Here is a 72089-nt window from a genome sequence, read left to right on the forward strand (position 1 = left end):
TTCCACCCCTCTTATACCTATATGTGGTTCTTGCAGGGGACCAGCTATCACAGTCATGGAGCCAGGACATAGTGGTATTTGACAGATGGGTTTTTTTGTCTTTTATTTTTTGAGTATGCTAGGCTGATGGGTGTAGTTAGCTACATTTCATGCCACTTACGCAAAATTTTATAAGCTTTAGACTAGGCTTCATTGTTAGTAAATGGGCGGATTCTGTGGCTTTTAACATTTTTTTCCCTTGTCTTGTTTCAAGGACAAAATCAGAGACTTATCTAACCAGTTGTTTTGACATTGCAGATGCCATGGGGTGTGATATTAACTTAAAATTCTCTAGTTTCATGATTAATCTAATTAGGATCAATTTGAAAAGCAGAGTACTTTGTTTGTGCTCTATGGAGGTTACATATTTTTTGTTTTCATGTGCAGGGAAAACGTGGTATTGAGAAGCAACCTTTTCAGCTTCCTGATTTCATTGCTGCAACTGGAATTGAGAAAATTAGACAGGTAGCCAAATTCATCTTAGAGTATTGCCAAAATGGATATTTTACACATCATATGGCTGGTAAACCATAGTTTATTCAAGTTTCACTGAAGGCCTCTTTAATTTGTTTCCCTTAGTAGTCCCAGTTATGCCAGGTGTGCTTGAATGATGCTTGTTGCCCTGTTTATTAACTCAACTTTGTCATCTGAATGTATACTCTTAAGTTCTATTGTGAGGGATCACTCAAGGTGGACTTTTTATTTGTTTGTGCATCATTTGCCATTTTTATAATAACATTATATTTCATTTTCTATAGGCATACATCGAGAAGGAGGATAGTAAGAAACTGAAACAAAAGCAGCGTGAGCGTATGCAACCAAAGATGGGAAAGATGGACATTGACTACCAGGTTTGAGCAAACCATCTGGATATTTTCCTATCTATCTCCTGATGTGTTTGTGATTTCTGGTTAGCATTTTACAGTTTATGATTTTAATTATTAAGGCAAGACAGCATCTCACGTAGGTTACATCTTACTTGCATATGTTACATCTTACATGAGCATCACGAGCATGTATCTTTCTGTTGGCAAAATGGACTTGCCCTACAGGCTACAATTTTGTATTTTATAAAGCTAGCCTATATCCCAATGTGTTCTGTTTGGCCCAACCAGTTAAAAATTTTGATATTTTTATTTTCCTGCAGGTTCTCCACGATGCATTTTTCAAGTATCAGACTAAACCTAAGCTGACTACACATGGTGATCTGTACTATGAAGGGAAAGAATTTGAGGTATTAATAATCAACTTAATGCAGTAATTATTTTGTCTTTCCTTCCAATGAAATATAAAGCCATTACGACAAACTAACTTTATTTTGAGAAATCTGTGAAAAATATTTCCAAAGCTAACATGGTTTAATTGTTCATTATGGATGCCATACTATCTGAAGTCTGAGGCATCAAATTGCTCAGTTTTTTTATATGCTTTAGTGCATGTTCAAATTAGCTGAAGTAATTTGACTGTTCAATTCCTATTGTGTCATGTATTTTATTGGGCTGGCATGATAAGAACATGGAACTGCTTTGCAGCTCAAATGAAGATACTTTAGACTTTAATAGGCCTCACATGAATGATTCAGACCCTAGAATTTTAGATTATGGTTCTTAGAATAAGTGGCAAATGCCTTTACTCTTTTGGATCATGTGTCTTTCTGTTCATTCTGTTTGCACTGTTAATCCCTTGTCAATTAATATGATTTTTGTCTTCAATTTTGCCAATCTTGCAGGTCAAGCTAAGGGAGATGAAACCTGGTATGTTGTCGAAGGAACTCAAAGAAGCTCTTGGCATGCCTGATGGCTCACCTCCCCCTTGGCTTATTAATATGCAGGTGCGGTGGCGCTTAAAACTTCTGTTATCCTAATTCTTCATAACTTTGTCTTGCTTAGTGATTTGATATTTTGGCAGAGATATGGCCCTCCACCATCATATCCACAGCTCAAAATCCCTGGTTTGAATGCTCCTATCCCTCCTGGAGCCAGTTTTGGTTTTCATCCTGGAGGTTGGGGTAAACCTCCTGTAGATGAAGTAAGTTAACATTACTCTTCTTGAGATTGCTCTTGTTAGCAGTTGGTATTCAACTTCATTATATCTTATGTTCTTTATGTATTTTGTTAATTCTGGTCAACAGTTTGGACGCCCTTTATATGGTGATGTTTTTGGGGTTCAACAACTTGATCAACCAAATTATGAGGTAGGCGTCCTTGTCCAATCCACTTAATATGCAAATATATGCAATTATTAGCTGAGAAAGGGCACAAAGTTCTATAGTTGTACCATGGGCCTTACCTGATTAATTATTAACTCCACTCTCAGGAAGAACCTGTTGATAAAAGCAAACACTGGGGTGACTTGGAGGAAGAAGAGGAGGAAGAAGAGGAAGAAGAGGAGGAAGAGCAGATGGAAGAGGAGGAAATGGAGGCTGGCATTCAATCTGTTGACAGCCTATCTAGGTGAAGCATCTACACAACTGTTTGAAACTTGGCTGTCACAAATATTTTCTCATTTATGTCTTTTGTGTTTAATGTTGTTATTTATAATGCTCAGCACTCCTACTGGTGTTGAAACACCTGATGTCATTGACCTTCGAAAGCAACAGAGGAAGGAACCTGAGAAACCTCTATACCAGGTAATTTATCTGTGTATACTAGCTGTGCCCTTGTTAATTCCCAATATAACCCACATTTTTGTTATCTTGTTTGAGTAGGTTCTTGAAGAAAAAGAAGAAAGGATTGCTCCTGGTACATTGCTCGGAACAACTCATACGTAAGTATTTTTTTTTTATTCATTAATAACAACTATGCCTATACCTGCTTCTGTATGTGTTCTTTTACTGTAGTTATTACACTCATGATATACGGGTGACCTTTGGATGGCATGTATATATTTTCAAATTTTTGATCTGATTCTTTTCTTGGGAACAGTTATGTCGTGGGGACACAGGACAAAACAGGTGCCAAAAGGGTAAGACTTATGTCATAGCTTCATGAATAACTTGCCCGTTATACCCCAAACATTATGCAGTATTATCTCTGATTCTATTTTGCAATACATCATCCAACAGGTTGATCTCCTCCGTGGTCAAAAAGCAGATAAAGTGGATGTCACTATACAACCTGAGGAATTGGATCTTATGGATGAAGTGTTGCCAGCCAAGTAAGGAGATCTATAACACATGCTTGCCTCTGTGAAAAATGATCGAATAATCTCTCAACTTTTTGTTTCATAACTGCATTGCAGGTATGAAGAAGCAAGAGAGGAGGAGAAACTGCGAAACCAGAAAGAAGATTTCAGTGACATGGTTGCAGAGGTAAGTTTTCAGAAACTGTTGCTTTATAGTTTCTTTACCATTTTTGTCTGCTCACATGTTTATTTCGGTCCGAGCTTTCAGCATCTACAAGCCGAGAAGAAGAGAAAGAGGAAGCTGCAGGAGAAAGATGGGAAATCAAAGAAGAAAGACTTCAAATTCTAAGTTATTCATCCTCCTTGTTTGTTGTTTAAATGATATCGGAAAGTGAAAATTTACATCTCCTTTAGAAAGATGTCTTCTCTGTTTGTAGTTTAAGTGATCAAAAACAAAATATTGGCAGTTGTAAGGCTTTTGTGTTTTTTGCCTTTATCTGGAAACAGGACTTTGCTAGGACTTTGAAAATTACTGCTTTTGATACTATTTTCTATCAGTGTTTAACTTAACACTGTTCTCCCGATGCACTGTGTGTTAAGTGTTTTAACTCTCGTTATCCGGGGGTAATTGTTGATTTAATATACTGAATTTAGTATGATATTTTACTTAATCATTAGATGCAAAGTTACAATTTTTAAGATCTCTTTTTTACGGTATTAGGTTATTTTTAATTCAAAACTCTATATTTGGCGTTTCAGTATACAAAAAATATAGTTTTTTGAGTGAGCTTTTTCAATTACTATTTCTATTTGTAACTCTAAAATAGAATATTTTCAGAATATTTTTTTATTTTATAATTTATATATTCATACTATTAATAAATTTAATCATTTTAATTTTTTCACTTTTAACCAGAGAATTTAAATATTATATTATTTAAAACATAAATATTATTTTTTATATTTTTTATAAATGTTTATTAAATATAAAATAAAATATGATTAATATAAAAAAAATACAAATATAAATATAAAAATTACATTAATTACTTAATAAAAACATAACATACAAACAAGCACCATTAGTGAAAACAAGACATTATTAGAAACTAAAGTACTCCCTCCATTCCAAAATACATATCGTTTTAAGAAAAAAAAATTATTTCAAAATAGTTATCGCTTTATAATATCAAGGCAATATTTATTTATTTTTTTTCCCAATTTTATCCATCTTCAATTTGCTAAGTTATATAAATGAAGAGAGTAATATTTATAGTCCCAAGAAAAATACATGGTTTCAAGAGGGATAGTTTAGTAATTTGGTTATTTTTTACTCCCTCTGTTCCTTTTTAGTTGTCACATTTAACTAATTCACACCGATTAAGAAAAAAGTGATTAAAATTAGTTGATTACCTATATTTTATATAAAAAAAAATCCATTACTTTCCAAAATTACCCATATTTAAAACCTCACTAGTGGAGAATATAATTTAATGCTTAGTTGATTTTGATTTATTGAAAATTGTATAAGTACATTAAATTAAAGGGTAAATTTGAAAAAAATTATTTAATGCTGCATAAAGTTTCTAATGTGACAAGTAAAAAGGAATATAGAAGAGCTCTAAAATGTGACAACTAAAAAGGAATGGAGGGAATATATTAAAGTTTAGATAATTTAATGCTATCTTTAATTCTTGTGCAACATTCTTAAACAACATGTATATAGAAATGGAGGGAGTAGCACACAAGCTTTTAATTATCTTCGTTATTTGCATAGTGCAACTATAAATGTTTAATCAATGTATTACGAAGTGCAATATAAGCGTCTTTGTCCTTAATTTGCCTGTAACGACCAAGAAATTGTTCAAATCGAGCATCTTCATTTTGTACCAATTCAACCATTAGGATCGGCACTTCGCTTACATTCATGATTGGTGCATTGAGATCTCGTTCATCCTCGACTATCATGTTGTGCATAATAATGCATGCAGTCATTATGTCGTGTAAAATATTTTTCCTACAAAATCGTGTTGATCCTGCCACAATTGCAAAACGAGATTGTAGAACATCAAATGCCCTCTCAACGTCTTTTCTTCATGCTTCTCGTCTCATTGCAAAATATTTTTTCTTCGGAGTTCATGGTTGATGAATAGTTTGTACAGTAGTAGACCATTTTGGATACATGTTATAAGCTAAATAATATCTCATATCGTACTCATTTGCTTGAATAACGCAATGAGAAGGAGGAGCAATACCTTGTGCTAGGTTGGAGAACAAATTCGAAGACTCCAAAATATTTATGTCATTGTTGGTGCCTGACATACCGAAATAAGCGTGTCATATCCAAAGGTCATAGTCCGCTATTATTTCAAGAATAATGGTTGGACATCCATATCTTCCTCTATATTGTCCAGCCCATGCTGTGGGACAATTTTTCCACTTCCAATGCATACAATCCAAACTTCCTAACATTCTTGGAAATCCATGTTGCTCTCCAATGTATAAGAGTCTTGCAATATCATTAGCATTAAGTGATCTAAGATATTGCTTAGTGAAAATTTCTACGATGGCTCGAAAAAATCTATTGAAGCATTTAATTTTAGTTGATCCACCGATTTTGATATATTCGTCTATAGCATTAGCAGGTAAACCATATGGCAACGTTTGAAAAGCAACAGTAATTTTTTGTAAACTAGATAACCCAACTTGACTAAGACCATCACAGCGTTGTTGGAAGTAACTATCATGGTTCTTAATTGTCTCAACAATGCGAAGAAATAAACTTCATGACATCCGATATCTTCTTCGAAACATTTCAACATTATATTGTGGATTCTTCGAAAAGTAATCATTCCACAAATTGCGATTTGCCGCTTCACGATTATGATTGATAATAACATGCCCTCGAATAGAGCCACCATGGGAGCGACGATTGTTCAGATGACTAAGGGTTAATTCTAATATTATGTTATTATTTTGAATAACATGATGCATTGCATCCTCTTCCACTGAAAATTAATCATACATCCATAACATATTGTCATCATCATCTGAAAATGATGATGACAATATGTTATTTTCAGTATTTGAAGTTCCTCAAATATTGCAATTCATTTTGAGTATACGTTTATGTGCTCTATGAATGGAAAGAATAATAAAAAGGTTAATTTATAAGAAATTGGGACATTATTCAATTTTCTTATCTTCTGGTATTGGAAAATGTGACAAGATAGGGTTTGATAAGATGAATTTAAATCCAATGATGTTTATGCAGATGAAATCCATCTGACAGTTGGTAAGAAGATAAGGTGACACGCATTGTGAAGTGTGACAAGATAGGGTTTGAAAAGATGAGTTCAAATCCAATGGTGCCGATACAGATGAAATCCATCCGACAGTTGGTAATAAGATAAGGTGACACATTATTCAATTTTCTTATCTTTTGGCATTGGGAAGTGTGACAAGATAAGGTTTGATAAGATGAATTCAAATCCAACGGTGTCGATGCAGATAAAATCCACCTAATGGTTGATAAGAAGATAAGGTGACGCATTATTCAATTATTATGTTGTCTATATAAATAGTTTAATGTCATCTCTCATTTCAACCAATATTATCAAAAAAAATCTCATTTTCATTGTAACCCATGAAAAATGTCTAAACAATCTCGTAGTATTGGGTACTTTCCTTATGAAAACGTGCATCTCTGTGAAACTTACATGAAAATGACTCAAGACCCCATTATTGGTACAAACTAGTCTTTAGAGCAATTATGGTCTTAAATGGAGGAGAAATACAATTTGACAAGAGATAAATCTTGGGTGGAACGTTCTGCTTGGTCTTTACAGTGTAGGATGCAAACAATAGAAAAGACAATGAAAAAACTGAACGGATGTATTCGACAGGTGAAAAATTTAAATCCAAGTGGAGCATCAGACCAGGATATTGTAAGTATTTTATATATTTTATTCTTCATAAATTTTTATTTTTACAAATATATAATTCATGACATCCTTTACAGATGAATCGAGGAAAGATGATGCTTTTGGATGATCCTAATTACAAGAAAGGGTTCAAGTTTGATCATGTCTTGTACATTGTGAGGAACTTTGAGAAGTTTAAAGATTATGTTATGACATCTAGACATATTAATCGAAAGCATGGATTTGACTATGTATCATCATAATATGAAAAATCACACGGCAGAATCGCAAGCACCATAATCTCCTAGACTTTCTTAATTTTCTCTTAACTTAGACGATGGTGTTGGTGGCTCACCTTCTAAACGTCCAATCGGACAGAAGAAAGCCAAACTAAAGAAAAAAGTGGATAACGAAGTAACATCTTCTATTATTCTTCTACAAGATGATAACTCCAAGATTATCTAAACATTAGAGAAGACTATTACAGGTCGACAAATATTCTTAAAAATGCAGAACAAAAATCTTGCTTTTCAACAAATGAAATATGAGGACAAAATTTTGATGCGAGACTTGAATTCTATGGCTGATACAAATATTCGTGCTTGTATACAAGCACAACAACAAAAAATTTTACAGAAAAGAGGGCATTTTCAACAACCACCCCTACTAGTTCTAACAACCCCTCTTTTCCTTAATTCTTATATAAAAAACATTAAATTGATCTTATTATAAACTAATAACATTAGTTTATAAGAATATATATACACAAATCGGCAGCAACCGCTCTCATTTAGGTCTCATTTAGGGTGTGTTTGTTTTGATGTATTAGAAATTATATGTAATCTTTTGTTTGTTTCAAAGTATTCAATTCTCAGAAGATGATCAAAGAAATCTTTTTGATTGGATGAAGATGGAGGATTTGGTTTTACTTCTTCACCTTCATTCCTCGATCTCTCCTTCACCGCTAGTCCTTCCGTGACGATCGCTGCCACTTTCACCACCGTTCTTTTTTCACCGATCGGAGAAGTCATCTCCAACCAAACGCCACGTTAAAAAAAGCCTGGAAGTCAAAGATGTGTTTAGACATGATCAATTGAAATATATATATATATATATTATAAATAGATAATAACTGAGAAGTTGTGGAGGTACACATTTTAATATAAAGATTCAACAAACATATATGAGATCCGATACTAATGAGCGATGAAGCAATTGGTTATGAGATTAAACAGTGTAAAAATGTTGATGAAGAGGTGCAACAGTGAAAAAAAAGTGGGCCCCATGGTGAACGTTTGGTGATCGATCACCAAACGCTTAATGCCCATTAATTCCCCAAGCTATTATCGAACGCTTTTAAAAGCACCGTTAAAGATGCTCTGATATGTATGTGTACACAAAATCACCCTTATCCTTTAAAAGTGGGACCTATCACTTAAAAACAACAGAAGGGCAGAGAAATTTGAGCATGAAAGCCCAATAACACCAGTTAAAAGCCCATTGAGCTTTCTCCATCCAATTCAGCAATGCAAATAGAAGCCCAGGGAACCATTCACCGCCCAAAATCCCAATCCCTTCATTAGTTCATTATACTCTCATACACAGCCCAAAATCCCAATCCCTTCGTTGTCTTGTCCCAAGCAGCAATAGCGGCAGCCATGGTGTTCCTTCGAAACCTCGACGGCCGAACCCTATACCTAGACCTCTCCTTCTCCGCCTCCTCTCCCATCTCTTTCGATTCCCTTTCCCTCGCCATCGAAACCCTCACCGGCGTTCCCTCCCACCTCCATCGCCTCTTCCTCTCCTCCCGTCGCCTCCTCCCCTCGTCCTCTTTTCCTCTTCTCCTCCACCCTTCCACCACCCTTACTCTCCATCTTCCCTTCCTCGCCGGCACCCAGCCCCCGCTCCCCCTGCCCGCCCTCCCCGCCACGATTTTTCTCAACTCCAAGCCCCCTCCTAACTACGTCGCTGGCCTCGGCCGTGGTGCCACCGGATTCACCACCCGCTCTGATATTGGTCCTGCCCGCGCTGCCCCTGACCTCCCTGACCGCTCTGCCGCAGCGGCCGCCGCCCCTGCCGCTGGCCGTGGCCGCGGCAAACCCCCTGGCGCTGATGGAGATGACGAAGAGGACGAGGCTGATGACAAGGGTTACGATGAGAACCAGAAGTTCGATGAGTTCGAGGGAAACGACGTCGGCCTCTTCGCCTCCGCCGAGTACGACGAGGATGATCGTGAGGCTGATGCTGTTTGGGAGAGCATCGATAAGCGCATGGACTCGCGCCGTAAGGACCGGAGGGAGGCGCGGCTCAAGCAGGAGATTGAGAAATATCGTGCTTCTAACCCTAAGATCACCGAGCAGTTCGCGGATCTGAAGCGGAAGCTCGTAGATCTCACTCCCGAGCAGTGGGATAGCATTCCGGAGATTGGGGACTACTCGCTTCGGAACAAGAAGAAGAGGTTCGAGAGCTTCGTTCCTGTTCCTGATACGCTTCTTGAGAAAGCTCGGCAGGAGCAGGAGCACGTCACTGCTCTTGACCCCAAGAGCCGTGCCGCCAGCGGTACCGAGACCCCTTGGTCGCAGACTCCGGTCACTGATCTCACTGCCGTCGGAGAAGGGAGAGGTACTGTGCTTTCTTTGAAACTTGATAGGTTATCCGATTCCGTATCCGGGCTTACCGTAGTTGATCCCAAGGGCTATCTCACTGATCTTAAGAGTATGAAGATTACTAGTGATGCTGAGATTTCGGATATCAAGAAGGCGCGGTTGTTGCTCAAATCGGTGACACAGACTAACCCTAAACATCCTCCGGGATGGATTGCCGCCGCGAGGCTGGAGGAGGTTGCCGGGAAGATTCAGGCTGCGCGGCAGTTGATTCAGAAAGGTTGTGAAGAGTGTCCCAAGAATGAGGATGTGTGGCTGGAGGCTTGTCGGTTGGCGAGCCCTGATGAGGCTAAGGCAGTGATTGCGAGGGGTGTGAAGGCTATTCCCAACTCAGTGAAGCTCTGGTTGCAAGCTGCGAAGTTGGAGCATAGTGAAGTGAATCGGAGCCGGGTGTTGAGGAAGGGACTTGAGCACATTCCGGATTCTGTGAGGCTGTGGAAGGCACTGGTGGAGCTTGCAAATGAGGAGGATGCACGGCTGCTGTTGCAGCGGGCCGTTGAGTGTTGTCCACTTCATGTTGAGCTTTGGCTTGCATTGGCGAGGCTTGAGACCTATGAGCAGGCTAAGAAGGTCCTTAACAAGGCAAGGGAGAAGCTTCCCAAGGAACCCTCGATTTGGATTACGGCTGCAAAGCTTGAAGAGGCTAATGGAAATACTGCATCAGTTGGGAAGGTTATTGAGAGGGGTATAAGATCCTTGCAGAGAGAAGGGGTGGAGATTGATAGAGAGCTTTGGATGAAGGAAGCAGAGGCTGCTGAAAGAGCTGGTTCGATTGCAACTTGTCAAGCTATTATTAAGAACACTATAGGCATTGCGGTTGAAGAGGAAGATAGGAAGAGAACCTGGGTTGCTGATGCAGAAGAATGCAAGAAACGCGGTTCTATTGAGACGGCTCGAGCAATCTATGCTCATGCATTAACTGTGTTCCTGACTAAGAAGAGCATCTGGCTTAAGGCTGCACAGCTTGAGAAAAGCCATGGGACAAGGGAGTCTCTTGATGCCCTTCTTCGGAAAGCAGTTACTTACAGGCCTCAGGCTGAGGTGCTCTGGCTCATGGGTGCTAAAGAGAAGTGGCTAGCTGGAGATGTTCCTGCAGCACGAGCAATTCTTCAAGAAGCTTATGCTGCGATTCCTAACTCAGAGGAGATATGGTTGGCTGCTTTTAAGCTGGAGTTTGAGAATCATGAGCCAGAGAGAGCGAGAATGCTTCTGGCTAAAGCTAGGGAGAGAGGAGGAACTGAGAGGGTGTGGATGAAGTCTGCCATAGTTGAGAGGGAATTGGGAAACACCTCAGAGGAGAGACGACTTCTGGAGGAAGGATTGAAGCTTTTCCCTTCATTTTTCAAGTTGTGGTTGATGCTTGGGCAAATGGAGGACAGAATTGGCCATGGAGAGCAGGCGAAGGAAGCTTATGAGTCAGGTCTTTCCCACTGTCCAAACTGCACCCATCTCTGGCTTTCACTTGCTAACCTTGAGGAGAGGATGAACGGGCTGAGTAAAGCTCGTGCAGTGCTAACTATGGCTAGAAAGAAGAATCCCCAGAATCCAGAACTTTGGCTTGCTGCTGTTCGTGCTGAATCTAGGCATGGAAACAAAAAGGAAGCAGACACATTGATGGCGAAAGCATTACAGGAATGCCCCTCTAGTGGGATACTTTGGGCAGCATCTATTGAGATGGTACCACGTCCTCAACGCAGGCAAAAGAGTTCAGATGCTCTTAAGAGGAGTGATCATGATCCACATGTTATTGCCGCTGTGGCAAAATTATTCTGGCATGACAGGAAGGTGGACAAAGCGAGGAACTGGTTCAACAGAGCTGTTACACTTGCCCCAGACATTGGTGACTTCTGGGCTTGGTATTACAAATTTGAACTTCAGCATGGCAGTGAGGATCACCAAAAAGATGTCTTGAAAAGATGCATCACTGCAGAACCAAAACATGGTGAGAAATGGCAAGCAATCTCCAAGGCTGTTGAGAATTCCCATCTCCCAGTTGAGGCCATACTTAAAAAAGCAGTGGTTGCTCTTGGTAAAGAAGAGAGTTCTTCTATTGTTGATGGCGTCAGAGCCTAGTCTTCTGTTCATAGGAATAGTTGATAGTTCATAACAACTGGTGGGTGCCTTATGCTTACATGCTACCTTTAGTTTTTGTATTGATATTTCTGTGCTCTATATTTTAGTAGAAGTTCCTTGGATTTTTCTGGTGAAATGCAAAATTTACATCTGATTACTCGGTAATGGTTTGTATATTCCCATAACTGCGATTAATATATTTGAAGTGCTCATTCCAAAGGTAGTGGAATGTGGATTGTACCAAACTCTAAATTTTGATAGAATATCATATGGTTTCTGCTTGTATTTTCTACCTTATAATTTCACAATTATTCAATGGTTCAAGTGTCTACATTTTCATTGATGACTTTTTATTTGTTTTTTGTATTTTAACTTTTGCTCGCTTGTTCCTTCTTCAGATTACTGTTTGGTTGAAGCACTTTTGAACATTGCATTTTCTAAGGATTTTATCGAGGCATTAGGCATGGGAGGCTCGAGAGGTTTACTATTTGTGGTTGTTAGATAGTTACTTTAAATTGGACGATTTAGTAAATAATGAAAATTTCATTGTTGCCTGATTTTTGAGATAGCTTATGAAGTGGAAGTCATACTTTTAAGATAGATAAGATCATATGATCAGGTTCAGGAAGATGAGCAAATTTTTTTAATCCAATAGACTTGGTATTGGTCTTTTATATATATATATATATATATATACTGATGTGTAGATCATGTAGTTATATAGATGTTGACTGTGCCACAGTCTTATGCTGTGCAGAGTCCCACATAGCCCAAATTTACAGTGAGTTCATTTCAATGACATGCTGCTGTCTGAAGCAGTATTAAAGTCTAATTTAAAATTATTTAAGTTTTAGAATTTTTTTTGTTGAAAAACAAAGATGTTGAACCGAAATCCTAGTGATATTGTTATGTGAGATTATTGACAAACCATGATAACTCAGTTCTTGTGTATGAACGGCATATCTTCATAGGAGTCCTTTGTAAATCATCAGTTGGTTGCAATAATTTTTTTTTTCATTCCAGCTCCAGTTGTTCGTTTCAAGTTTCAACCTCATGGCATGCTCACTAGGCATACATGTAGTCATAGTCTTGATTCATTTGCCACTCATATTACAATTTTGTGTTGTCTGTTACTGTTTCTGTTTGTATATTTGACATATCCTTTTGAACATCATTTTGTTTATTTTTAGTTTGATTTTGAATTTTTTTCCCAATGTAACAATGTTTGTCTGAAATATCAGTGAAACTATTTGAATCATTCTTGTAATATGTGCTTATCAGATTTCACATGCAGTCCCTCCTTACCCCATGTTACATATCTCTCATCCGTTTGCCTCTCTGTTTATTGGACTGAATCTCTTCTTAGTTTTTATCCCCTCACTTTATCAATTTTATGTGTCATGCTTAACGGCTATGTTTGTTTCACTTTTCTTCTGAGAAAGCCTTTCCTCCTTTCTTATCTCTTAATAACATATTATCCTATTTCTCTTAATTTTTGTCATGCTCCTTTATTTTAATTTTGTTTATAATTCCTTGTGGTCACTTGGTTGTTAGGGGTTGCAGAAAATTTCTAGCATAACACATGGAAAAGAACAAGCCCTAGGGCCGGCCATTAGTTCGTTTTAAGTTGTGTGCTATTCTATGGATATGTCTCCATTATCTTGTAATTTAGCCTTTTTCTACACGCTGTGTCAAATTTTGACAATTAATAATGATTTGGATATTAATTATGTTTATATTGAGAACTTCTTTCAACATTTTTTTTACACCATCTACCTTCATTATTCAACCTGTTCACTGGGGCTTATATTTTTATTCTTTTCCAATGAACTTCACCTAGCTTTTGCTCCGTGCTAGTAGTTCTATTTTTTTGCAAGGCAATAGCAATTTTGGCATCCCTTTCCTCTACATTGTGCTCGTTCATAAACTGAAACATTTGACATTGAAATGTATTCAAGTTGCACGTGGTCCACTATGTGTAACGCAACCCTAGTTTTTCACTTGCGTCAAAGAACCTCAAATGAATAAAATGTTTTGAACTTCCTCTCTTCCTCCTGAAATGTTAGAGGCGAAACTCTGACTCTTATGTTTTTATACCCTATGGTAGTTTACTGAATATTCTTCATTTGCACTCGCTCTATATCCTTGAATGAATCTACATGATGTAAAATAGCCATTTTCATGGAGTGGCTTCTGAAGCTTACTTTGTTATGTGACTCATGTATCATGAGTCAGTGAACTTATTATGTTCGGTTTATGACCTAATATTTTCTTTTTTTTTTCACTTGCTTGATATGCTAATACTATATGCCATTCTTTCAGATTTATTTACAAGGTGTCATTGGGGAAACTCGTTTGGGTAAAGTCATATGCTTTCTTCTGACAATCTTTCCCTTGAAGATGATTGAAGAGCGGAGTCACCCGGTAAATCTAAACAAGCAGATAAGAAACATAACTCTGGGCTACATTCTTCTGATTCTAGGTCTTAAATTTTTCCTACTTGTCTACTCTCCCTTGATTGTTGGGACTGTGGTTGGCTTGAGTGTTCAGCAGGTTAAAACTTATGTATCAGATAATAACTGAAACCTGACTGAACGGTTCACAGTTTCGACTTAAATCCTTGTATTTGCTGTATGAATAATTTGACTATGAATAGTTAGACTAAAAAAACCAACTAATAATTTTTGCTTTTGCCTTGCTAACCTATAGGCTTCCTATAATTTCTTAATATTGTTAATCTTTTTACTTAAGAAATGATAAAAGTCTACTCCACTTCATCATCCTTGTCCTATTTGGAGAGATTGTATTGTTAATCAATCCCTTAGTATTGACTTGGATATAATACATCGATGGATGCTGATTCATTATCCTTGCAAACATTTTTTTTAGTATGTTGACCATTTTGTTTATGTTAACATGGTGTGCAGTGATTGGAAGCTGAGTTTGTTTTGACTTGGAACAATTGATTTCTTGCTAGCATTTCAGCTTGGTTGATCTTGTCTGTTATTTCTATTATTATCATCAGGTATATTCTAGAAATCTTTAATTCATGGTCTTATTCTTGATATTATAATTCCTCATTCATGATTATGTTATATTTACTGATAAATCATGGAGCTAATTGTAATATTTCCCCTATGATAACTTTTTTGTTTGATCCTTTTCTGTTTATCATGCTGTGAAATCATAACAAATGGTAGAAATGTTCTATCATTTGAATGTACCCAGATTCACTGGATTGATGATCTTTTGACACAGGAAAATTTTCTTTTTCTGGTTTTCAGATTGAAAGAAAATACAAGGGAATATAAGATATGGTGAGAATTGTTGTCTTGTGTTTACTTAAATAAAATTCATTAAATTTTCTTTAATTTGTTAATTTTGTTTTTCCTTTTGGTTTTCTTGTGCAATGACAGATATTTTAATGAAGCTTAGAATTGGGATGATAGAAGTGATTAGTCTGAATTAGAAGTCCTGACTTCACGGTCTCTTGTGGGTTTTGTACTAAAAGTTTAGCTCTTGGTTTTTTATACGTCATTTATTAGCTTTGGTAAGACTTTTGGGTGCTGTACCACACGGCATAGACTTTTTTTTTGAGTTTTTGGGCAGAAAATAGATGGAAATTTGCTTTTTATATAGTTGTATAAAAAAACAAATTTGTGTGTTTTTGTTTTTTTAGGAATGTAAATAAGTCAAGTGCCAAGGTCAGGCACATGCGTGGAATGTAACTACAAGCTAATATTTATGCTCATTTCGTCCAGGTTAAAGTTCAAACTTATTTTTCCAATGAGACATGAATACTTTACTTATGGGATTTGATGCTAATAGATCAAATAGTTAATTTCTTTGTGTGTATATTTTCATATGATTTTTTTTTATTTTTTTTATTTTTTTATGATATGATGAAATGTATGTGAGAAATAAAAATTTTAAGATGTTCAGTTTTGATACACAAATAATGGTCTTTGGGGGTGTATATTAATTATTAAATGATTCATTTTTGGCTATATACGTAAATTTACTAAAATGAAGGGGCTTCTTATTGTTTCTTGTATAAATTATAAAATTTAATGGTAACTATTATAAATTCTGCAAGGGATGCATATATTACAATACAATGTGATCAATGAATTCATGATGCAACAGAAGGTGAGAGAGGTGGACAGAGACTTCCCTTCTGAACCCATTTCTATGAAACAAAGAGATTGCTGAAATTTTATAACTTTTAAATTCCATTGTGTTAGATTTATATCCGAGGTATTACTTGATATAAATAGAGTTCCCAAACAGTTGCACATGATTTTGTTTAGGGTTTATATGTGAAGAAATCTCTGAACCAAGTGGTCTAAAATTCCAAATTTGACGTTGCCCAAGTCCAAAGTCAACCCTTTGATGAGATATTTTATTTTATTTTTATTTTATTTTCTTGAGAAAAAATAGATAAATCACCTGAAAATATATTATAAGATAGGATAGAACAGCTGCGCAAATTCAACTACCAATTTAGTCTTCTAAATTCTAATAAATAGAAAAAAAAAGAAAATTAATATTAAAATAAAGGACAAAATTACGGTGTTCCAAAGTCTTTTAAAACATGTACTTCTCATGAAGGTTGGTTTCCCCAAATTGCAGTGGAGAATATACATTTCATCTGGACTTTTTCGCAAAATGTGCGTGAACTTTTATAGGCACCCCCTTAGAAATATCAAAATTATTCATTTTCATCCTCAATAATACCCAGTTAGATCTGAATGTGTACATGCCCTTGTGAATTTAAAACAATGATAATGGTTGTCAGAAATATAAAAGAAAAGGACACTTATTATTTGTACCACTTAATATCTAAATAAAAATTTGTGTGAGACGTATGCCGATATACACACACAAATGTAAAAATCTCAAAAATCAGAATCAAAATAAAGATATATTTGATTATTTTTCTCTAAAATATTGTATTCGTCTGTTTAGCTCTGAAAATCTCAAAACATTTTATTTCTATACATTTCTCCTCCAAATACGCCAAATGGAAAAATTCTTAATATATATATATATATATATATTCAGAGTGAAATAAATATGCCTTAGTTTTTAAAAATATTTCAGGAATTTGAAGTTACAAATATTATTTTCCCTATTTGTAAATGATACAATATATAATTAATTTTAAATTATTATTTTGGAATATAAATTGTCAATGAATTCTTGATCTATTGACATTAGGTCTTTTGTTTAAGATGTGATATCTTTACTGAGGAGATTAGTTCGAATCTCAACTCATAGAAGGACTGAAAGAGAGTAGATAGATGAATTGAAGTATTAACTCCTCATTTCTATACGTTTTTTATATGATTTATCTATATTTGTAAAAAAAAAAAATTTAAAGTAATATACGTACAATCACCTCACCATCCTTGCTGTAACATAATCAAAATTTTTTATAATTAAAATGTTCATAATTACAGCATGCCGGCATCCTTACACCCCCAAAAATTGGAATCCTAGTCATTTATGAAAGGTTTCACCCATTAAATGCCAAGTGGGACCCTAGACTAGGTAATTTTTCACAAATCACACCCTTGGAAACATCGAAATTAGTCACGAACCCCTAAAACATTTTTAATGAAAATTGTTATAAAATTCCCAACTTGCTGGAATAACAAAGCGATCCCTACTGTCCATAGTTATCAGACCCGGCCCGGGCATTGACCCGGTCAAGGCTCTGGGTCACGGGTCAATTGGTTCAACCGTCGGGTCATTTGGGTTAATACTGGGTTAATAAAAATATTTTAAAATATTATTTTTAAAATTATAAATTAGTTTTTAATTATATAATGATATATCATAATAATATCCATGAATTATTAGTTATCAAATAAATAATTTGATGGAAAAAAATACAAAAACAATTGCTAATCTTTGATTTGGAAGTAGTAGAAAAGAGGAAAAAAAGCTCAAACTTACATAATATCAATACATAGCAATACTTAATTCACGATAAAAGTTTTAAATTTATCATCAAAGTATCAAACCAAACTCAATCCAATATATAACCAAAGTTCAAAATTGAAATTACAAATCAAACCAGGGTCAATTGGTTCGACCGCGGGTCAAGCTGGTTCGATCACAGGGTCAATCGGTCCGACCATTTGGGTCAACCGGTCTAACCACCGAGTCAAAGCGGGTCAATCTGGGTCGAGCAGGGTTGATTGCATAACCGGTCTAATTTAAGACCCGGACCGGTTGAAGCACCGGGTCACCGGGTCAACCGGTCTGACCGCCGGGCCGGTCCGGGTTTGATAACTATGCTACTGTCACAAGAACAAAAGACCAAAAAATCAGACACAACTTGCAGTATAATAATATGAAAAGTTAAGGATTAAAAAGCAAAAAAACAATTACTTAATTCACTCTTTTCAAAAACAGATCCAATCGAACAAGTCAAACAAAGACTCTCCTCCCGCCCAACAACTTTGCAAAGAGACCCTTCCTACCAACTTCCTGTCTTTTTCCCACATCAGACCCTAAACATTAACAAATTTACATTTCCCTTAAAAAAAATTATATATATATATATATACATAGCCGGTAAAAAATGAATATATTTTTTTACGTATAAATTCCTAGAAATTAACATAAATACGCAAACAGACCTCCTAAAAAAAAATAAATATAAAAGATAAAATGCAATTAAAAAAAATACATAGGGTTATATATGCAAAGGAGTCTAAAAAAAGAAAAGTAAAAGAAAAGGTCACGTCGTGGGAACCCACACATTCTAAGTATTTTCTTCTTCCCTCTCCATTATTTTAATGGAGGAGAAGTCATGGCATTGGTTGCTCCTTCTCCTCCGTTTTCTCCCCCCCAACCCTTCCATATATCTCAATCCCCCTTCCTCCCTTGCTCCTTTGATTCAAACCTCCAAGGTCTACTTCATTTTTGTTGATTTTGTAGTTCTTTTTCTTGTTGGTTTTTTATAGTGATTGGTTGATATGGGAATGGGGGATGAGCAAGATGTGGTGGCCATTAATGGAAAGGGGAACAAGTATAGGAGGATGGACGCTCAAGAAGAGGAGGAATTTGATGAGGATGTTGTTAGGTTAAAGATGGCACGCAAGAATGATAGCAGGAAGTATGTCTTTGCCTCTGCCATCTTTGCTTCTCTCAACTCTGTCCTGCTTGGTTATGGTAATCTATCTTTATTTAGCGATTTCTTTGTTTTCGTTTTTTTTTCTTTTTAATGTTTGTGATTTTATGGGACCCAAATTGGATATCTATTTTTTTTTTTTTCTTTTTCTTCTTCTGTTCAAGATCTGTTTTTTTTTTTTTCTTGCTTGCGGGGCTGGGTTTAGGTTGTCTTACGTGTTTTATGCTGTGTTTTTGTTGAGAATTGAGTGATTGTTTGTTAATTTGGAGTTGTTATTGTGAGAATGAATGGAAATAAGCTGGAATTGGCTGATTTTTTCTTTCTTTCTGATTTTGATCCTTTTTGTGTTTTGATTTGAGATTTGTATGACATGATTTGTGATTATTTCATGATTCTTACCATTCTAAACTTTTAATATTAATTTCTGAAGAGGAGTTAGTGGTTTCATTCTGAAAGATCTACACATAACTGATGTACAACAGGAAGTGCCAGTTGAACACTTAGATTTGATCTATAATGACTTTTTATTGCCATGATGTATAATCTCAGAGGGATGTGAATGTTTCTGTTTCTTAGCTTCTAAGTTCAAACTTTATTTTTCTGCAGATGTGATCTTTTCATTCAAAAAGCTCTGCACATAATTGAACTACAACAAAAAATTACTAATTGGGTGCCATGATATGTAATGCATTAGAATCATAGAGATGATGATGAGGACTGCTTGTCAATTGATGTGAATTTTCCTGTTGCTTAACATTCAGAGCTTTATTTATGCAGATGTTGGTGTTATGAGTGGGGCTATTCTTTTCATTCAGAAAGATCTACACATAACTGAAGTGCAGCAAGAAGTGCTAGTTGGATGCTTGAGCATTGTTTCACTTTTTGGTAGTCTAGGCGGCGGTAGAACTTCTGATGCCATTGGTAGGAAATGGACTATGGGTTTTGCTGCAATTGTCTTTCAGATTGGGGCTGCTATCATGGCTTTTGCCCCTTCTTTCCTAGTATTGATGATAGGCAGGCTTTTTGCTGGAGTCGGGATCGGTTTTGGTGTCATGATAGCACCGGTTTACATTGCTGAGATAGCCCCCGCTGTCGCCCGAGGATCTCTTACTTCATTCCCTGAAATCTTCATAAACATTGGCATCCTTCTTGGTTATGTATCAAACTATGTTTTCTCTGGCCTTTCATACCATATAAATTGGAGGATTATGCTTGGTGTTGGCATCCTCCCTTCAGTGTTCATTGCCTTTGCATTGTTTGTGATTCCAGAATCACCGAGATGGCTAGTAATGCAAAATAGAGTAGATGAAGCTAGAACAGTGCTGTTAAAGATCAATGAAGATGAGGCAGAGGCTCATCAGAGGCTAGCGGAGATCGAGGAAGCTGCTGGAGTTTTAAATGCAGACAAGAATAATGAGAACAAAGAAGTGTGGCGTGAAATCTTGAGACCTTCGCCTTCTTTACGCCGAATGTTAATAACAGGTTGTGGCATACAAAGCTTCCAGCAAATTACAGGGATTGATGCCACTGTGTACTATAGTCCTACGATATTTAGTGATGCTGGAATCAAGTCAGATACTGAACTCCTTGCCGCAACTGTTGCTGTTGGCTTCACAAAGACTATCTTCATTTTGGTGGCAATACTTCTGATAGATAAAGTTGGAAGAAAACCACTGCTTTATGTGAGCACAATTGGGATGACTATTTGTTTGTTCATTTTAAGCTTATCTCTGACTTTGATGCATGGTTTGGGATTGATGTCACCAAATGTTGGGATTGGAATTGCAATTCTAGCAGTTTGTGGCAATGTAGCATTCTTTTCTGTTGGCATTGGTCCAGTGTGTTGGGTGCTGACTTCAGAGATTTATCCACTTAGATTGCGAGCTCAGGCTTCGGCATTAGGAGCAGTAGGAAATAGATTGTGTAGTGGCCTCATTGCTATGTCATTCCTCTCAGTATCGCGTGCCATATCTGTCGGCGGAACCTTCTTCCTCTTCTCTGTGATTTCTGCTGTTTCTGTTATGTTTGTGTATAGTTGTGTCCCTGAAACAAAGGGGAAGTCCTTGGAGGAAATTGAAAGGTTGTTCCAAAATGGAAGAGAATGGCAAAAAGGTGAAGTTGAGCTTGGTGATGTTGAGCATTTGGTGCAGGATAAGTAGTTGTTTTGAGAGTCCCAGTTGTAACATCATCATTCTTCATTGCAACATTTGCAGATATCAGCAAGTGATTCATTGGATGGAATACCAAAATTTCAATTCAATAATCTTCTGATTACTTCCGCTGTTTGCAATTCCTTAATTAAGAAGCCGAATTATGCGATCACTTATATTCATTGGTTCTGCTTCGATACTGGTAATACAAAACAAGTAGTTTTGTTAATGAATTGTTATTGATTTGTTGCACTCTTAACAATTACACACTTGTCTTATGCTTTGAAGTTATACGAAAAAGAAATAGTGTCATTTGGTAGCTTCTTTATGCTTAAAAACAATATGTATATTAAGTGAATGATTTGTGTTGTTTTTTGTTTTTGGATGAAGAACCCCAGGAGGGCTAATTTATTGAGATGAAACTAAGTAAACAAAAGAAGCAACAGTCCAAGAACTAAAAGAAAAAAAAAAACTGATACATCTAAAATTTGAAACCAGAATCCATGAAAGCCTTCAGATCTCGTCCAAAAAAGAAGAGATTGAGAGCTAAGAAGTTAAATCCATGAGTGGCTGGGATGACGACAGGGAGCATCCAAGTGCCGGGAATGCAATGAATGCTGGGAGAATTGTGTTTGTCCAAGAGAGATCTTATATTTGTAATCTGACAACGGAATCTCCATGTAGTAACAAGATCAGGATCCCTGAGAGCTTTGGGAGATGTAGGTGTATTGATGAAAATATGCTTGATGATGAATCATTTATCCAAAGCAGTTTGAAGTGCAACACCAAGTGCGAAGAGATCATCCATCTATGAATCATCTATTGCTTGAGCGGAACAACCTGCAATGTTAACAACATAATTAGCATTGGAGAGAAAGAAACCAACTGATCTTACTTTGGTACCTTGATTGATGCTAGCATGAGAGAATAGGAATAACTCATCAGAATAGGAAAAATTATTCAGGATGAGTTTCTGGCAAAGTAATCCTTTGTTGCAATTGGCGTGTTCCTGCACATGGGCTAAAGCTCTGCAAATAGAAGCAGGGATATTAACATTGGCATTACAGAAGATAACATCACATCGGGATTTCCATAGAAACCATGCGGTTGCGGCAATGATAGATGCAATGTGTTTAGAATAATTGCCTTCAGTGAGCCAGAATCCAGATGCAAAGCCATTAGGGAAGTGAATATATATGTTAACCTTCAAACTGAGATGAGACCAAACCTCATTGGCTTTAATACGATAACTGAATAGATGATCAATGGTTTCAGAAGAGAGGCCACATAGTATGCAAGGGTTATTAGGGCCCAATCTCATTTGGTATAGGAAGTTAGATGTAGATAGACGGCCATGAAATAAAGTCCAAAGAAAGTGTTTCACACGAGGGGCAATATTGAGATTCCCAAGTAACCGCCAGTTATGCCAGTTATCAGATTGGGAGAAGCTTTGATTCAAATGATTATACACTGAAGTGGAGATTTTATGATGCTTGGTGATGGGATTCTATATCCAGTGATTGCAAGAGTTGTTATCAATGGAGCTAGAAAGCAAGCCCTGCATATTTAGATTAGAACCAAAAACATAGTTCAACTGGGCATCACTCCATCTATCACCGTTGACAAATTCAGAAATTGAAAGGCGTTCAAGATCCCCATTCATATTAATAAAAGTGGGTTTAAGAGCAATAGGGATATCGAAACACCAGGGATCCCAGAAAGAAGAAGTGTTGGTAGGGTTAACAGAGTTGATACAGCAAAAGGGTTATATGCGGGCTGTAGACTTATAAAGACCTCTAAAGAACCAAGAGCATTTTGCAGGAACAGAGTTCTTCCAAAAATTAAAGTCTCCATACTCATTATTTAAATATTTGAAAAAATGTTTTGCCATTAAAGAGTATTTAGCAAGAGATAAGTTCCTAATACCAATGCCCCCCTCAGGTTTATCTTCGTTAATAACTTTCTAGTTCACATTGTGGATGCCTTTTCCATTGCCGTTTCTACACCAGAAGAATTTCCTAACTGCTTTGGTAATATCAGAGATAACTAAGTCAGGGATGGAGTAGATAGAGAGAGAGTGTAAGTTGGAATTGAAAGAAGAGAGGAGTTGATCAAAATAGTTTTCACAGCTGGTGAAAGATTAAAATTGCTCCAACGAATGCAATTCTGGCGGATTTTCTCTACCATGGGTTTAAAGGTTGAAGCAACAATTTGTTTAGGGGAGATTAAAATGCCAAGGTATTTAAAGGGAAAGGAAGCTTGGGTAAGATTCAAAATAGAGCAGATGTGACAGGAAATATGCTTGTTACACAAGGTTGGGGAAAAAAATTGGGATTTGGTAAAATTGGGGTGCCGACCAGTTAGGATACAATAAAGATCTAGAGTGAGTGACAAGGATTAAATCATCTGCATACATGAGATGGTTAAAGTTGTGGGTAAGATTAGAGTGAAAGCCAGGGATCGTATCGTTCATAAGACCAAAATTGAGTATAGGAGAAAGGATCTGAGTCACCATGATAAACAAATTGGAGGAAATGGGATCTCCTTGACAGACTCCTCTGGACGAGGAGAACCAGGGTGAAGGGTTACCATTGATCAGAAGAGAGAAAGAACAAGATTGAAGACAAGTAGAAATCTAGGAGATCCAAAATGAGGGGAAATTCATACGGGTAAGAACAACAAGAATTGTACTCCAATTGATAGTATCGTAAGCTTTTTCAATGTCTAATTTTATTAACATCCTTAGGGGGTTTTTGATATCAGTTTCTAAAGTATGCATGATCTCTTGCACTGTAATAATATTATCAAAAGAGCAACGATCAGAAACAAAACCATCTTGCTCTCTACCAATCAAACGAGGGAGAACAAGCTTTAGACGATTGGCCAAAAGTTTAGAAATGATTTTGAAATTAATGTTACAAAGAGAAATCGGTCTGAAATCTGAAACACTTTTAGGCTTATCTTCTTTGGGAATGAGGGTGATGAAAGTTTTCCCCCAGGAGGTAGGCATAAAGGATTTATCAAAAAAAAAAAATTGAATTGCCCAGTAATGTTGATCCCCAATAATAAGCCAAAAATTACAATAAAACTCCGCATTAAAACTGTCAGGGCCAGGGGAGTTACCTGTAGGGAGGTCTAGAATGGTTTGATAGGCATCTTCCTTGGTAACCTCCCGAATGAGTGAGATTATGTCTGCGTCCAAAATGAGGGGAAGGTTACTAGGAAGAGCATCGAATAAGCTTACCGTTGCAGCATTCGGGGTGGTCTAGAGATCTTTGTAAAAAGTGAGAAATGCATGTTCAATACTCGTTTGGTCATGATAGTGGTTACCATGAGTATCAACTACATGCGAAATGAAATTAACATGAGCACGAATACTGGTGATAGCATGAAAAAAGCTGGTATTCTTATCACCATCCTTGATCCACAACAAATGGGCACGTTGAGCCCATTTGATACTACACTGGAGCTATAGGGCAAATAGATTAGTATAATGATCCATAAGAAGAGATTGAGAAATCAAATTAAAGTCAGAATTTTCAAGATTACTAATCTCAGCCTCGGTATTAATCAAATTTGCATCTGCCTTATTAACACCAAGTCGACACCACTTGCTGAGATTAGAACAAGTATGAGACAGGAGATAAGAAAAGGCATTCATGTGGTTTCTGTGAGGATGGCAATTCCAGGTGTTGCGAACAACATTATGGCAACCCAAAAAATCAAACCAGCTATTATCAAATCGAAAAACGTGTTTAGAGTAAGTAGGAAAAGGGGAAGAAGAAAGAAAGAGCGGAGAGTGATCAGAGAAAGAATAGGAAAGGTGCTTTAGGTTGTTAATCTTAAAGGAGCAGGCCCAAGTGAGATTAATATGCATTTATCAAGTCTAGTCCAGTGCCAAGCTAACCCCAAATGATTGTTACACCAGGTAAAGTGAGGGCTGGAGTAATTCAAGTCGATCAGATTGTTACCTTCAATGAAATCGAGAAAAAACCAGGCTTTTCTATCATAATACGCAAATGAAACCCCCTTGTGCTATGTCCTGTGGAGAATAGAGTTAAAATCTCTCACGACAAGCTAGGGGATATGCAAAGAAGAGAGTTTAGAAATCTCATTCTAAAGAAAGCATTGATTTCGAAAATGAATCGAGTTATAAATAACAGAGATAAGAAAGTTTTAGAGAAATCGTAAGAAATAATAATATGAAGAGCAAGTTTAGATACTACGATCGTGGTGATAGCACCAATGGATTTATGCCATAAAACAATAAACCCATTTAGAAGCCATCAGAAAGGATAGCAGCCCAGTCCCAGTTCTTAGGAATTTTCCTGCAAAAATGATCAACTCTATCAGAATTAGCTATGGTTTCAACAAGGCAAACCACAACCGGTTTATAAGTGCAAATGAGGCGAAAAATGCGAGAAATGGTGTCTCCCGCAGAGATGGCCCTACAATTCCAACAGATGATTTTAGTCGTATTCATGAGAAACATAATAAAAAAAAGATCAAGATAAGACATTTCCTAGATGAAAAGACGAGCAAGACGCGATCAAGAGCTGGACCCTCCAAGCTCAAACTCTCCCCTTCTTTAGAGAGGTATCTGAGATATTTGAACCTTTTTGAACATGAGCCTCCCGACGAGCTTCAGTTTGATACTGGATGAGGGTCATGGAGTTATCGGGGTCATCATCGGGGGTCTCCTCCACAAACATTTCATCATCTTCATCTTCGTCAGAATATTCTTCTTCTTGGCTATTATCTTCATCCATGTCCTCTTCTTAAAGTGTAGTAGTCATATTGTCTACTAGGTTAATATGAGAGCTATGGTTTTTAAGAGGAAGGGAGGGGGATGATGACTGAAGCGAGGAACGAAGGACAGGGGGTTGGGATTTTGAACGGTTTGGGCCAATACTTTTTCCTTTATTTGGGGATATATGAAGGGGTGTGATTTGAGTGGACAGGCTGGGCTGCAAAGCACTGAGTAAGGGCAAGTCTTCTCCTTGGGACCTAAAAGTGTTGTACCCTGTCCTGATTTAGACCTCGGGGCTATTTAGATTTTTATGCTTGCATTAGGGGTAAAATGGTCATTTAGTAGTAGTGGCATTTTTGCATGTTTGCATAGTAGTTTTATGTGAAAAATCGGGGGCAATTCCGTCATTTGGATCCATTTCTATGATTTTTCTATTAAGAGGGCAATTAGGTCATTTCCTATTTAAAAAAAAAATGAAAATGAATGAATGAATGAGAAAAGCCTGGAGAGTTCTTTTCCTTCCTTGCTTCCTTGCTTCTTGTTCTTCTTGTTCGGCCGAGCATAAACTTAGAAACAAAAATCTTTCCGCGAGAATTTCCGGTGACCTTGATACCAAACTTATTCCTCTCTCACTCCCGAATCCAGTGAAGCCTTATATCCAATGTTTTTTGTTTTTGTATTTCACCCGTATTTCCTTATTTTTTTAGAAATATAAAAAAATTTCGATTTCTCCATGAATATGATGATTCATAGGCTTAAATTGAAGCCAATGATTTATAATGCATGTATGAGAATGTTGTAGAAGAAAAATTTTTTTGATTTAGAGTTGTAAATTGGGAGAAAACCATAGTATAAGGTTCGGGAGTTCTTGTAGTAATTTTCAAAATGCTATGCGTAACGGAAAAATTTTTGAGCCTTATCTGGTATTTCTTTAGTCCACATTGAAGCTCTTCTTACCCTGAACTCATTGGAACTAGTTTTACTCCATTCTGAGATCGTTTGGATCCAAAATGACGATGTTTTGCCCTAAAACCCTAATATTTTGTATTAGACATGTATAATCGTATTTTATACATTTTCTTGTGATTATCATTCTTATGTTCATTAGAATTTGAATTCCCTGCTTGTATCTAGGTGGCGAAGCGTCCTCCAAGGGGAAGGAGCTAGCTCGATCGATGAGTGCGTCTCAGGACGAGACGACTGGTTCTGTGAGTGGTTAAATTTATAATTGCATAGATTTAATAAGAGTACTAAAGTATTTCTTCATGTGTTTTATCACATAAACTTGATGATAAATTGACTTTCTTTGATATATATATATTTTGAGTACGAATTTACTTGAAATGGTTAAAACTAGAATGCTTATACCTATTTATTTGAAAGAAACATGTTTACTTGCATTTCCGTATTTATATGCAAATGAGATATGGTTTGATGTACATTTCAGTATTTAAACATTGTATGATGGATTATTTGAATTGGAAGTTAGAAAAGAATTATGTTGTGGCATTTAGTTTTGATGGTGACAGTGGACTTTTAGTCCGACAGCTGCGATGTGGGGTTCCGCAGTCGGCCTGATGGGAGGCGGGCGTGGTTAACTACAGTTTACCACAGTCAAGAGGTGCTGCGGAGCCATTGACGGGGGTTCATGTATGTGAGAAAGCCGGGGTCACCACGGGGATCTCGGTAGCAACACCAAGGAAAGGCACCCTTTTAAATTTTTAAAAAGTTTTAAAAACTCCTTGGTGGTCCCAGACTAGTCGCTGACCCACGATTAGTGTGGGAATTGTTTTAGGCCAGCCTGTATTTTTGGAGCTATGTTCATTATGTTTTAAAATGTTATTTGCTTTTACTATTGATGAATCTTGTGTTATTTGTTAATATGTTGAATACTTGGAGCCGATTTTTATATGCTATTATTATTTCTTTGAATTACCATTTGGAATACTTTATCACTCTATTACATCTATCTTGACACCACTCCTTTGGGTAACCTCTGTTACTCACCACTCCCCTTTTTATCTTTTCAGACTGCGACGTTGGACAGAGTTGTCTTGTCTGGCTGATAGAGGTTTATCGAGTACTTCTTATTTAGGTTTGTTATAGTATGCATGTACCCTCTATGGATCCACTAGACTTGACCTTATATGTGGTTTTGTATTTATATTTTCAGGGTTGTATCTTAAAACCTCGGTTTGTCTTTATTATTGTTGCTACTTGTGTTTAGGGTTCCTAGTACTAGGGAACCCTATTTGTGATATTTTATTATGTTGTCTTCTAGTTATATAATTGTGATAATGGGTTTATATTGAGCCTTACGGCGACCTGAAAGTGGGGCCGTTGTGGGACCCACTTCTTGTCGTCATGGCGGTTGCCACGTGCCCTGAGTTGGGTTCGGGCGTGACAATTTAGTGGTATCTGAGGCTAGAGGTTTACATTGATCTTAGTTTAAATTCTAAAATTGTTGATTTCCTTAAAGACTAGTGGATTCAATTACTGATTTGCATTGAGCATAAGTGCATATAGGAGTTAAGCTTAAAAATTTGTCTCTCTTTGTTCTTTTTCGGTTAGAATGCCCGACTAGCGTCCACGTACGCGTCGAGGAGCTAGTGTTCCTTCTGGGGAACCTACTCCTGCTCAACCTCCTTCTCCCCATAGGCAAGAGGTCAATTCAGGACATGAGCCTGCTGTGGCAGCTTCTGTGCATGCTCCTGGAGTTCCAGGTCCTGTACCTCAAGACGTAACCCCAGGAGTAGCACCACCACCTGAAGCTCTCCAAAGCTTTAAGGCATATTGGGATGCTCAGGGTCGTCAGCCGACATATCAGGAATATCGTGATTTCCTTGGTTATTGGAGCTTGTTTGGGGGACAGCCCCATACTGAGCCAGTGTCTGTACCACCACCACCACCCCCAATGCCTTGATTCGGCAAAGCACCCGAGTGGAAGGCAGTAAAAATCGATCGAGCTTAATTTTTGTCCAAGCTCTTTGAAGGAAGCAAGGCAGTTGGGATGTAATGCTTTTGATGGTTCGGGTGATGCTATGGTACGCAAGGAATGGTTAAAGAGGGTTGCTTGCTACTTTTTGAAGACATGGGCATAGAAGATGAGTGAAACTAAAGGTTGCGGTCGGGGCTTTTTGGAAAAGCGAGCAAGGATCCCGGTGGGAAACTCTCAAGGGTCGTTCGAAATACCAGCGACTTGGTCGGATTTTCTACATGAGTTTGATGAAGAATATTACACTCGATTTCACCGTGACCCGGAAGCGACAAGTACATGAAATTGGTTCGGAAATAAAGCGATAGCGAGAATATAGAGCGATTTGAAAGAATTGGCAAATTTTGTACTGAAATTGTTGGTGGTGAAGAAAGCTTTTATGTTCTAAGTTTGAGGCAGGACTGAATCTTAGTATCAGAGAGAAGATGGCAGTTACTGGGAATCAAAGTTTCAAAGAAGTGGTTCAGTTAGCATTGAGGGCTGAGAAATTGGTTCTTGAAGGTAAACGCCTTCGTGAAAATTTGTCAAGAGAAGAAACTCGATTTTTCAAGGCCGTCCAAGCGCAGCAAGAGTGAGAGTACTTCTTGAGGGTTTTTCAGGGATCCGGTTCGATCGGACCTCCATTAGGGGCAAGGCGGCAATCGGAAGGGTGCTACATCTGCGAGTGGCGGTTATGGAGAAATCAACTGGAAATGTTCCCCGAATGCGGAAGCGCAATAGATTCCATCCAGGTCCATGCCGTGAACCACGCAGATGCTATCAGTGTGGGCAGACTAGTCACCTTAAGTCAACATGTCCGGAGTTAGGCCATGGAACACCAGGGTCAGCACCTCCTCCTGCGCGGGACGGCAGTCGGTCTAAGGGTGTACCGCCTACTACTTACACCTGCTGCCCCTACCGGATCGATTCTCGCTAGTAATAGTCCACAAGGTGAAAGCAAACGACGACCTCGAGACCCGTTCTCAGACCAGAGTTTTTGCCATGACCAATGAGGAAGCCGAGGACAGACCCAACGTGATTACAGGTACTGTATCTATTTTTCGACATGATGCATATGTATTGATTGACTCGAGGGTCGGAGAGATCTTTTTATTGTATCGCATTTTTCATGTCATGCCGATAGAATAGCCTCCCCATTAGGTACGTGAACTACGATACAAACACCTCCGGGTGAAGAGATTTTTCGGGGAGGTTGTTTTTCGGGGATGTCCCTATCAAAGTGAAGGGTGTAGATTTTTGAGGCGATTTGATTCCATTGGAGATGCGAGATTTTGATGCCATACTTGGTATGGGCTGGTTAAATAGGCATAAGGCTTCCATTGAGTCGCTTCAAGAAGGAAGTAACTTTGCAAAGCTCTCATGGATGAGTGTTGTGTTTGAGGGTGAAAGGAAGGTTCTTTTCGAGGGTGTGTGATATCTTCCGTGGGAGCGAGGGAAACTTATACGCAGAGGGATGTGAGGTATACTTGGCTCACATAGTAGATACAAAATTGTTGGACCAAAGCGTCGGGGATGTTCCTATTGTCCGGGAGTTTGAGGATGTATTTCCTGAGGAATTGCCTGGATTGCCTCCAGACCGAGAGTTTGAGTTTGCTATTGATTTGCTACCGGGTACTGCTCCAATCTCCATTCCTCCGTATCGCATGGCACCATGCGAACTTAGGAGCTGAAAAGTACAGATTCAGGATTTGGTGGATAAGGGGTTTATGCGCGAGTGTGTCACCCGCAGTGCGCGATTCTCTTTGTGAAGAAGAAGGATGGTTCTTTCAGATTGTGTATAGACTACCGGCGAGTTGAACAAGGTGACTATCAAGAACAAATATCCTCTACCCGAATCGATGATTTATTTGATCGATTGCGTGAGGGCAAGAGTGTTTTTCGAAGATTGATCTAAGATGCGGTTATCATCGGTTGAAGATCAAGGAAAGTGATGTGTCAGAAGGCTGACATTTTACAGCACATGATACTGAGCATTATGAATTTCTGGTTATGCCTTTCGGTCCGACTAATGCCCCAGTCGCTTTTTATGGATCTAATGAGATGAGTCTTGAGACCTTATCTCGACAAGTTTGTAATTGTCTTCGTCGATGATATTTTGATCTACTCAGCAAATGAAGAAGAGCATGCGCAACATTTGCGTGCATGATGCAGCATCCTTCGAGAAGAGAAGTTGTATGCTAAATTTTCAAAGTGTGAATTTTGGTTACATGAAGTGGTCTTCCTAGGACATGTTGTATCACGGAGAAGGGAATCGGTGTGGATCGAAAGAAAGTTGAGCAATCATTGATTGGGAATAACCAAAGAATGTGTATACAAGTTCAAAGTTTCCTTGGTTTGGTCTGGTTATTATCGGCGTTTTTGTGGAGGGTTTTCACGTGATTGCTGCGCCTTTATCACGATTGACTAGAAAGGAGGTAAAGTTTGTTTGGGATGAGAAGTGTGAGAGAAGCTTCCAGGAATTGAAGAACCGTTTGACTTCAGCGCCAGTACTTACTCTACCTACTAGTGGTAAAGAGTTTGTAGTGTTCAGTGATGCTTCACGACAGGGTCTTGGCTGTGTATTAATGCAAGATGGGAAGGTAATAGCTTATGCTTCGCGACAGTTGAAGAAACATGAGTTAAATTACCCTACTCATGATTTGGAGTTAGCAGCAGTGGTTTTTGCCCTGAAAATTTGGCGACATTATCTTTATGGAGAGAAATGCTTGATTTATACAGATCATAAGAGTTTAAAGTATTTGTTTACTCAGAAGGAGCTAAATTTGAGGCAGCGAAGATGGCTAGAGTTGATCAAGGATTATGATTTGGTGATTGACTATCATCCGAGGGAAGGCCAGATGTGGTTGCGAGATGCGCTAAGTAGGAAAAACTTCCACTTCTTTAGCTTACGCTACAACATCTTATCGGTCTCAACTTGTAGCTCTTGAGACATGGATGTGAGACTTAAGATCGAGCCAAAGGGAGTTTTTGTTGGCAAATTTTTGTGGTGAGACCATCATTACTGGAGCAGATTTAGAAATCTCAGAGAACAGATGAAGAGTTAATGAAGGAAATACAGAGACTGGAAAAAAACTGAACCTAGCGATTTTGGGTTTCGCAGTGATGGTATTATGGAATTTCAGGGAAGAGTTTGTGTTCCAAGGGATGCAGAACTCAGAAGTGCTATTCTGGAAGAAGCTCACTCCTCAGCCTATACTATACACCCAGGCAGCACTAAGATGTATCGTACGATCCGGGAAAATTATTGGTGGTCTGGAATGAAGCGTGAGATCGTAGAATTTGTAGCAAGATGCTTAGTTTGTCAGCAAGTAAAAGCAGAACATCAACAGCCAGCGGGACTATTACGACCTTTACCTATTCCAGAGTGAAAATGGGAGCATATTACTATGGATTTCGTGGTTGGGTTACCGCGTACTCTTCAAGGGCATGACGCTGTGTGGGTTATTGTGGACCGTTTGACAAAGTCAGCCCATTTTCTGGCCATTCATACCAAATACCCTTTGGAGAGGTTAGCGAAGCTATTTATAAGCTGAAATCGTTAAACTCCATGGAGTACTGTTTCAATTGGTAATACGATCGTGACCCGAGATTTACATCTCAGTTTTGGCCTAAGTTTCATCAGGCTCTTGGGACAACTTTGAGATTCAGGACTGCATATCATCCCCAGACAGACGGTCAATCAGAGCGTACAATTCAGACACTTGAGGATATGCTGAGGGCTTGTGTTCTCGATTTCCAAGGAAGTTGGGACAAGCACTTACCTCTAGTGGAATTCGCTTACAATAATAGCTTCCATGCAAGTATTGGTATGGCTCCTTATGAAGCTTTGTATGGGCGTAAGTGTCGAACACCACTCTGTTGGAATGAAGTTGGTGAAAGAAAGTTGCAGAGTGTGGAACTAATTGAGGTAACCACAGAAAAAGTGAAGGTAATTCAAGATAGGTTAAAAGTGGCCCAAGATCGGCAGAAGAGCTATGCTGATAACAGGAGAAGAGATTTAGAGTTCCAAGTTGGTGAGAGAGTTTTCCTGAAGATATCTCCTTGGAAGGGAGTAATTCGGTTCCGTGAGCGGGGAAAGTTAAATCCTCGCTATATTGGGCCATTCTTGATACTTGAAAAGAATTGGGCGATGGCTTTATAGATTACAGTTGCCACCAGAGTTAGAGAAAATCCATAATGTTTTCCACGTTTCGTTGTTGAAGAAGTATGTACCAGATCCGTCGCATGCACTTGAAAACACCTCGCTGAACTCGAGAAGATTTGACTTTTGAAGTGAGACCTGTTCGTATCCTTGATCGGTTAGAAAAAAAGTGCTTGGGGAAAGGTGGTGCCAGGGTTGTAAAAGTTCTTTGGAGAAGTGATCAGATTGAGGAGTTGACTTGGGAACCTGAACGGTTCATGAGAAAGAAATATCCTCATTTATTCAGTGAGTTTGGTAAGCTGAAATTTTGAGGACAAAATTTTTTAAGGAGGGTAGAGTGTTGTACCCTGTCCTGATTTAGACCTCGGGGCTATTTAGATTTTTATGCTTGCATTAGGGGTAAAATGGTCATTTAGTAGTAGTGGCATTTTTGCATGTTTGCATAGTAGTTTTATGTGAAAAATCGGGGGCAATTCCGTCATTTGGATCCATTTCTATGATTTTTCTATTAAGAGGGCAATTAGGTCATTTCCTATTTAAAAAAAAAATGAAAATGAATGAATGAATGAGAAAAGCCTGGAGAGTTCTTTTCCTTCCTTGCTTCCTTGCTTCTTGTTCTTCTTGCTCGGCCGAGCATAAACTTAGAAACAAAAATCTTTCCGGCGAGAATTTCCGGTGACCTTCAATACCAAACTTATTCCTCTCTCACTCCCGAATCCGGTAAGCCTTATATCCAATGTTTTTGTTTTGTATTTCACCCGTATTTCCTTGTTTTTAGAAATATATAAATCGATTTCTCCATGAATATGATGATTCATAGGCTTAAATTGAAGCCAATGATTTATAATGCATGTATGAGAATGTTGTAGAAGAAAATTTTTGATTTAGAGTTGTAAATTGGGAGAAAACCATAGTATAAGGTTCGGGTTACTGTAGCAATTTCGAAATTACTGTAGCGCCAAAAATTTTGAGCCTTATCTGGTATTTCTTTAGTCCACATTGAAGCTCTTCTTACCCTGAACTCATTGGAACTAGTTTTACTCCATTCTGAGATCGTTTGGATCCAAAATGACGATGTTTTGCCCTAAAACCCTAATATTTTGTATTAGACATGTATAATCGTATTTTATACATTTTCTTGTGATTATCATTCTTATGTTCATTAGAATTTGAATTCCTGCTTGTATCTAGGGTGGCGAGCGTCCTCCAGGGAAGGAGCTCGCCGATCGGTGAAAGTGCGTCTCGGGGACGAGACGAGTCGGTTACGTGAGTGGTTAAATTTATAATTGCATAGATTTAATAAGAGTACTAAAGTATTTCTTCATGTGTTTTATCACATAAACTTGATGATAAATTGACTTTCTTTGTATATATATATATTTTTGAGTACGAATTTACTTGAAATGGTTAAAACTAGAATGCTTATACCTATTTATTTGAAAGAAACATGTTTACTTGCATTTCGTATTTATATGCAAATGAGATATGGTTTGATGTACATTTCCGTATTTAAACATTGTATGATGGATTATTTGAATTGGAAGTTAGAAAGAATTATGTTGTGGCATTTAGTTTTGATGGTGACGGCGGACTTTAGTCCCGACACTGCAGCTGTGGGGTTCCACAGTCCGGCCCGATGGGAGGCGGGCGTGGTTAACTCCCCGGTTTACCCTGGGTCAAGAGGTGCGCGGAGCCATTGACGGGGGTTACGCTATGTGAGAAACCCGGGGTCACCACACGGGGATCTCGATTAGCCCAACACCAGGAAAGGCACCCTTTTAAATTTTTAAAAAGTTTTAAAAACTCCTTGGTGGTCCCACCGACTAGTCGCTGCCACGATTAGTGTGGGAGCTGCTTTTAGGCCGACCGTATTTTTGGAGCTATGTTCATTATGTTTTAAAATGTTATTTGCTTTTTACTATTGATGAATCTTGTGTTATTTGTTAATATGTTGAATACTTGAACCGATTTTTATATGCTATTATTATTTCTTTGAATTACCATTTGAAATACTTTATCACTCTGTTACATCTATGCTGACACCACTCACTGGGTAACCTCTTTTACTCACCACTCCCTTTTTATCTTTTTCGCATCGCTGACGTTGACGTGAGTAGTCTGTGTCAGAGAAGAGAGGTTTATATGTACTTCTTATTTAGGTTTGTTATAGTATGCATGTACCCTCTATGGATCCACTAGACTTGACCTTATATGTGGTTTTTGTATTTATATTTTCGGGTTGTATCTTAAAACCCTGGTTTGTGCTGTTATTGTTGCTACTTGTGTTTAGGGTTCCTAGTACTAGGGAACCCTATTTGTGATATTTTATTATGTTGTCTTCTAGTTATATAATTGTGATAACAGGTTTATATTGAGCCTTACGGCGACCTGAAAGTGGGGTTGTTGTGGGACCCACTTCTTGTCGTCGTGGCGGTTGCCACGTGCCCGGTTAGGTTCGGGGCGTGACAAAAAGAATCAATCTGAACGTTAGGAGGAGAAAATGTAATGGGTGGACTAGGAGGTGTATGGGCATGATGGGTAAGCGGTTGTTCATCTACAGCAAGCACAGAGGAAGTGGCATGGGAAGGAGGGAGCCGCCTACCAGAAACGAATCCCCTTCCGCCACCTATGCTACGGAGGGTGGTACCTCGAGACTTGTCACCTTCGGAACTAGGATCGACTGCAGCAATGTGGGTCACGTGGCTGGCACGTGTGCCGCCTCCATGACCGTGAATGCTGCCACACCGGCGAGATACTAGAAGACAGGGGCCGTAGTCAGAGTCAGGAGAAGAATGAACCACTTTTTCCAAATTTTCCGACGAGGGACGATCAGGGAGAGGCTCAGAATCATCCATGCTCTGATCTTGGACGCTGATACCAGGCTAGAGCCAGTCTCGACCTGCCACACCAGGCGGGATGAGGTGGTTCTAGCGGTACCGGGCGTCACAGATCGTGAGTAGAAATTGCTTCCATGGCTAATCATCCCACAAGTGTAACAAAAAGTCGATAATTGTTCATACAAGACAACCACAAAAACCTGATGGAGGTTGTCGCCGATCCAGAAGCCGCGGCTGAGTGGCTTGGACAAATCAATCTCAACACAAATGCGAGCGTATTTGGACCGACTGAGAGAAGATTTAAAATCATCAACCTTGAGAAGGGTTCCAAACTGACCAACAATGGTTTCCAAGGTCTCACCTTCCCAGAACTCAACGGGAAGGTTATGGAGTTGCAACCAGATAGCTGCTATGCTGAGCTTGGCGAAAGTGGGCTCAAAGAAGGGTTTCCATGGTGAGAGCTGGAGAATGAGGCCATTGACAGAACAAGGTCCATCTAAGAGAAGGTGCTGCATTGTTTTCTGTGAGGAACATTTAATTAGGAGAAACCCATTGGGGAGGTTGGAGATGGTGACCTCTCCAAAAATACTCCATTTGGCGAGCAGGTTAGTCTTAACTTGATCGAAGTGAGGAGGTTTGCCGAAAAGCTTCCCATAGAGTGCATGCTGAAACTTCATTCTAGCTCTGCTCATGGTGACACTATCGAGTCTAATGAAATTAGTAGTTGTTTCTTTGAGCTTATTGAGGATGTGGGTATTGTGCAAGAGAGAGTTGTCCGAGGATTGGCGAAGGGATGAAGCAATTTGGGCCCAGGATTTAGGCTGCGTGGGTGAGGGAGAGGGGGCTGGGTGCCAGTCCCCGCTTGCCATGGCAAGAGGGGAACGACGGAGATAAGTGCAGAGGATCAGAGCAAGGGGGAACGATTTGTGTTGTTGGTTGACAATTATCATTACCTAGTTCCGTTGTTCCATTGTTCTAGGCAGACATTATTGCCATGCAAAATATATTATTTTTTTATCGATAAATTCAATGGTGAATTGTTTGGATTTTTAATCAGTAATTCTGAAGTAAAAATTGACAATGTTACTATTCTTTTAACTGCATTTGGGATTACAATTTATTTTACCTGCTTGATGATATCAATGTGGGAGTTTGCAGCCAAAGTTTCTTTGATATGTTTTTCAGTTTCATTATTTCATGTAATTATTATGGAAAAATTTATTTGACCGACTTCTCTGTATTCCTTAAATTTTAACTATTTATTTTATTTTATTTTGTTTTATTTATATTTTTATCTTATTTACTTAAGAAATAATCAATAATTTTTTTAAGAAAGATGAGTTTTTGATAATAGTATAAGAGGAGGTAAATATTGGTTCCAACTCTGAAGAGGTGGTATAGCATAGCACACGACTCATGGGTTAGTGCCACGCGGGCCAGCCCATTTTAATTATATATATATATATATATAACATTGTAACAAGTCCTAAATAAAAACCCAAAAAAAACCAAAAATAAATAAAATTAATTATTCGAATGAAAAATCCCAAATTTTTATTATTAAGATTAAATTTTGATTCATATGAACAAATTCAAAAAAATCTCATTGTACGGAAAAGTGAAATAGTAAGAACATTGTGTTTCAGGTAAAAATATCCAAATTAATGTCATTTTATAAAAATAAATAAATAAATAAAATAATTAACGCTTTTTTAGAATATTATATATATATATTTTAATTATCTAAATAAGTAAATTTTTTTTTAAAAAATACACAATTAGGTTAAACGGTAAAAAATTCACCGATTAGCATAGTTACACCAAAAAAAAGGGTTTTTAATATTCTAAAAAACAACCCTCTTAACAGAGCGTCATGAAAAGCCAAACTAAACTCCATCTCCTCCTTGGTCAACACCAACCCTATCTTAATCCCACCTTCTTCTTTCCCACTCTTCGCCATTGACAAAGCTCCATTTTTCTCCAAAGACACCACCTCCACCATCTCCGGTGATCCCCACCCAAAATCCGTCTCATAACCCTTCAACTTCAGCGACCCTGTCACCGACAACGGCCTCTTCGGCAACATCTCAATCACTTTCTCCGGTCACTTCTTTGCCCCTCTCAGCACTCTTCCACATACTGCCTTCTTTAACACCTCACCGGCAACCCTAACTCCTGTTGATGCTTAGCTACTGATGTGATTGAAGCATGGTGTTGAGTTGCTGGGTGTTGCATCCTAGAAGAATGGTGGACCTCTCTACTGAAGCATGGATGAAGCTCATCAAGCATGGTGTAAAGGATGGAGAGCTTGACCAGTACTCAGACTTTTGACTAAGAAAAGAGTATGGTTTTATTAGTAATATTATATAGTATCTGTTTAAGGTTTTGGACCAATTAGTGACAAGTTAGTGGGTTATGTTAGCCAATGAGAAGCGAGGTAAGTGGTTAACTTTTCTTTTGATTGTTTTTTCAATATATATGGTAGTGGAGATGACCAGCATTGTATTGGCTGTCAACTTAGTCAAGTATTCTCTTCTTGTTTTTATCTAGCTTCTTCTTTGTGCTTTTCCTCTCTGGTTTTTCGTTTCTTTTCTCTTGCAGCTGCAGCCATTGAAGATAGTTCACTGAGGTTGTGATCTCTAACATTCTGGTATCAGAGCCACGGGTGATCATGGCGAGCGAAACACCAGTGAGTCTCACACAACATTGTGTCCCGGTCTTCAAAGGCGAGGAGTATGGGAGATGGAGTTTGAGAATGAAGACGGTTTTCCAGTCTCAAGACCTCTGGGAGTTAGTTGAGCTGGGAATGCCGAAGGATGAGGATGAAGCAAAGGCAAAGGAGAGTAAGAAGAAGGATGCGAAAGCCAGATGTCTCATACAACAAGCTGTAGATGGGCTGGTTCTTGACAGAATAGCAGAAGCAGAAACAGCTCATGATGCATGGGAGATAATCAAGAAGCAATCACAGGGTTCATTAACGATGGTGGCCGTGAGGAAGCAAGCGCTTCGGCAGAGCTTCGAGACTTTGCAGATGGGGGATGGTGAAAGTGTTCAGAGTTATTGGGCTCGGGTTGTCGCGATAGTGAATCAAGTGAGAGGTCTCGGACACAAGCTCTCGGAGGCAGATGTAGTGTCCAAGGTCCTGCGAAGTCTGGCACCGAAATTTGACTTCGTGGCTGTCGCGATGGAGGAATCCAGAGACCTATCAACACTCACCCTCGACGAGCTCTGCGGGTCACTCCAAGCACATGAGTTCAGGGTTAATAGATCTGCAGGGAGAGTTGCAGAGAAGGCACTGTTTGCGAAGGGTGATAGTTCGTCAACTCACTTCAAGGAGAAAGGAAGCATTACAACACCAACTGGGTCGAACTCAGGCCGGGGACGAGGAAGAGGCTTCTTCAGAGGGAGAGGAAGAGGCAAGATGTCCAGGAGCCAAGGGAGTGATTCTAAAGCTAATATACAGTGTTTCCACTGTAAAAAATATGGCCATATAAAGGCTGAGTGCCGTGAAAGAAGTAAACCTCCAGAGAAGGGATCATCTTTGGTTGTGGAGGAACGAGACACAAGCAATGTTTTCATTGCGAGTAGTGAAGCAGCTGTGACCTCGAGCTCAGTCTGGCTGGTGGACTCAGGGTGCTCAAATCACATGACGGGCGAGAGGAGTCTGTTTACTAACTTGGATGAGTCACAGAAGGTTACTGTTCGTCTCGGAGATGACAGGGAGATGAATGTAATTGGAGTTGGCACAGTAGCTATCGGTATGAAGAATGGAGAAGTTAAGCAACTTCAAGAAGTGCAATTGGTCTCCGGGTTAGCTCACAATTTGCTTAGCGTGGGACAGTTACTCACCAAAGGATACTCAGTCAAATTTTATAAAGACAGGTGTATCATCACTGACGATTACACCGGGGAATTGATGTTTGAGATACCCAGGATGAGCAACAACATGTTCCCTGTGAATCTCTTAAAGATGGAAAGGTTGAATTTAGCAGTTAGTGAGCATCCTGTATCTGAATTATGGCATCGAAGGTTCGGCCATTTGAATTATAAAAGTCTGGAGATACTTGCAAGAAAAGGAGATGTGTGTGGGTTGCCTAAACTCTACAATGTGTCACAATGTGAAGAGTGTGCACTATGTAAGCAAGCTAGAGGTCAATTCCCAGTCACAAGGACCAGAAGAAGTTCGTGTTGTCTAGAGCTAGTGCATATGGACTTATGTGGACCAATGAGTGTGTCGTCATTGGGAGGTAATATGTATTTCTTCTTACTTGTTGATGATTATAGTAGGAAGTGTTGGGTTTACTTTCTAACCAGCAAAGGTGAAGCTTTTGATTGTTTCAAACGGTTTCATGTGATGGTGGAGAGGGAAACGGGTAGAAAGTTGAAGGTAGTGAGAAGCGACCGTGGAGGAGAATTTACCTCTCATGCGTTCAAAGAGCACTGCGAGGAGATGGGGATCAGAAGAGAATTCTCGGCTCCATACTCACCCCAACAGAATGGAGTGGTGGAGCGCAAGAACAGGACTGTTGTTGAGATGGCCCGGTGTTTGCTTAGGGATGGCGGATTTCTAACTGCTTTCTGGGCTGAGGCAACGGCAACAGCGGTTTATCTGATTAATAGGTCTCCAACAATTGCTCTGAATGGCAAGACACCATATGAGTTGTGGCACGGGAAGAGACCAAATGTGAGCCATTTTAGAGTGTTTGGAAGCATTGTGTTTGCATTAACTCCATCACAGAAGCTTACTAAGTTAGAGGAGAAGTCAGTAAAGTGCATCTTAGTGGGTTACTGTTCTGAATCCAAGGCATACAGAGTGTTTGATCCCATAGCTTCCAAAATTATTGTGAGTAGAGATCTGATATTCCACGAAAACTCAAGATGGGATTGGGAAGCTAGTGCAAGTGGAGCAGTGATCACATTGGGTGAGCTGAATTCCAGTGTAGATGATGAGAAGAATCATAGTGGTAGTAAAATCAGTTCAAGTACTGAAGTTCTTGACACAAGTGCATTGGAGGAGACCAGTGAAGGTTTACCACCAAGGAGAACAAGATCTCTGGCCGAGGTATATAGCTCATGTTCTTATGCTCTACATGTAGGTGATCCACAAGTGTACAAAGAGGCAGTAAAGCATAAGGAGTGGCGGGAAGCAATGGATGCTGAGCTAGCGTCAATCAAAACCAACAATACGTGGGAGTTAACTGAATTACCACCTGGAAAGAAGCCCGTGGGTCTTAAGTGGGTGTACAAGACAAAACTGGGAGTAGGTGGTGAGATACAAAGATATAAAGCAAGGGTGGTAGCCAAAGGGTATGTGCAAGAGTTTGGTTTGGATTATGATGAAGTGTTCTCTCCGGTAGCTCGACTTGAAACAGTGAGGATTCTTCTTGCAATTGCTGCTCAAACCCATCAGGTAGTGTATCACTTTGATGTGAGATCAGCCTTTTTAAATGGGGAGATCTCTGAAGAGGTATATGTGGTTCAACCTGAAGGTTATGAGGTCAGAGGACAAGAACATTTGGTATACAGACTGAGGAAAGCTTTGTATGGGCTCAAGCAGTCACCTAGAGCGTGGTACAGCAAGATCGATGCTCATTTTAGGCACCATGGATATAAAAGGAATGAAACTGAGCACACTTTATACAAAAAGGAGGATGAAAATGGAAATTTTATTCTAATCAGTTTGTATGTGGATGACATGGTGTATACCAGTGGTTCTCAAGTTCTAATCGAGCAATTCAAGATGGAGATGACGAGGACGTTTGATATGTCTGATCTGGGAGAAATTAAATACTTTCTTGGTTTGGAAATTCATCAAAGTAGTGAAGGAATTTCTATCTCACAGAAAAGATATATTGAGGAGCTTGTATTACTGATGAAGTTGAAATACAGCAGGCCTGTAGAGACACCAATGGCAGTTAATGAAAAATTCCTACTTGAAGACAGTGAAGAATTAAGAGATGTTACATTATACAGAAGACTCATTGGGAAGTTGTTATACATCGTACACACAAGGCCTGATGTTTGCTACACTGTAAACTTTCTCTCAAGATTCATGAGTAAACCAATGGTTGAACATCTCAATGCAGCAAAGAGAGTTGTGATATATCTTGCAGGGACTGCAAATTTTGGTTTGTTTTATCCCAGTGGTAGAGATAGATGCTTGGAAGGATTCACAGACTCTGATTGGGGAGGATCACTGAGTGACAGGAAGAGTACATCGGGCATGGTGTGTCGAATTGGAAGATGTTCTGTCAGTTGGTCCTCAAAGAAGCAGGAGGTGGTTGCCCTATTAACAACCGAAGCTGAATACATAGCTGCAACTTCGGCTGCATGTCAACTTGTTTGGTTGAGAAGAATTCTGTGTGAGGTTGGGATGAAATGTGAAGACTCTTCAGTGCTGTGGTGTGATAATCAATCGACCATTGCAGTTGCAAAGAACCCAGCTTATCATGGAAGAACCAAACATATAGACGTGAGGTTCCACTTCATTCGTGGTCTTGTAACTGATGGTTCAATTACTCTGAAGCACTGTAACACCGGTAGTCAGTTAGCTGATGTGTTCACCAAACCGTTGCCAACTGAGAAGCACCAAAGAATGAGAGCTGAATTAGGAGTGAAGATGCTTCAATCAAGGGGGAGTGTTGATGCTTAGCTACTGATGTGATTGAAGCATGGTGTTGAGTTGCTGGGTGTTGCATCCTAGAAGAATGGTGGACCTCTCTACTGAAGCATGGATGAAGCTCATCAAGCATGGTGTAAAGGATGGAGAGCTTGACTAGTACTCAGACTTTTGACTAAGAAAAGAGTATGGTTTTATTAGTAATATTATATAGTATCTGTTTAAGGTTTTGGACCAATTAGTGACAAGTTAGTGGGTTATGTTAGCCAATGAGAAGCGAGGTAAGTGGTTAACTTTTCTTTTGATTGTTTTTTCAATATATATGGTAGTGGAGATGACCAGCATTGTATTGGCTGTCAACTTAGTCAAGTATTCTCTTCTTGTTTTTATCTAGCTTCTTCTTTGTGCTTTTCCTCTCTGGTTTTTCGTTTCTTTTCTCTTGCAGCTGCAGCCATTGAAGATAGTTCACTGAGGTTGTGATCTCTAACAACTCCTTCCTCTCTGGTCATCTCCCTGGTGTTCACCTCAGTAAAGGCAGTCCCCACACAGTTCCCAAAATACTCTTTGGGGAGTGGCGGCTCCAGCCTCTACCGGCAATCCATGACGAACGCTGAGTACGCTGTTCGTTCTTCTGGCTGCTTCTTGACCTCATCAGACACATCCATGCATGCCCGCATGCAAACACTAATTTTGAGCTCTTAGATCCCATCTGTGAAGGATCGGAAGTTCCCCTCAATGTGATACATACTCACTACTCTATATTTACTCACAGAGTCACAGCTCACACCATGCAAAAGGGAAGAAAGAAATTTACTGAAGCTACTAACATTATAGTGGTGCAAATATAAAGAAACAAAAAGTAGTTGACTTAATGACTGACACAGTACACTAACGTAAAGCAAAAGTAAAAAAGCAAAGTAGTGAACATAGCCAGGTTGAAAAGTAAACATCCAATCACTGTTTAGCACTCCATTCATCCATCCAATTTGCTGCCCCTACGCCATGCAACCTACACAGTAGGAAATAGTCAACTCTTGAGTACTGAGTAGCACAATGGAGGCTCTAAGTAATCATTTTCGGCATCTCCAACTCAAAACTCTATATTTGACGTTTCAGTATTAAAAATTACAGCTTTTATAATAAAAATTTCTCCAACCACTATCCTTATTTTTAATTTTAAAATAGAATATTCTAAGAATATTTTTCTCATTTCACAATTTATATATTCATACTGTCAACAAATTTAACCGTCTTTAAATCTTTTTCACTTTTAACCATTGAATTTAAATATTATACTATTTAAAATATAGTTTTAATTTTTATATTTATTATAAATATTTATTTAATATAAAATAAAATCTGATTGATAAGAAAATAAAAATAAAACATTATATTAATTACTTAATAAAAACATAACATACAAACAAGCACCATTAGTAAAAACAACACATTATTGAAAACTAAAGTAGCACATAAGTTTTTAATTATCTTTGTTATTTGCATAGCGCTACCATAAATATACAATCAATGCATTGCGAAGTGTAATATGAACGTTTTTGTCCTTAATTTGCATGTAACGACCAAGAAATTGTTCAGATTGAGCATCAATTCATCTTGTACCAATTCAACTACTGGGGTCGTCACTTCGCTTACATCCACGGTTTGTTCATTGAGATCTCATTCATCCTCGACTATCATGTTGTGCATAATAATGTATGCAGTCATTATGTCGTGTAAGACATTTTTCCTCCAAAACCTTGCTGGTCTTGCCACAATTCTAAAATGAGATTGTAAAACACTAAATGCTCTCTCGACGTCTTTTCTACATGCTTCTTGGCTTATTGCAAAATATTTTTTCTTCAGAATTCATGGTTGATGAATAGTTTGTACAATAGTAAACTATTTTGGATATATGTTTTCAGCTAAATAATATCCCATATGGTGCTCATTTCCTTGAATGAAGTAATGAGCAAGAAGAGCAATACCTTGTGCTAGGATGGAGAGCAAATTAGAAGACTCCAAAACATTTATGCCATTGTTGGTGTCTGGCATACCGAAATAAGCATGTCATATCCAAAGATCATAATCCGCTACTGCTTTAAGAATAATGGTTGAACATCCATACCTTTCTCTATATTATACATCCCATGCTTTGGGACAATTTTTCCACTTCCAATGCATACAGTTCAAACTTCCTAACATTCCTAGAAAGCCATGTTGTTCTCCAATGTGTAAGAGTCTTGCAATATCATTAGCATTAGGTGATCTAAGATATTTCTTATCGAAAATCTCTACAATGGCTAGACAAAATCTTTTGAAGTTTTCAATTACAGTTGGTTCAGCGATTTTGATATATTCGTTTATAGCATCAACAGGTAAACCATATGGCAACATTCAAAAAGCACCAGTAATTTTTTTGTAAACTAGATAACTCAACTCGACCAAGACCATCATAGCATTGTTGGAAGTAACTATTATGGTCATTAATTGCCTTAACAATGAGAAGAAACTAATTTTGTGACATCCGATATCTTCACCCAAACATTTCAGCATAATATCGTGGATTCTCCAAAAAGTAATCATTTCACAGATTACAATCTGATGCTTCACAGTTATAAATGACAACAACATGACCTGGAATAGAGCCACCATGGGAACGACGGTTGTTCAGATGACTAAGGCTTAACTCTAATATCATCTTATTATTTTAAATAACATGATGCATTGCATCCTCTTCCACTGAAAAAGATCATATATCCATAACATATTATTATCATCATCTGAAGATGATGATGACAATATGTTATTTTTAGTATTCGAAGTTCCTCCAATGTTGTAATTCATTTTGAGTATATGTTTATGGGCTCTATGAGATGAAAGAATAATAATAAGGTCAATTTATAAGAAATGGGGACATTATTCAATTTGCTTATCTTATGGTATTGGGAAGTGTGATAAAATAGGGTTTGATAAGATAAATTCAAATCAAATAGTGTTGATACAGATGAAATCCATCCTACTGTTGGTAAGAAGATAAGGTGGCACATTATTCAATTTGTTAGAAGACACTTCCCAATGTCTTCTAACATTGGGAAGTGTCACATTATTCAAATTATTTTTCTGGCATTGGGAAGTGTGATAAGATAGGGTTTGATAGGATGAATTCAAATCTAACAGTGTTGATACAGATGAAATCCATCCGACGGTTGGTATGAAGATAAGGTGGCACATTATTCAATTTACTTATCCTCTGGCATTGGGAAGTGTCACATTATTCAAATTGCTTATCTTCTGGCATTAGAAAGTGTGATAAGATAGGGTTTGATAGGTTGAATTCAAATCCAACGGTGTTGATGGAGATGAAATCCATCCGACGGTTGGTAAGAAGATAAGGTATTATATTATTTAATTTGCTTATCTTCTGGCATTGGAAAGTGTCACATTATTCAAATTGCTTATCTTCTGGTATTGGGAAGTGTGATAAGATATAGTTTAATAAGATGAATTTAAATCCAATGCTAGTGATGCAGATGAAATCCATCTGATGGCTGGTAAGAAGATAAGGTGGCACATTATTCATTTTGCTTATCTTCTAGCATTGGGAAGTGTTACATTATTCAATTTGCTTATTTTTTGGCATTGGAAAGTGTGATAAGATAGGGTTTGATAAGATGAATTCAAACCCAATTGTGTGGATGCAAATGAAATTCATTCGACAGTTAGTAAGAAGATAAGGTGACACATTATTCAATTATTGTGTTGCTTATATAAACAACTTCATGTCATCTCTCATTTCAACCAATATTGTCAAAAAATCTCTCTTTCATTGTAACCCAAGAAAAATGTCCAAACAATCTCGTAGTTCGGGGTACACTCCTTATGAAGATGTCTATCTCTTTGGAATTTACAAGGAAATGACTCAAGACCCCATTATTGGTACGAGCCAGTCTTTAGAGCAATTATGGACTTGAATGGAGGAAAAATATAATTTGACAAGCGATAAAACTTGGGTGGAATGTTCTGCTCGGTCTTTACAATATCAAATGCAAACAATAGAAAATGCAGTGAAAAAATTGAATGGATGTATTCGACAGGTGGAAAATTTGGATCCTAGTGGTGTATTAGACTAAGATATTGTAAGTATTTTATATATTTTATTCTTCACAAGTTTATAATTTTACAAATACATAAATCTGAAATCGTTTACAGATGAATTGAGCAAAGATGATGCTTTTAGATGATCCTAACTACAAGAAAGGGTTCAAGTTTGATTATGTGTGGGATATTGTGAGGAACTTTGAGAAGTTTAAAGTTAATTTCATGATATCTAACTTAACTTAAACGATGGTGTTGGTGGCTCACCTTTTGAACGCCCAATAGAACAGAAAAAGCCAAAGTGAAGAAAAAAATAGATGACGAAGTGGCATCTTCTCTTAGTCATCTAAAAGATGATAATTCCAAGATTACGAAGATGTTAGACAAGACTGATGCATATTGACAAATGTTCATAGAAATGCAGAGCAAAAATTTTGGTTTTTAACAAATGAGATAAAAGGACAAAATTTTGATGCGATATTTGATTTCTATCACTGATCCAAATATTCATGCTTGTATACAAGCACAATAATAAGAAATTTTACAGAAAAGAGGGCATTTTCAACAACCACCCCCTTCTGGATCTAATATGTTTAATGGTATCTTCGGCAATATTAGTGGAAGTGGCGATAACATGCTATACTATTATCCCCATCTACTTCAGACTTCATTATTTGTATTTTGGGAGTTGTAGTTTTTTTTTTCTTTTGGTATCGATGATAATCTATGTTAGGATTATATTCTATGTTTTTATTTTATTGTTCATATAATTTTCATTAATTTTAATGAATTTATATTTCGTGTATTATTTTCTTTAAATTTTTATTTCTTATTAATTAAAAAAAATATAAACTTAAATTATAAGTTCTTAATTTAATTAAAATATAAAATTATAAATATAAATTTTATAAAAAAACATAATTACAAACAAACATAAATAAAAATAGAAGTAAAACATGAAATTAAAAAAAATAAAAATAAAATAAAATAAAATAAATAATGCTTCTACAATAGCGCACAATATCTTGCGCACCATTGTAGCAGAATTTGGATTTGGCGCAGGGTGTTGCACAGGGTTGGAGCGCCCCTGTGCCAAATCCAAAGAAAATCTTCAAATTTGAAGATGCATTGGAGATGAGCTCAACATCATCTTCTTCAAATTCTCCGGTTGATCTTTTGTCAACGTGAACATTGCACTAAGTCCATGTCTTCTTCATGGTTGCCGGAGTTAGGGTTCACTGCTGCTGTTGCTTTAGCTGCCTCCATGAATACATGGTAGAATATTGAACTTAAGTTGGCTGGATCCACAACCATGCTCCCGTCATATACCGGAGGAACGGTGAGCACCAGCGAGCCAGCTCCGCCACGGCAAGTAGCAGCCCATGATTTTATGAAGTTCATGGAGCTTGTGCCATCTTATGCTACGTGCTTTATATTGATGCCCACACACTGTGACTTGTAAATAAAAAAAAGAAAACGGTAAAGAATTTACCATTTTTTGGTGCAACTATGTAAACCAGTGAATTTTTCACCGTTTTGCTTAATTGTGTATTTTTTTTAAAATTTATTTATTTAGGTAATTAAATATATATATATATATAATAATAATAATAATAATAATAATAATAATCTTAAAAAAAGCCCCAAATAAGTTATTGGTGCTTATTTTCTTAAATTTGGAAACTAAAACAAAAGCATAGCGGGCAGGCTTGTAATCTTGGCCCAGGAAGGGCATGAGCCCGGCTCGATGCCTAGCACAACTCATATCATGCTGAGCCCAGTGACAAGGAAATTTAAAAATAATAAAATTATTATAAGTAGGGGTGTAAACAAGCTAAGCTACTCGTGAGCTACTCGAGATCGGCTCGGTCAGTACTCGAATTCGATTCGATTTTTCAAGAGCTGAGCCGAGCTCGAGTTGCTCGTTTATGTTGTTGAGACGAGCTCTAGCCCAAACATACTCAGCTCGTGAGGCTCACGAGCATAAACGAGCTAATATATATAATATTAAATTATTTATATATTAATTACAAAAATATATAATTATATAACTATATTAAATTACTTATATTATATATATATTATCCTAACTCGAGCTTAAACGAGCCGAGCTCGAGCTTCTTGAGATTTTCAGCGAGCCGAACTCGAGCACAAAAAAAATGGCTCGAACGAGCTCGAGCCGAGCTCAAGCCTTCGAATAATATATTCGAGCCGAGCTCGAGCCTGGTGATACTCGGCTCGGCTCGGCTCGTTTACAACCCTAATTATAAACAATATGATTTTTTTAAATTATAAATAATAAAAAACTGTTTAATTTTTATCCATCGAGGAAGTAACCTTTAAATGCTTGAACAGTTTTTTATGATTTAAAAATATAGATAAAAATTGAAACTAAATGACATTTTAATATTACTCTAAACCATAGAAACCAAACTCTAAATTTATAATTTTTTATATTTTGTTATAAAGTTTTTTTAATATTAGTAAACAAAATTAAGTTGCATTAATTTGTAAACAAAGATTTTTTATATATTTTTATAAAAATATAAAAATTTTGAGATGTCAATTTTTTTAAATTTGTAATAGTAACAAATTTTGCAATTTCAATTCTTTTAATATTAGTAAATAATTTTTTATATATTTTTAATTATAATTTGTTTACATAATCGTATTAGTAAGCAAAAACAATGGCATGGAACTAGTACCACATGAATCACATATACGTCAAATAAATTGCACCATTTGAAAATAGAAAATTTATACATATTAATAATTTTCCCATAATTGAGTCACAATTTCATTTCTAATGCAAGCTATTTGTTACACTGACTCGGTATAACATTAGCTTTCAAATGATTGTGTGATGTTGATGCTCCTAACATTTTATTCATATTATCAATTATAAGATCATCCCTTATAAATTATTTAAACATCGAGTCTCTAATTTTGCGTGTCTTAATAAAATATGTACAATGCAACAAGTAATGATAATATAATGCTGCATGTGTAAGCTATATGGCCACATAGCTTTTAAATAGGGGCTCGAGCTTTTTAAAGTCTAAAACACATCTCGATATAGTAATTTAGAAATGGGTGTCTATAGTTAAAATCTTTTTTGTGCTTGTTGGTTTGCGTTCTCTACTTCTGTAATCTCTCAAATGGTATCTCTCTTCATAATAAGGTGATAAAAAGCTAGTCATATTTGTATATCCAGAGTCAACAAAATAATATAATATTTTCTTACAACATGACAAAATTCAAGATTAATTAAATGTTTCAAATATTAAGAAGATCATGTATTAAAATTTGAGTAAGAAGTTACCTATTGGAGGCATAGTAAAATGATTTTCTGGATTAGATATGCATTCAAGAAAAACTCGAGAATCATTAGTTGTACCTTCTCACCCCACCATCACATAAATGAATTACATATCAAATGAACATGCACAAATAATGTTTTGTGTCGTATCTATATATTTTCCCCCCCATGATGAGGTACTTGTTGATTAGCTACAACTCGTGCACTAATGTGTGTTCCATCTATCTTACCAATACATTTCTGGTTATGAATAATAAAAAAAAATAGTAATATAAATGAATTAAACTTTATTATTGTTGAATATACAATCATAAGTAACTAACATAACTTAAAACATTACCTCAAAATATCGATAATATTTTTTTGGTCATGTTGGATTTGAGGAGGCTAGGAGTCGCATCAAATGAAAGAGAGGGCCGCATATGATCTCTTTTCCTGAACGACGTACAATTTTATTACCTTCTTCAAATGACGAGAAATTGTTTCTGCATAATGTTAGAATATTTTAGCCATAACAAGATTTATTTCATTATATGCAATAGTGAAGAGAAAAATTACAACTTGCTCTTCCACTGTAACAAATTAGAAGTTTGGAGCAACCCTCTTTCTTTTAAAGTATTGGGAAAGTCAGGGAACATGTTTAGTTCCATTCTTAGTAGATCATAGCATCTACTCTCATGTCCATAAGGAATTTCTTGGATGAATGCATGTCCAGTTGATAGTTGAGATATTCTACAAGGTTGCTTGCACATAAATTGACAATAATATTCTTCAATAGCTTATTCAGCTTCTTCTTCATCAAATGCTTCAATACATGAAATGAAGTAGCTTTTGATCTATAACCACTAAAATTAAAGAGTTACAAACAAATAAATAGATGAACTTGTACAAATCATAATAGATAATTTTTAAATGCAAATCATCAATATAAAGCAAGTTTAACCAACTCAAACATGGCTTTCCTTCTTCCTACAAGTCAAAAATACAACTTCATCCAATAAATATTTGGAAATAAATTACAATATCAATAAAATCAAGTTTAACAAACTCATCAACAAAGGCAAGTTTGATCCATAATCCATGCGAATAAAATACAACATCATGCAATAAGTCTAAAAGCATAACTTAAGATTGAGCATCAAATCCTTCTAAAAGCTTCACTTAAGATTATTCACCCAAACCTTCTTCCTATTATTTGGAAGAATATTTCTCTCCATAGCTCATCATCATGAAAATTTTCTATAGCCTTTGCATAAGCTGCCCCATCAATCCCATCAAGTGCATCTAATGCTTTAAGGCTTTCCTCCAAAAAACTCCTTCTAGATGACTTAGATTTTGAAACGGCTTCTAACGTAACATCTTGATTGGAAGTTCTTGAAATAAATGAACTTTCAAAAAAAAATTTCCACATTTCAATTTTTCTCTTAGTATCCTCATTATAAGAGTTGAGAATAGTCATTAAAGCATAAGTTTTGGCTTTTATATCTTTGTGCTAGTAGATGGAGTATAATTCGGCCTAACATGACCTTGAGAAATATTTGAAATATCATAAAAAATGTCATCTTCATCACTTAATGGTTGACTTTTATCTTCCTCTTGCATAGGTGGGTCCCTCACATTCTCTTCACTATCAATGGGGCTGTGTGTGGAAGCCCTTGCATTAGATCTAGTTGTAGTATTATCTCCATATATGCATAATTTGCCATACAGAGGGCATCCATATTTTCTAAATGTTTTGGCCATCTTATTAAACTATCAATCAAACATAAACATTATTCATTAATAATAAAATTTTGATCATAATTTACTAACATCTTTAATAAAAAAAAAAAGTATCCCATACAAGTGCTGCCAAGTTTCCTTGGAAGCTGTAAATTGTTCAATTATAGCAACATAACCAACACTAGTTTCCTTTAGCAACTTGCCAAAGTTGTTATGCCGAGATCTTAATTGATTAAACTTATTTCTTACTTGGTTTTTAGTATAATTTGAACTTAACCTTATAAGTTCACTTCGTATGGTTTTCCAAGCTTCTTTGATGAATATTATTGTAGGTCGACTTCCTTTTTTAACCTCTTTTTCTATAAGTTCAATGAGTATTTTCTCTCTTTCAATTGACCAAATTTTATAGTCATATTTGAAAACCACATGAACTTCATTATCTTCACCTTCACTCTTAATTGAATTTTGTATATTAAATATCTCATCTGCCATGTAGAAACCTCACTAAAACACAATTTACTAAAAAACAAAAAAATAAAATAAAAATATAAATTGGGTAAGATTTATTCAACTTTCAATATGGACACGATATTCAAAGATAATATTTCATGACCTACATTAGATGATGCATACAAAGGTCAAAGAAACCTCACTAAAACATGATTTACTAAAAAACAAAAGAATAAAATATAAATATAAATTGGGTAAGATTTATTCAACTTTCAATATGGACATGATATTCAAAGATAATATTTCATGACCTGCATTAGATGATGCATACAAAGGTCAAAGAAAATCTAGTCAGCTAGATTGTGAAATGCGTTTGGAATTTAGTGAATGATGGTTCATTGGGGCCATGTGTGAAGTTCTAATTTGAATAAAATCTCTTTGAAAACAATTCAAAATGCATTTATAGATGCAAAAACATCACCAAGAGACAAAAATCTCAACTTCCTAAATACGCAATGAATGATGTTTTTATCATGCTACTTTGGCTGGCTAGTAAAATGTTGATTATGTTATCTTAAATGAGAGAAATGAATGATGTTTTTAATGATATAAAAGTTGTGTGTGTATTTCAATCAAGAACTCATCATCATCATCATCATCATTATCATGACAATAACCTTATACGCAATTTTCAATACGATCACTTTCATTTGTTTATTAATCATAACACAATGTTGCCTAATTCTATTCCATCCCTTAATTGTTAGTAATTCCATCCATTCCCAACATTTAAAAAAAGGAACACATCTATCTATATATATATTGAGAAAAAAAAATCAAGAAATATATCTTTTAACACATTTCTCAAAAATTAAAATACATAGACCTTCTAGGGATAAATTATATTAGAGGGACCAAAGAGGCAGACTAACTATATTAGAGGGACTAAATAGGATATTCTACCAATTCTAAATGCAGTGCATTTTCAGTTACAATGTAACTAGAAATACTTGGTTTTCAAAATACAGTGCAGCCAAATCTTATGTTTAGTTGAATGTAACTGGAATTATTGTATTATAAGATTTTATGTTTGTTTGGAAGGATTTGTAAATCTGGAATTGAAAAACACATATGTATATACTATATATGCATATATATATATATGAGTATATATATCACACACACACACACATATATATATATATGCACATATGTATATGAGTATATATATCTGTATGTATGTATGTCTATATATCCATAAACATACATACATACATGCATATGCATATATGCATATGTATATATATGTATACATATTTAAAAATACCTATGTATGTTTATATAAATATATATGTATATATGCATATATCTACATGTATATAAGTGTGGTACCCTATCCTGATTTTTGACCTTGGGCCTCTTTTTAGATTCTTGTGCATGCATTAGGAGTAAAATGATCATTTAGTACTAGTGTAATCCTTGAATGATTATACAATAGATTGTGTGTGAAAACCAGCCAAAACCAGGGGCAAAACAGTCTTTTGGACTTTTTTTTTCTTTAGAAGGGCATTTTGGTCATTTCTCTTTTTTTTTTAAATAAAAACGAAAATGAGAGGATAAAGCAACGTGGCTGCCTCTCTTTCTTTCATTTCCTTCCTTTCTTTTTTGTTTTCATTTGTTTCCCTTCATTCGGCCGAGCACCATCTTTGAAAAAAAAAAAAAATCTTCGGCTAGTTTTTCTGACGAATCAACACTCTTACTCTCTTCCTCTCATTCTCTTGAGCATGGTAAGGCTTCGATTCAAGGTTTTTCTTTCATATTTTTCTCATATTTAATTGTTTCAAAAATCTTTAAAACCCTAAAAATACCCATCGATTGGGTTGTTTTTAGGCTCAAATCGAAGCCAATGTCGTGGTTATTCGTTTGTGTGTATGTTTGTAAACAAATTTCGTGATTTGGTGTTGTAAATCAGCAAGAAACCATTGTTTAAGGACCGATTTTACTGAAGCAATTTCTTGGTTTATGTACCAACCCGAAGGTACTGTAGCACCAATTTTTTTGGCCTTTTATTGTATTTCTTTAGTCCAAATTGAAGCTCTTCTTACTTGGAATTCATTGGAACTGAGTTTACTCTAGTTTGAGGTCGTTTGGGTCCAAAATGACATCATTTTCCCTTAAAACCCTAGAGTTGCATGTTCGACATGTAACATTGCATTCACATGCATTTTAGTTTCCATTCTTGTGTTCATTAGTTTTTGGATTCCCTGCTTGATTCTAGGTGGTGAAGCATCCTTCAAGAGGAAGGAAATTGCCAAAAAGTGAGCACATCTCGAGGCGAGACGACTAGTTTTGTGAGTGGTTCAATTCATAATTGCATAGATTTAATAAGACTATTATAGTATTTCTTTATGTGTTTCATAGCATAAATTTGATGATAAATCAGATTTCATTTGATATATATATAAACATTTGAGCATGGAGTTATTTGGCAAAAATAATTCTAGTATACTTATGCGTATGTATCTTGAAAGAAACATTTTTACATGTATATGTATTTACATGCAAATGGAATATTTATTTGGACATTTGTATGGTGGATTCCTAGAGTTGGAATCGGAAAAAATTTATATTGTGGCATTTGGTTTTGATGATGACTACGGACTTTAGTCCGATACTACAGTGTGGGGTTCCATGGTCCGGTCTGATGGGAGGCGGCGTGGTCAACCCTGAGTTTACCCTGGTTAAGAGGTGCGCGGAGCCATTGACAGGGGGTTTTTATATGTGAGAAACCCGAGGTCACCACATGGGGATCTCAGTGGCCAATACCAAGGAAGGCAACATTTTGAATTTTAAAAGTCTTAAAACACCTAGGTGGTCCTGTAGCTAGTCGCGGTCACGATTAGCTTGGGAATTGTTTGAGGCCAGCCTGTATTTTGAGCGGTGTTCAATGTGTTGAAAAATGACACTTACCTATACTATTTATAAATCATTTTGATATCTGTTAATCTATTGAATACTTAAAACTCCTTTTATAAGTTATTATTATTGTGGTAATTACTATTTGAAATGCTTTACTACTCTGTTATATCTATGCTGTCACCACTCACTGGGTAACATATGTTACTTATTCCTCTCCTTCTTCTCTCTCAGATTGCGATGTTGGACTGGGTTGTGTTGGGCAGGCAATAGACTGACTTATCTTTTCCCCTTGTTTAGGTTAGTTGCACTGCGGATGTAAACTCTATGGATCCACTAGACTTGACTTTTGTGCAATGTTCCTGTATTTGTATTTTTTTAGTTGTATTTGGAACCCTGGCTGGTTCTGTTGTGGATTTTGTCTCCTTCTTTAGTAAGTTGTGTTAGCAGTTTGTTTTGAGGCTTACGGTGACTAGGAAGTGGGACGCTGTAGGATTCACTTTTTGTTGTCGTGGCGATTGCCACGTGCCTGGCTAAGGATGGGGCGTGACAATGAGTATATATATGTATGTGTGTATATGTATATATGTGTGTATGCATATATATACATAGATGTAAATGAGTATATGTATATTTGTGTATATATATATGCATATATATACATACATACATGTATATGTATGTATATATGCATATATGCATATGTATATGTATGTATATATATGTAAAAATACATATATATGTTTATATAAATATATAAATGTATATATGTATATATATGTGTGTGTGTGTGTGTGTGTGTGTGTGTATAAGTATATGTATGTGTGTATTATGCATATGTGTATGTGTACATGTATATATTTATGTGTGTATATATATGCATGAGACCTTAGCCATAGCCATAACTTCGATGCATTGAAAGTTCGTTATTCTACCTGAAATTGGGAGTACCCTCCTCATAACAAATTTAATATATTAATAAGTGTCTTATGCGCCCTTCAAGTAAGGAAAGGAGAACTTACTTACCCTTGGTGCGAAAAACTTCTTTTAAAAAGAATGGGTGGCCCGCGAGAAGGACGAAGGAAGGAGAAGGTACGCCAGGTCCTTAAGGACGCCAATCAATCCTTGGTAAAAGACAGAGAGATTATATATATATATATATATATTGTGCCCAATTTTTTCCTATTGAACAAGCAGAGTGCATGGTTGGATTTACTACCATTTAAAGAGAACATCAGAGAAATGAAACATTAAGGAAGGAAGCAAACAGTTTTGCTTTTCTTTCCATTACAGAGTATTTCTAATTATATGATGCTGGATGAGAAAGAAGCCAACCAATAGCGCACACCTAAGCCAGCAAACACAGAAGGAAACAGGTGCTAAAAAGAACAGACAGAGTAAGAGAGCTCCGAACCAAACGAGCTAACATAGCATAACCAAAGCTAGCATAGGTAGTGCGACCACATGCAAGAAATTTTCATTTTTTAAGTATATTGCGAGGTCGGCCCAATGCGTACGCTATAGCAAGAGTTAGTTTGTAAGAGGCCTAAGCGCTAGCAACTAAGCTAGAAAGAAAGCTCAATGCACTACAAAGGTGGTGGGGGTTGGCAAGATCTTGTTTTTGGGCAAATGAAGATTGAATGCTTATCACCTTCTTCCAGTTGATTCTGAATCTAAATCAGATTCAGAAGAATTAGCACACAACATTTTCGTTGCTTGTTAGTTACGAATGGAGGTTCAATAGGATTATATAAAAAAGCAGGTAGCTAGCTCGACCAAATAATAGTTATAGCTATGCTGCAGAATCTCGGCTAGCTAGAGGATCAAATAAGCCTGAGTGCCCTTAGGCTGTATTGGCCTATCAGCATCAGAGCGCCCCCAAAAGTGTCGTAGATAGCTCTTCCTCTCCTTTACTGATGCTCTTATTTGTCACGTAAGCGGCAGAACTTTATCACGTCAGGTAAGGCCTCGCCAAGGCTATTCCCACGTGTGCTCCTTGCGATCTTTGCCGATTCTTCCACTGTGTAGGCGAGGACGGCGGTTCCTTTGGTTAGTTAAACTCCTTTTTGGCTACAAAACCCACCAAACAACGGCAACAGAACATTGTGTAGGTAGAATGAATAGAGTAACCAGGTCTCGACTAGCATGTTTTTTGCTGGTTCAGAAGAGGGCCATGGCTTCATTTGAAAGGCAGTATTATTTGCATAGGTAGTTTGTGATGCCTTAGGCCGATCAACTCTAACCAAACGATCGGGAGGGGGTCATGGCTGCGTCTGAAAGGCAGTATTATTTTCATAGGTAGTCTGTGATGCCAAAGCAACCGGGGGCCCGGGAGGGGTCAGTACTCAAGTACTATATTCTTTCCACTAACTTGAACTGGCTGGCTGCATTTTGTAGCGCGCATACTCTGATTCTCTTCTACGAATCTACAACTCTCTTTACTGAGCGAGACTCTATCTATATCTCTAAAAGTTCTTTTTTTTTTTCTATTTTATGATTTAAATGACAGCTTCAACTAGGCTCTACTTAATTTGGATAGGGTTTCCGGTCTTAATCAAGATAGGGTCATGGGCGCGTCGGAACGGTAGCTACAAGGTCTCATCCGAGAGTCTAATCTCTTTGTACTGTGCATTGTATATATGTATGCCTAGGTGTATATGTATATGTATATGTATGTATATATATGCATATACATTATATTTGTATGTATATGTATATACATGCATATATACATCACCTAAGGATTTTCAACTCTTGGGATTTCGACTTACGCCCAATTTGGACGTAAGTCCAAATACATCCATTGGAGTAATTGTTTTTACCTTGGTATTTTAAAATCCCTCAAACCAAACAAAGAATTTTTGGATGTGGTATTTGAAATTACATTGTAACTTCTAATACTTCAAAACAAACACTACCTAAGTTAAAGACTTGGAGGATTTTGGACCCCTTTGAAAATCCAGAGCATCAAAAATCAAATAAAAGATAATAAGTTTATAATTCACTTATAAAGTTATAATTTAAAATAGAAAATCACATGAAGATCGAATGAAGATGCAAACTCAAGAGTTAGAGAAAAATCAAAAGTCACGGGGTCAAGAAAATGATGAAGTTGCATTTGAACTCTTCCCCTTGCAGGAAGGTTAGAGAAAGTCGAAAGTTATCAAATGAAGAACATGAAAAGTCACAATCTTCCATTGTCAATATAGTTGGAGCAAGCCAAAGTCAACCAACTAAAAGATGATGAAGTCGCACTCAAACATTTTCCATTGAGAAAGTCAAGAAAAGTTAAAGATGGTTCAAAAATGTTCCAAAATATTTCTAAGAAAGTAATCATATGTATTTGAAAAACAAGCACTTTTCATATATATTGCATGAAATTCAATGAAATAGATTTTATTTTATTTTCTTTGTTTCTTCCCATTAGCATTTGTTCTTAATATGATATTCTCATGATATTATCTAGGTTAATCCCGAAATTGAAATAAATAACCCATAATCAATTAAAAGTTGTAAAAAAAAACACAACTCTTTGTGATTCAATATATATCTAATTTACCAATTTTTCTTTTTCTAAGGAGATACATAGTAGCTATGCAATTAAAGCAAAAACAAGGTAGACAATGTTTTACACAATGTTTACAATGTTTTATTTAAAAGAAAATCATGCATACTCAATAATCATCATTAACCATATTGGAAGGTTTCATCTCATTATGATATAACGGAAGAATAAGATTTCTTCCTTTTGTCATCAGGCTATCGGCAACTCAATTCCGTTTCCTTAGTATTAACTTAAAATTTGGAGATTTAGCTTTCAATATCAACTTCTGTAAATTGGTAATCCCCTATTTTACCTCCTAATGATATCATAATTTATATGATTCATTGCTTGTAGAGGTTGTAGAAGTCCAACACAGTTTGTAAATGCAATGTCAATCTTTATCTTCTATTCCTAAACATAATTTAAAGCCATCTACATTGCCTCCGCTTCAATTTCTAAGCTAGAACTTGCACCCAATTGACAACAACCTGTAATGAAGATCTTATTATTAGAATTTGCAATGAAAAATCTTGTCCCCTGGATAATATCATTACAGTGAAAGAGCTAATCTTTAGCCTAGGGTGCCACTTGATCAACTAAAAAATAATTTTCAAAGCATGCAATCAAGGGGGATGAGAGATACTAGACTTGGAAAACTTCAACAAGGCTCTTCTCCGGAAATAGTAGTAGAAAATCTCCTTAGACACTATTTGCTGCGGGGCAAATGTAATTAAATTTAATGTATAATATCTCGAATTGGTCCCTCTACTTTTTTCTCTCTTCTCTTTTGGTCGCTCTACTCAAAAATGCTCCCGATTAGTCCATCTATTTTGAAAATATGCCCACTTAGGGAGAAATGCTCCCATTAGTCCCTCTACTTTTGAAAATGGGACTAAGTGAAGGGACTAAGTGGGTCTATTTTTAAAAGTAGAATGACTAGTTGGGAGTATTTTTTTCTATGTGGGCACATTTTCAAAAGTAGAGAGACTAGTCGGGAGCATTTCTGAGTAGAGAGACCAAAAGAGAACAGAGAGAAAAGTAAAGAGACTAATTAGGGTATTATACCTAAATTCAATTACTAATAGGACAAGCTCTATTGGAAACTCTTCCTGAAACCACCTAGAAGAAGATATTTCTTCTAGAATTGCATCCCAAGTTGTTTTCTTGCGTTCAAGGCCTATATCACACCTATTGTTTAAGACATTTTAACGGCTTCATTCTGGTTCCACATATGAGTCAACTGTCATGTGCTAGTTAACCTTTAGCCAGAATTCTTTCGGAATGCTAACTTTCCCTAGGGCTCAATCATGGATATTGTTTACTTGCCTTAGATTCTCTCTAGAGGATACTGATCTAGATTTCTTTAAAATCATCATGAGGGTCTATAAAAGATAATGATATTATCAATTAAAAAAGGTGGGCCTTAGGGCAAATGACAATTTCTTTGTCAAATCTTTCTACGGATTCCTTAATGATAGGAGAATAATTAATTTTTATCCACATAAAATCAATCTTTTAGTTGTCTAGCGTGGGACAACAAGATTCTTATGCTTGAAAATTTGGTATGGAGAAAGTGCAATGGTGTACTAACAATAGCTTGTGTACTTTGCCACTTGGTGACTAAGTTGGTGGACCATATTTGCTCTTACTTTGCCCTTATGTTGAGTAAATTTGGAGCTATTTCAGTCAATTGTTTGGGCTTACTCTCCTTCCTTGCTCATTGGACGAGATATGGGGCTCTTGGAGAACATTGTTGATCTCTCATCTTAGAGAGATTGAAGACCTCCAAGTTAGTGCTATTACATGGAATATTTGACTTGAGCGGAATGCATGCATATTTAATTCTAAGCTTCTTCCACATTCTTTGATTATCTTGAAAATTGACCATACACCCCTCTTATGGTTCGATGTAGCTGCAGAAACAAAAATAGCTAAGTTGGAGAATGACATTATGATTATAAAATACAATATAGAGTTTCTAGGGCCTCATACTGATGGTGGAAGAGATGCTAGAGAGATAATTACCACTTAGGTGCTGATTAGTTGGTGATATGGCAAGTTCCCCTCACTGAGGGTATCCCTTCTCTTGTTATGGTGTTTTGCTTTTGTATGATGCTCTGCCTATAGCTTCGATTCCACTACTAGTGGAATTTTTTTTGTCTTTCATATTCTCTTATTTCTCTATCATACCTCAACTTATCTCAACATTATATTTCCCTTTCTCCTATATCTTTTTGATTCTCCCTCTTTATACTATTTTTTATTTCTTGAATATGCATTATTTATCAAAAAACTAAAAAGAAAAAGAAAATCTTACTCCTCAACAGATGCATTAGCAAGCCAAAAAATATCTAAAAATAAAAGAAAACTCAAGCAAAAGAGGACAAATTTTCTTTATTTGTTTGTTTTTCCTTAGAGTTGTCTAGGCTCTCCCCGTGGAATGCTGAGCTATGAAGAATAAAAAACCCATATATTTAAATATATATATATATATATAAACACAGACATACATGCATATATATTGAAAATTTAAGTAAATTAATAACATTAATAAATTTAAGATTTATTGATTAATTTTTAAAATTATATATAGTCAATAATTAAAAATAAAAAAGCAATGGCATTATAAAATTGAGCCAAAGATACTCTTGCGAATACACTATTTGTCGGTGAACTGAGACACCCCTTCAATTGGGTGTCTGAGACGTACAAGGAATCTTGCAGTTTCAGGTAACGACAAATACAGAGATAAGGAGAATCAAAAGTGGCCACTTTTTCCACATGCAATGCCAAATAACACACCACAGATTCAAGGATAAGAAGCAGAAGTGGTCATGTTTTTCCACATGCAAAAACCACCACCTAAACACACACACACACTCTAGATGAGAGAGAGAGAAGTTTAGCAATGGCGTGGGAGATGATACAACAGGAATATGATGAGGAAAGACTCTTAAGAAGAGGTGGAATATGATGTCGGATGTTGGTAGGTTGAAGATGGCACGCAGGAAAGATAGCAGGAAGTATGCCTTTGCATGCGCCACCTTTGCTTCTCTCAACTCTGTCCTCCTTGGTTATGGTAATCTTCATTCAGTAATTGTTTGTGATTTTAGTGGGTTCTTTTGTTGTTGTAAATGTTTTGTCAAAGATCTTTTTCTTGCAGGTCTGGATTTGGGTTGTTGTTCTTGTCTTTATCCTGTGCGTTAGTTATGAATTGTGTGATTCTTTGTTTGATTGGAGTTGTTAGTGTGGGAATGAATGGAAATAAGCAGGAAGTTTATGGTAATCATCATTCAGTATTTGTTTGTGAATTTAGTGGGTTTTTTTTGTTGTTGTATATGTTTTATTAAAGATCATTTTCTTGCAGGGCTGGATTTGGGGGGTTGTTCTTGTCTTTATCCTGTGTGTTTGTTATGAATTGTCTGATTCTTTGTTTGATTGGAGTTGTGAGTGTGAGAATGAATGGAAATAAGCAGGAAGTGGCTTATTTAATGGAAATAAGCAGGAAGTTTATGGTAATCATCATTCAATAATTATTTGTGATTTTAGTGGGTTCTGTTGTTGTTGTATATGTTTTGTCAAAGATCTTTTTCTTGCAGGGCTGGATTTGGATTATTGTTCTTGTCTTTATCCTGTGTTTGTTATGAATTGTGTGATTCTTTGTTTGATTGGAGTTGTGAGTGTGAGAAAGAATGGAAATAAGCAGGAAGTGGCTTATTTTGTTCTGATTTCCATCATTTATGTGTTTTGATTTGAGATTTGTATGACATGATGTGTAATTCATTCAACAGAAGTGAATGTTCCTCATTCTTAGCATTCTAAAGTTTAAATCTGTACTTCTGAAGAAGAAATAATGTTTTTATAAGAAAGATCTGCATATAACTGAAGTACAACAAGGGGTATCTGCTGGACACTTGGTATTTTATCCATAATGACTTCTTATTCACAACAAGAAAACAGATATTAATCAGATTTGCATACCATGCTATATAATCACGGAGGGATCTGAATGTTCCTGCTTTTTAGCTTCTCCCTTTTCATTCAAAAAGCACTGCATATAACTTTAGAATCATAAAGACTTGTCAATTGATGTAAATATCTTTTTGCTTAACATTCAGAGCATTATTTATGCAGATGTGGGTGTTATGAGTGGAGCTATCCTTTTCATTCAGAAAGATCTACACATAAATGAAGTACAGCAAGAAGTGCTGGTTGGATGCTTGAGCGTTGTTTCGCTTTTAGGTAGTCTAGTTGGCGGTAGAACATCCGATGTCATTGGTAGGAAATGGACTATGGGTCTTGCTGCAATTGTCTTTCAGACTGGTGCTGCCGTCATGGTTTTTGCCCCTTCTTTCGCAATACTGATGTTAGGCAGGCTTTTAACTGGAATTGGGATTGGTTTCGGCCTCATGATAGCAGCGGTTTACATCGCAGAGATATCCCCAGCTGCTGCTAGAGGAACTCTTACCTCATTCCTTGAAATCTCCATAAACATTGGCATCCTTCTTGGTTATGTCTCAAACTATGCCTTCTCTAGCCTTTCATACCATATAAATTGGAGAATTATGCTCGGTGTTGGCATCATCCCTTCAGTGTTCATTGCCTTTGCATTGTTTGTGATACCGGAATCACCAAGATGGTTAATAATGAAGAACAGAGTAGATGAAGCTAGATCAGTGCTTTTAAAGATTAATGGAGATGAGGCTGAGGCTAATAAGAAGCTAGCTGAGATCGAGGAAGCTGCTGGAGTTTTAAATGCAGAAAATAATAATGAAAACAAAGAAGTATGGTGGGAAATCTTGAGACCTTCTCCTTCTTTGCGCAGAATGCTAATAGCAGGTTGTGGCATACAATTCTTCCAGCAAATCACAGGGATAGATGCCACAGTGTACTATAGTCCTACTATATTTAAAGATGCGGGAATCAAGTCCTATAAAGAACTCCTTGCTGCAACTGTTGGTGTTGGCTTCACAAAGACAATGTTCATCTTGGTAGCAATACTTCTGGTCGATAAAGTTGGAAGAAAACCGCTGCTTTATGTGAGCACAATTGGGATGACTACATGTTTGTTCATTTTAGGCTTATCTCTGACTTTGATGCATGGGTCAGGATTGATTTCACCAAAGGTGGGGATTGGAATTGCAATTCTAGCAGTTTGTGGCAATGTAGCATTCTTTTCTGTTGGCATTGGTCCGATGTGTTGGGTTCTGAGTTCGGAGATTTATCCACTCAGATATCGAGCTCAGGCGTCGGCATTAGGAGCAGTTGGAAGTAGAGTGAGTAGTGGCCTCATTTCTATGTCATTCCTCTCTTTATCACACGCCATAACTGTTGGTGGCACGTTCTTCATCTTTTCTGCAATTTCTGCTATATCTGTTGTGTTTGTGTATTGTTGTGTTCCTGAAACAAAAGGGAAGTCTTTAGAGGAAATTCAGATGCTGTTCCAAAAAGAGAGAGAAGTGCAGAGAGGTGAAGTTGAGCTTTCAAATGCCGAGCATTTGGTGCAGAACAAGTAGTTGTTTAAAGAGTAGTAATTGTAATAACATCCATTATTCTGCAAAGCAAAAGTTGGCAGGCATTATTATCGTGTGTGATTATATTATATATGAAAATTTCAAATCAGTTATCTTCTGATTATTTCCACTGCTTGCAACATACCGCTTTTTCTCTATATTAATCTGTCATACTATATCCATGACACAAAATAATAAGTGATTTTGTTGATGAGTTGTTATTGATTTCACTTAATCATTACAATCGCACATTTGCCTTATTCTTTGAAAGTGTATAACAAGGAATACTTGTATTCGGTTGCTTGTGTGTGCTTATACCTATGTAGACTAACAGAACAATTTGTGGTGTTCTTTGGCAATTGTCATGAGATTGTTCTATTGTTCAATCGTTCTTGGAAGATATTATTGGCATATACACTATATCATCTTTTGATCATAAATTCAAGGGTGAATTATTTGGATTTTTAATCAATAGTTCTGCGCACAGTAAAAGTTAACAGTGCTATTATTCTTTAATTGCCACTTTGTTTACAATGTTTTGTCCTGCTAGATGATGCCAATGGGGGCGTTAGAGGCCAAAATAGTTTTGACTTTAAATGTCTTTATTCCTTGTAAAATTTTGTGGAAACAGTATACCTAGCGGACAACCGCTGATTAGTTCAATTGCAGTCACTTGTAGTGGATGGACAAAGGTGAGGGTTTAAACCCTGCGTCTAAATATTGTTGCAGTACTGCAACACCATTGCACCAACAATACTGCATGGTAAGAGAAATTTATTAGCTTGAGTTGATTTTTGAAAATCTTCTAGACGTGTAAGTGGTAGAACTTTTATCGCCCACGTGACTTTTGACCGGGTTAATAAATTTTTAAGTGATCAATAAATCTTTATAACTATTGCAATATTATACATGCCTGTCCCTTAACAATCTTTAAATAAAACGACAATGTCGCATTTATAAAAAAATATATATCTGACCAGATTCTCTATATTCCTTAAAATTTGACTCTTTTTTTTATTTTTTTTATTTTTCTCTTCATTTTTTTCCCTAGTAATCAACAAATTTTTTTTAAAAAAAAAAACTCCGAATTTTGGTTTGACGTTGTTTTTGGATCTCTAATATAGTTTGGTAAATAAATAAAGAGTTTTAAAAGAGTTCTTGGCTAAAAATTTAGAATCATAGTTGTTAGAGAAATAATCCCATGAACACGGCTCTATGGTAGTTATGATAGAATAAGATGTGACTTATTCTCACCCGTTGAATTACCTCAATTTAATGACTTTTAAAACAAATGGCAATGATTATTTAATATAATTACCAACCTAGTTATCTCTATATTATATAATAAATAAATCAATAAAATTTATAAACCTATGTTAAAAGTGAGAAACATTTTGATTCTATGGTAATTATCACGGAATTAAGTCCACCAAATTATTATTCTAGTTGTTTAGTTGTTATTAATTTATTTTATTTTAAAAGAGTTTTCCGGTAGACAAGTACCGTAGACTTTTATATGATAGAGCTTTTGGGTGATTCTTAGCTCAATAGTAAACATGCTATACTTGCAAGAAATGTTTTTTCAAGATGGATGTATAAGGATGGCAGTAGGTATAACTACCCCACTGAAATTGGAAATGTCCGTTATACCATAGGATTATTATTGTATATATGCGTAAAATTTTTAAATTTTTTACCATAAATCCTTGATGCACTCTCGATAGCTTTATCATGAATTATGATAGATAACATTTGCGTGCATTGTTTTTATAGTTTAAAAATAATATATATAGCAATTTGACATACAACTTGATAAATATGAATTTATTATTATTATTTCCTATACGAACTATGAAAAGAAAGATAAAAGAAAGCTCACACCAGTGCATCTGTGCACACTGATAGAACTCCACCCCTAGCCTCACAGCCAGGCCACAACTCTCTCCAAAATAGCCATGGAATCAAAGAGAGAGTGTTAGTTCCGGTGATGTGGTTTTGTGGCTTAGTGAACACTCAAAACACTAAAAAAAACTCACACAAACCAAGCAAGAAGGAGACACACAAGATTGGTAACCCAGTTCGGTGTCCACTCGCTTACGTCTGGGGGGCCAAGCTTGGAGATAAACAATCCACTAAATGAGGTGAAAATAAAGATCACACAAACCAAGCACTTGTATTCACTCTCTCAACAATAAAGATCACTACCCTCTCTAGATTGTCTTGTACACCCACTCTCACTCTCTCTAGCTCCGGTCCACCTTACAATCTATGAGAAAGGTAGCTTATATAGACGCCCCAACGTCCCAAATATAACACATACCTCTTTTAGAATCTCCGCAGCTACTAATTTAAAAACCTTCTGAAATTAGCTGTTGCAACTCCTGTTGTAACGTAAATTACAACATGGCTCTGACTGCTGACTTGACTGAGTTCTGGTTACGTTGCGGACGACCTCAAGACCCATCAACCTCCGGTCATGCTTAGTCCGGGTCAATACAGCCAAATCTCCCGATCCCGACTGCCGGCAACTAGCCTACCTCCTCAGTTCCTCATCACGCAGTCTCCTCGCAAAGGGCGCACGTCCTTGTTCGTCTTCATTAAACTTGCCAAACTTAGTCTTCAACCTTCCAAGTTTGGTCTTCAAAGATTCACCAAACTTGATCTTCAATTCACCCAAGTTTGGTCCTCAAATCTTCTCAAGAATAAATCTTCAATCAATCAACTCAATCATGCCAACAATAAGCATGTCTTCAAATCTTCAATCATATCTTCAATTAGCCTTCAATTACACCATTGATAGATATTTCTTCGATTAAGTTCCATTCATATTTAGTCTTCAATCACATCTCTTAAATATGGTCTTGATATGATATTGTCTTCAAATTGTAACATATTACCAAAAATAACTCCACCAAGATTTTTAAGATGGCTTCATCATGATCTTCTAGATATTTGCCTTGCAACCCAAGACTCCTTGCCATATCACCATGCTTTCCATGTCATCAAGTATGCCTTGTCACCATGGATGCCACGTCATCTTGCCTTGGTGTCAAATCATGCCAATTAAATAGTTCGGTTGCACTAACAATCTCCGCCTTTGGCATAATTTAACACAACTGCTTCCGTACCCAGACTGACTTCTGTTATAACTTTCAATTACAACACTGACTGGGACACAGACTATACTTACACTGTTACAACTTCCAGTTACAATATGACTGACACAAGATATCATCTAGTTGCTTACAAAGAGCTAAGAGAGAAATACAAAATTGCAACTAGTGAGACACAATACGATTAAACATAACGAATTGACAAACATAACAACGTTCACAACAATAAGACCAAATGTTTAAATGTCCAACAAATGAAAAACAAGTCAGTCTGGTGCTAGTAAAAACTTCTCCCCCTTTGTGACACAATTGATGCCAAAGTCTTCATGAGTTGTTGCAAGTCTTGTTACACCTTCTCCGGTAACTCCCCCTATCTTCAGGTCTCTTGGTCATCATCTCCCCTTGAGTCGTGGCCATTAGCTTCTCTATTCTTTTTCTTCTCGAGAATTTCCAGATGGGATATAATCTTCAGCTTCTGTCGTGCAATGATGAATAGTTCTGCAGACAGTGACCATTGCCTTCTCTCTATGTCTTCTAGTTGCTCTTTCAACATCTTCTCATATTCTTCTTCAACCAATAGATTCGCCTCTTCGGTATCTTCAGGCATTAGTGGTGGAGACACCTGTCCTACAGGTAAATCAATTTTCTTACCTGGGCTGAACAGCTTCTAAGAAATCTTCAATTTCTTCACTGCAGTGACTGCTTCTTCCTTTCTGAGTTGTACTCCTTGTTTTAACAAATACTGCGACAGCAGTGAAGGATACCCAAGTGATGTTGAGAAGCTTGTATAGTCAGCTTCTTTCACAATATTCTAGAAGATCAGTCTTCCCAGATTGAATTTCTTGTCAGTGCCAACAGCAAACAATAAAAGCGCAAGCTCTTTCACTATGCTAGAATTGTGTGGGACCGGTAACCAATTCTGAATACCCAGTCTAAAGAGAACGTTGTACTTAGCTGTGAGGTTGGATGCTGGTAGCCTTGTTTCTTCTCCCCATGACTCTGTCTTTCCTCTAGTAATTTCTTTCGAAACCTCCTCATTCAACTCAAGCCCTTCTTCATAGTTGCCTTTCACTTCAGGTTTAAACTCCAAAAATCTGTTCAAATGAGTTGGGGTAAAAGGAATCCACTTTCCCCCAACATAAACTCTAGTGATGCCTTTGTCATATGGTAGCAGATTATTGTAAAATTCCTGAACTAGAGACAAACTGTAACTTTCTGGAAATGTTGTAGACTTGTACAGACTCCTTTCTTGCAGTAGCTTGGTCAGCCCATACTTCTCAAAAGCTCCTTCATCTATCACTCTTTCAACAACAAGTCCTCTCTCTACAACGGTCTTGAATTTCTTCTTGGAAGCTTTGTCCAAGAACTTGTCTTCATCACTGTCTTTAGCCTATTGGGTTTCCTTCTTCTTCTTTTCTTTCTTAGAGTTTGCTGACGGTTTCTCCCCCTGTTTTGCAGCTTTAGTGCATCTCTTTTTGGGCCTTGGAGAGACTTCTACTTCGGGATCTGAGAAAGACTTCCTTTTAGACTTGTTAACCTTCTCCTTCTTCTGGGATTTCTTCCTAGACAGGGCCTTCTTTTCAGACACTATTTTCTTCCCTTTAGCAATCTGGGTAACACGATCTTTGAGTGGGATCTCATCAGAACTGTGTGAAATCTCTGATGTTGCAGAAGATGTTGTAACTTGTGCTGCAACATGTTCAGTATTTCTTTCATTGATATCCTCTTCTGCTTATGCCGGAGTTGCTTCTTCTTCTTCTACATCATCTTCACCCCCAACCTGTTGATTTTCTGAACCTTGTACATCTGGAACTATAGTGGAGTCATCCTATTGATCTTCCTCTGTTCTCTGAACATAAGCTCCTAGGAAAGATTCACGTACCCACGCACCCATCTTAGGAGATCATCTCTGTCTTTGACACCTTGTGGTACATTCTGTGAAGATATTCCTATTTCTACTACTCTGCTAGATGAATTAGTGTCCTGAGGGGAGACATAGGGGACAATCGCTTTCATCAAATCTTCTGCTTCTTCTCCTCTTGATTGGCTTCCTCCAAAATAAGTCCTTCTCATCCTAACTTCTGCAATTCGGGCAGCGATTTCTTGTGGGGGCACTGGAGCACGGTGGGCCATCCTCTTCGTCCTCATCTTTTCTCACACACTGTCTTCGTCTTCTTCTTCTTCCTGATTTCAAAAACAACTTTTGGAAACAAATTGGGATATTAGGGTTTTTATGCCCCTTTAATTAGTTACAACTTCCAAGGCACCCTTTCACAAAAAACTCTAAAAAAATCCCTTCTTAAATTTTTCCCTTCTTTTTTATTTACTTTTTTTTATTTTTTTTAAATCTTTGAGAGACATCAAGAGATTTTCGCTCGTTGGAGTGTTTTGCTTGTTGACTTTATAGGTCCTCGGTCAACACATTGCTTGTTGTAACATGATGTTGTACCAGTCTGATTTATCACCATCTTTAGTTTTGTACTGGATACCTCTTCTTCTTCTCTTGGCACTTCACTTTTTCAAATCCACAATTTCTTGATTACTATAGTTTTTCCTCTGACCTTCGTTTTGATGACTGCTTGTACATGCCCAACTACTCTTCCACTTTCCAAGTCTTCTTTTAATTTGATGCACTTGAGTCTTATGTGCCCAGTCTCACCACAATGAAAACATGCAGGCACTTCACTTTTCGGTTCTTCCCTTACTTCGACTTGCTTCTCATCATTATTTTGTTGAATAGTTGATTTATCAAATATAACTCCTGAACTTTTTGTCTTGACTTTTGAAGTTTCCCCAACCTACCCAATACCATGTCAGTTTTTGCTTGTTCTTCCAACAAAGATAATCTCATCAAGCTTGGCTTTGCCTTTGTTTATGGAGTTCAAGGTCTTCTCAGCATGTAGCAACTTTTCTTTGCAATCACTCAACTCCTCCTCTAATCGTTGATTTTACAACATCGTCTCATTGAATTTATTTATCATGAGTTTATAACCTGCAAGAAGATCATTTTCTGTTACCTCATTGAACTCACTATCAGTTGATGTTGTAGCTGATGTTGCAACATATTCCGCAACAAGATTTGATCCGTTCATCACAGCAGGAAAGGATGTATGATGGTTGCTCAGACTTCCTTCATCGTCTTTTTCAATGCGACCATCAGAGTCATCACTCCGTCTAGCATTCAGTGACTTTCCTTTCTTCCGGAGAGTGTTAGCACAATCGGCTTGATAGTGCCCAAAGCCTCCGTATTCTCTACACCTGATCTTCATGAGATGATCTTCGACTTCTTCTTTTTCTTTATTCAGACCATCTTTACTATAGAATTTCTTGCCTTGTGTCTTGTATTTTTTGACCATATCTCGCAACATTCTTGTTAAAAGAGCAACATCAATGTCATCTTCATCTTCATTCTCAGTTTCAACACCCTGCTGTAGTTCCTTCTACTTTGTTGCTTCAACCTTCAAAGCTATATATATTCTATTCTTCTCTCAGGATTAAGATTCATCTTGTATGCTTGCAAAGACCCCATCAGCTCATCCAGTTTCATAGTAGAGATGTTTCTTGCTTCTTCTATTGTTGAGATTTTTGCATCAAATCTTCTTGGAAGTGATCTGAGAGTCTTCCGTACTAGCTTCTTATCTGAGTACTCCTTGCCGAGCTGGTAGGCTTGATTTGCTATGTCCATCAATTTGACATTGAACATGGCTATGGTTTTATCTTCTCCCATCCTGAGATTTTCGAACATTGTTGTCAACATTTGAAGTTTAAATTCTCTTACCAAGTTGGTGCCTTCATGAATGGTTTGAAGAATCTCCCAAGCTTTATTGAGGCACTCGCATGTTGCAATATACTTGAACTGGTTCTCATCTACTCCTCCAAAGATTGCATTTAGAGCTTTCCCATTGGCATTAGCTTTGCGCATGTCTTCGATACTCCAGCTACTTTTCTTCTTTATGATCTCGTTCTTGTCTTCATTAACTAGAGTAGGAGGGGACCATCCTTCTTCTACGGCAATCCATGCACTATCATCAATGGATTTAATAAACACCTTCATGCGTGCCTTCTAATATGGGTAATTGGATCCATTTAGCAACGATGGCCGTGTGACGGAATCTCCTTCTTTTCCGGCCATCAATGGAACTTGTTAGAACCTTGCCGACTTTGAAACCAAAGCGAATACAGCGACCAAGGCTCTGATACCACTTGTTTGTTCTGGTGATGTGGTTTGTGACTTAGTGAACACTCAAAATACTCAAAGAAAAACTCACACAAACCAAGCAAGAAGGAGACACACAAGATTTGTAACCCAGTTCGGCGTGCACTCGCCTACATCTAGGGGGCCAAGCCCGGAGATAAACAATCCACTAAATGATGTGAAAATATATGAGTACAAGCACTTGTCACTCACTCTCTCAACAATAAAGATCACTACCCTCTCTAGATTGTCTTGTGCACCCACTCTCTCTAGCTCCGGTCCACCTTACAATCTACGAGCAAGGTAGCTTATATAGACGCCCCAACGTCCCAAATATAACACATACCTCTTTTGGAATCTCCGCAGCTACTAATTTAAAAACCTTCCAAAATTAGCTGTTACAACTCCTGTTGTAACATGAATTGCAACATGCCCCTGACTGCTGACTTGACTGAGTTCTGGTTACGTTGCGGACGACCTCAAGACCCATCAACCTCCCGGTCATACTTAGTCCACCTCGATGCAGCCAAATCTCCCGATCCCTACTGCCGGCAACTAGCCTACCTCTTAAGTTCCTCATCACGCAGTCCCCTCGCAAGGGGCGCACGTCCTTGTGCGTCTTCATTAAACTTGCCAAACTTAGTCTTCAACCTTCCAAGTTTGGCCTTCAAAGATTCACCAAACTTGATCTTCAATTCACCCAAGTTTGGTCCTCAAATCTTCCCAAGAATAGATTTTCAATCAATCAACTCAATCATGCCAAAA

At 37.1% G+C, this 72089-nt stretch overlaps 5 protein-coding genes and 1 long non-coding RNA gene across 9 annotated transcripts in view; 5 read left to right on the top strand and 1 right to left on the bottom strand.

Moving 5' to 3' along the window:
• The window catches only part of LOC120250040 (splicing factor 3B subunit 2), a 5490-nt gene extending 1744 nt beyond the window's left edge, over positions 1–3746 (top strand). The window contains exons 6-18 of the mRNA XM_039258785.1: positions 427–504; positions 798–890; positions 1187–1273; positions 1769–1870; positions 1948–2067; positions 2171–2233; positions 2356–2492; positions 2587–2668; positions 2747–2805; positions 2964–3003; positions 3104–3195; positions 3280–3349; positions 3431–3746. Of these exons, the coding sequence (XP_039114719.1) occupies positions 427–504; positions 798–890; positions 1187–1273; positions 1769–1870; positions 1948–2067; positions 2171–2233; positions 2356–2492; positions 2587–2668; positions 2747–2805; positions 2964–3003; positions 3104–3195; positions 3280–3349; positions 3431–3511 (1104 nt within the window). The 3' untranslated portion in view covers positions 3512–3746. The remainder of the gene's footprint in view (positions 1–426; positions 505–797; positions 891–1186; positions 1274–1768; positions 1871–1947; positions 2068–2170; positions 2234–2355; positions 2493–2586; positions 2669–2746; positions 2806–2963; positions 3004–3103; positions 3196–3279; positions 3350–3430) is intronic.
• A 4932-nt stretch (positions 3747–8678) lies between these two features.
• LOC120283796 (protein STABILIZED1) lies at positions 8679–15572 on the top strand. 3 transcript variants are annotated; one of them, XR_005543348.1, is made up of 5 exons: positions 8679–11861; positions 14144–14303; positions 14749–14846; positions 15106–15138; positions 15238–15572. XR_005543348.1 is itself a non-coding variant. In XM_039290537.1 (2 exons), the coding sequence occupies exon 1, from the start codon at positions 8744–8746 to the stop codon at positions 11819–11821; it is 3078 nt and encodes a 1025-aa protein (XP_039146471.1). In that variant the 5' UTR covers positions 8679–8743; the 3' UTR covers positions 11822–11861; positions 14144–14470. The 3 variants fall into 3 exon arrangements, 1 of the variants encoding a protein (XP_039146471.1); XR_005543349.1 differs by having other exon boundaries at positions 14144–14245; XM_039290537.1 differs by lacking the exons at positions 14749–14846; positions 15106–15138; positions 15238–15572 and having other exon boundaries at positions 14144–14470.
• Positions 15573–18627: 3055 nt separating this feature from the next.
• On the top strand, positions 18628–21515 carry LOC120250511 (probable polyol transporter 4). 2 transcript variants are annotated; one of them, XM_039259333.1, is made up of 2 exons: positions 18628–18950; positions 19743–21515. In XM_039259333.1, exons 1-2 carry the CDS (start codon positions 18938–18940, stop codon positions 21122–21124), a joined length of 1395 nt encoding a protein of 464 aa, XP_039115267.1. In that variant the 5' UTR covers positions 18628–18937; the 3' UTR covers positions 21125–21515. The 2 variants fall into 2 exon arrangements, with proteins under 2 accessions (XP_039115267.1, XP_039115266.1); XM_039259332.1 differs by having other exon boundaries at positions 18628–19006; positions 19743–21514.
• Positions 21516–35756: 14241 nt separating this feature from the next.
• Positions 35757–36788, bottom strand: LOC120284118. Its single transcript, XM_039290921.1, has one exon. It carries the CDS (start codon positions 36786–36788, stop codon positions 35757–35759), a length of 1032 nt encoding a protein of 343 aa, XP_039146855.1.
• A 16930-nt stretch (positions 36789–53718) lies between these two features.
• LOC120250617 lies at positions 53719–55500 on the top strand. The gene is made up of 3 exons (XR_005533048.1): positions 53719–53830; positions 54322–54394; positions 55194–55500. It is a non-coding gene; the product is annotated as an uncharacterized LOC120250617 (long non-coding RNA).
• A 5821-nt stretch (positions 55501–61321) lies between these two features.
• LOC120249662 (probable polyol transporter 4) lies at positions 61322–64146 on the top strand. Its single transcript, XM_039258251.1, has 2 exons — positions 61322–61582; positions 62638–64146. The coding sequence occupies exons 1-2, from the start codon at positions 61474–61476 to the stop codon at positions 64017–64019; spliced, it is 1491 nt and encodes a 496-aa protein (XP_039114185.1). The 5' UTR covers positions 61322–61473; the 3' UTR covers positions 64020–64146.
• Positions 64147–72089: the final 7943 nt, after the last annotated feature.

Source organism: Dioscorea cayenensis, chromosome 19 (genome assembly GCF_009730915.1).
Source record: "Dioscorea cayenensis subsp. rotundata cultivar TDr96_F1 chromosome 19, TDr96_F1_v2_PseudoChromosome.rev07_lg8_w22 25.fasta, whole genome shotgun sequence".
NCBI classification, from domain to species: Eukaryota; Viridiplantae; Streptophyta; class Magnoliopsida; order Dioscoreales; family Dioscoreaceae; genus Dioscorea; species Dioscorea cayenensis.

Excerpts from the sequence above, each read along its gene's own strand:
- LOC120283796 (XM_039290537.1), top strand. The coding sequence starts at position 8,744 with ATGGTGTTCCTTCGAAACCTCGACGGCCGAACCCTATACCTAGACCTC.
- LOC120250511 (XM_039259332.1), top strand. The coding sequence starts at position 18,811 with ATGGGAATGGGGGATGAGCAAGATGTGGTGGCCATTAATGGAAAGGGG. Across the intron at positions 19,007-19,742 it reads CTCTGTCCTGCTTGGTTATG|ATGTTGGTGTTATGAGTGGG; the intron begins GTAATCTATCTT and ends TTATTTATGCAG.
- LOC120284118 (XM_039290921.1), bottom strand. The coding sequence starts at position 36,788 with ATGATAATTGTCAACCAACAACACAAATCGTTCCCCCTTGCTCTGATC.
- LOC120249662 (XM_039258251.1), top strand. The coding sequence starts at position 61,474 with ATGATGTCGGATGTTGGTAGGTTGAAGATGGCACGCAGGAAAGATAGC. Across the intron at positions 61,583-62,637 it reads CTCTGTCCTCCTTGGTTATG|ATGTGGGTGTTATGAGTGGA; the intron begins GTAATCTTCATT and ends TTATTTATGCAG.